Here is a 72089-nt window from a genome sequence, read left to right on the forward strand (position 1 = left end):
CGCAACCCAAATCCAGCGACCGATTCGGAGGCGTCCTCACGGACTTTGTGCCAATTGCATGAGCAATCAGCGCCTTCCAAAACGGAATTACTCCCCGGATCGAGGAATTAAGCACAACAGCGGCGAATCAAACGGCGACTGATACCAAATGTTATGGCACCACTACTATCTCCCAATATATCTCACAAATTCGAGAGTACAATCAGGTTTCTCAGCAAAGGGGATTGAGATAGGAGAAAGTCTTGGGGAGGAAGTAGAGAGAAAGGGGAAATGGGATTCAGATTACAATAATGGTCCAAAGATGACGATAGCCGATGACTTCCTGCCTATTTGACGATCGCGGAAGATGGGCCGCCCTGGCGATCACGACTTCTTAAGGTAGCCCACTCCGGCCCGCTAACCCTTGCTGGCCTTCTCCCGGCCTGCCTTAGCCTCCTTCTCTGTTTTCCTGATGCCTTAAATGCCACATCCTTAGTCAGCTCCGTAACATACTCCAACATGCCGACTGTAGCTGCCCGATAGAGGACAGACAACATGTATCACTGCCGGACGCCTTCTACCACGATTCCGACTGTAGTCTTCCTCGTTCCACCACCTGATTATACGGTGCCCACAAGGTGCTCGACAAAACTTCCTCCTGTGTTCTTTCTTCACCGTCTTCTCTATGATTCACTGACATGTTCCCTGCCGTACATAGATTTATACATGATTGATGCAAGAGAATCCAAATTATCATCAACTAGTTTGATGGTCGCGTTTGATTTCTTGATGAAAATTGTTCTCGGCTCTGCATAACCATGATACACACAGCCGTTTCATTTCAAGAGGTACAAAATTAACAAGGCATTTGGCAAGAAGCAAAGTCTAAAGCAAGGGAAGTCCCTATAGATATGGAGGACCAATCCGTAGATTATTATGCCATTCATGTAGGGTAAAAACATCCCTCGCAGCATCCTCCAACCGTGCAGACACCTCCATAAATAGGTCATGGTGCACCATACGCTCTAGAGGTAACCATAAAGGGAGCGTAGATGTACATCGGTAGATAACCTGCAGAAGAGAAACAATTTTATCAATAAAAACCTTGTCATTTGTACATAGCCATAGCGACCAAACACTAATAAGTAACTTGAACCTATCATCTACACCATTTAACCAATTACCGAATATATTCACAACGCTTTGTGGTGGATATAAGGTAAGACCTATCTGGATGGTTGACCATATAGATCTAGCAAATTTACAATGGATGAATAATTGTTTTATTGTCTCGTCATGATGAAAAAAGACGCACCTTTTGCTTCCTTGCCAATTGCGTTTTACAAGGTTTTGTTTGGTAAGGATTACCCCTCGACGAAGATACCCCGTAAAAACCTTTGTTTTAAGGGGGATCTTCATCTTTCAATTTTTTGCATTATTATCAACTGGTATAGCATGTTGGATTAAAGCCTTATACATAGAATCCACGTACAATTTACCACTCTCATTTATATTCCAACAAAATTCATCAGATCCCTACGACAACCGGACCAAATCCAATCACTGTACCAAAACATTCCAAGATTTTTGTCTAGGACCAATGAGACCTCTTCTGAATGACACGTGTCTGGGTATGTTTCAATCATATTACCGATCGTATCACTTTTGTGACATACGGTATTGTACAAAGCTAGATATTGTTCTTGGAGTATGGCATTACCTAGCTATTTATCCTCCCGAAACCTAATTTCTGGTCCAGCCTTTATCGAGGAAGACCCATATGGAAAGAATAATTTCTTCATTGCCATGAGGCCAACCCAAAATTGTGAATCACCAGGTTTCCAAATAACCTAAGACAATGCCCCTGAACCGGCATAATTTCTCCTAAGAAGGGTTTGCCAATCCCCTTCTTCAGTAAGAAGTTTGAAAAACCATTTATAAGTGAGGGCCTTGTTCTTGACCTCAAGGTCTTGTCCCAAGTCCCCCTTGGTCTTTGAGGCAACAAACCACACTCCTGTTAGCACAATATTTCTTCTTTAATTATTCTCTTGCCAAAAGAATTTTGATTGAAACTAATCCAATCATTTAAAGAAACTTTTGGAAGTTGGAAGAAGGAGTTCATATACAATATCATATTGCTCCATACCGAATTTATGAGAACCAATCTTCCACCCAAGGATAATAATTTTCCTTTTCCAACTAGATAGTCTAATTTGCAGCCGTTCCTCTACCAGTTTCCATTCAACATTTGTCAACGTTCGATAATGTATCGGAGTGCCCAAATACTTAATAGGAAACTAACCTTGTTTGCATCCAAATACTTTTGCATACAAGGCAACATTGTCTTTGGCCTCACCAAAACAAAATAACTCGCTTTTATGTAAATTTATCTTTAGACCCGAAAGTTGCTCAAAACCCGAAATAATTAACTTCAAATTTCTTGATTTTTTATGTCATTTTCCATAAAAAGGATTTCTTGATGAAATGATCGCTCGATAGTAAAGAGATGCATTTCAGATCAGTGATTCTTTTAAATAATTTAAATTCCTTTCAGATAATGATTGGCTTCTTTTCTAAGGGCGTGTTTGGTTTGGGAACGATGTGGAATGTAATGCAATGTTTCCGTTTCAAAGGAATGAGTTGGTTCCGTTCTTATATTCAGTTGATGCGGAAAATATGAAATGGAATGGTTTCGTCTGGCGTTTGGTTTGAGAGATGGGATCGAGTAGATGTGATTCGCCTCACCTCTAGAATAATCATTAGCCCTAAAGTTGATAAATCTATTCATAATTTTCGCACTAGTATTAATATGATAGACAAGCAGGGGAATTTTTTAAAATAACGCGTGCAAGTTTGAATCTTTATCTCTAAGAATAACCAATCAGGCGAGATGATTTGGTATTAAAATAACGAAAAAACTATCAGGTATAAAACACATCTGGCTATGAATTTCTCCATGAATATATTGGTGATAATCCTTCTTTGCGTTGCCACTTGTGCCTGCAGGTTGCCTATGGAGACGTTGTTAGGCGCCGTTGTTTGTCTACAAAACCGTTGCTTGGCTTTGTTGGATGCCTCATCTGCCTTTCTTGTCGTAGTTGTCGGGTTATTTCGAACAAAGTGTACCACGACAGAGGCCTATCCTAGCCTAGCAAGGCCAGGTGGCCCATTTGGGCGGCAGGATTATCAAGACATTCGGGCAGCCCAGTTGCTAGAATATGGAGGCCCATACCAACTATAGAAGGTCGAAACCAGATTCCATAATGTTCAGGAAGATGGAAGACTTGTAGTGCAAGACACAACATACTGGTGGGGATAGATTAGGACTCTATAGTTTGTTAGGTCTTTACCTCTATCAAACCCTCTCTATCAAACCCTAGGTTCTCGCATGTTTATATGCCATCCTAGCGGAAGCCTTTAGATCAGGACAATAGAGAAGCCTAGAGCTCAACACCTCGATGTAATGTATACTTTGTGTGATTATAGTGAATTCTAGCAGAACGTAGCAATCTTCCATCGAGGAGACGTGAACCTGGGTAAACCGTAAAGTTACACAATCTCGAGCATCCCGTCTTCTAGTTCCACTACTAACCCTAAGGCGTGAGTACCCTCTAATGGCACTATTGTTGACAATGCAATGACAGTTGGTGCCCACCATGGGACTAGCGACATATGGAGTCAAGATTCCGACGGAAGCCAGTGGAGGCATCGGAGATATTGTGGCTGTTTGTTGGGTTGTATACTCTGGAGGTTCATCCTTCATCACGACGGACAAGTTCACGCTGGCTACGCGCAATGTCGACACCTACTCCATCACCCCGATCAGCGGTATCGACATCTTCGCCGGCTTCACCTCTGTGCAGGTGGCATATGAGTCAATTCCAACCCAATCCACCCTAGATGCAGAAACCGTAGTGGAAGTCAAATCTGGATTTACGCTCTCAGCTAATGCAAGCTGAGTTATAGATTAAAAAAACTCTACCCGGATCCTCTCCACCCTTGACGAGGAGATGGTGGTCGAAAGGGGATCTACGAGTCTGTCCTCCTAGTTGAGGGACCCTAGCTATGATCAGAGGCACTTTATGGTCCATGTCGACTATGTCCTGGGTTCGCCCAAAGACGGCGAAGATCAACACCATGTGCTTCATGCCAAACATGAGAAATCCCATCAGACATTTGATGATATTAATAAAGCAAGGTCAGATTTTAAACGGCTTCAACCTCGGGTCGACCAGGAGCTCAAAAGACGGCTTCACACTCAGCTCGACCAGGAGCTCGGAAGACGACATGCGTAAGATCCTAAGATCACGCGTTGCCTACTAACGCTCCATGAAGAGGATACTGCATCTAGGGATGCTGAAATCTGGAAAGATAGAGGTTTGAGCTTTGGAGCTCCAGTCATCTTCCTTCAACATTAATTATACTAAATTTTATACTTCATCTGGTACAAAATAATTTCCTAAAATTGGATATATCTATACAAAAAGTATGTCTAGATACATCTATTTTTGGACAATTATTTTGTACCAGATAGAGTAATTAATTATATGTTATCATAGTGATATATTAATATACATACTTACTTTGCATTGTAAACCACACAACAAATTGATAAACATTGACTAATATGTTCTTCAGTATCTAGTTTCAATATGTATTATTGAAAATAAAAATGAATATTTATAATAGAAGTTATAGTTTTTTTCCTTTCTAAGGCATTGCCCCTTAACAAGATAAAAAATTGCCCTAGTTGTGAAACCGCTTTCCTGAATTTATTTTCTCAACTAATGAGTTAATACCATCTAGATTTATATGTTTGTATGAGTGTTCTTATTTATTTAATATTATTAAATATACTGGTAGGGATTATGAAGCACATGGCCCAAAATATCTTTAAACAGTTCTACAGTGTATGATCATATAAGCCAATTTATAGAAACTTCTGGAATATAAATTGAACCGTTGACATGATTGTTTTTTCTATGAAATGTGTCTACAGGTTACATGGGTTCATAAATAAGTTAACAACATATCACGTAATTGAAATAGAATTCCTTCAAGTAACAGTTGGAAAGCATAAAAATCTTGCAGGTTCTACTGTTTTTGCACACATAAATTTGCATATTTTATATGTTTACCGCAATGCACTCCATATATATGGGGCTTTACCAATCAATTGCTCTGCCGACCATTGTAGAAGGTGTCTCATCTACCACGTTTTGGTTAATTGAGTTAAATCCATCATTAGTAACTAAACTTGTCTCGCAAAATCAATTCAGTCACCATACTCAGACAATACCATTTTGTGGTCATCGAATACGTGCCGGAGTGTCACAGACGGTCACCGCTCAAAATGGGACATTGTATTTGCTGACGTGGCCGTATGTTGGTCCCAGTGTCAAGTAATTTAATGTTTAGTTAGAGAAACAATTGGAGGTGGTAGGGGCTTTTGTGTAATAGCATCATGGATTATTTACCAGGGAGGCCCGACCAGTTCATTGACTGGAATTTCCCCTCCCTCCAATCCTCTGCTTTACTCTACTTCAGCGACCTTACCGCCGGAGCGCCACCGCAGGTCGCGAGCTGCCAAACGCAGCGGCGCCGATTCGCGAGCTGCGAGCTGCCAAACGCAGCGGCGCAAGGTCCTCTCTTTCAGCGCTCCGCCGCCGGGCCTCTCTGTTACAGCTTATTCCCTGGACGGATAGCAAAGGCCATCGGACTCATGCCCATGATTCACCTGCCTCCTCTGTTTGATCTCTTTGTATTCATCATATTTCCTCCATGAAGGGATTCTGACGCCTCCTCGTATGTTGTTTTTGTGAACGAGCAGGGTGAGGCTGACGACAAGATCATCGCCCGTCTGCGCCGACGACCTCGAGTACAGGCACTTCAACGACATGAAGGAGCTCCCCCCTCACCGCCTCGCCGAGGTCAGACGAGGACTGTATCCTTCTTATTGTTAATGAATCTCTTCTGCTCGCTAACATTCAGACATTCAATGAAAAATACAGCCAGTATAATGCCAGTATATAACTGAAACTTCTGACAGACTAGTTCCAACTGTAGATCTTGGACAATTAGCTGGCTCAAAATATTCAGTCTTGGACTGTGAGCATTTTTTTTATTGGGAATTAGTGCTGCTATGATCTTCAATTATTTGGTTCGATGTGTTTCTTTAATCTGGGAATTCAGACAAGAAGAATGAGAACAAGGAGGTGGCGGTGAACAACTATCTGCCTTCACAAGATGCTTATGAGGCCATCCAGCATTAGAGATCCCATGGAGGTCTGCGGCGTCGTGCAGCTCCCGTCGCCGCAGCACTACAGAGACAACATCCTTTCCGAGGCTACAGAGCGGGTCTGCGGCCGAGACCCGTGGCGTCATCCCGGAGAAGGAGGTCTTGCCATTCGGCTGTACTGATGAAGCGGCATCAGCGAATGGATGATATCAGAGAGTATAGTACTACATAGTACTACAGGCAGAAACCCAACCTACAGGTGCCCAACGCATTTCTGGTTTTCCATAGGTTCCAAACTAGTTCTGGCACAAATTGTAGAATTCTTAGGCTTATTACTAATTCCAAAAGCACTATTAACCACACTGTATTTATATCTAGCTAAAGGACGCTCCTGTGAATCTAGGCGACCAATTCTTGCACAAATCGTAGAATTCTCAGGAACACAACAGATGTTATTAGAACACTGATGTTTACTGAATGAGTTGCCATGATCATATATACTATAAAATAAGATCACTATCTGCATGTTGGTTTGGTTCATCAGCTTCTTCTTAGCAGCCTCCTCTGCTTTCTTTACATCAGCTGCATACTTTGCTTCAAGTATAGCTAGTTTTCTGTCTTCATTTGCTTTGGTCTTTTCTTGTTGCATCTGTAGAAGCCTTTGAGCTAGTTCTCCTTGCCTAATTGTGGTACTAGTAGGCTGTGTAGGTGCGCTTTGGTTGAGCAAGTTTTGTGCAGCTGAGATGAAAGATGAATTAGGAGTAGGCCTCACTTCAATGTTCCTATGCACTGGCCTCTGTAGTTTCAGTGTACAAATAATGCATTAAATTACAAGTAGCATACATTAAATTACAAGTAGCATACATTATGATTGACAGAAAAAGGATCGTTTACTAACCTGGTGAATCAACTGGTTGACAACTAGATCTGGCTGGGTGTCAGTACTAGTGTTAACAGTAGGGGTTTGGTCCTACAAATGAGATTAGTGTTATTTGCAGGTTTAGTTCATACATATGGACATAAATATAGAGAAGTAAAAATGAAATGATCATCTAACCTGGGGTATGGACATAAATATAGAGAAGCAAACTTGCCCTTCAATGACAAACTCTGAACTTGGTCATCATCAGACTCCCCATCTACATTATCTGCATACAAATCATCATCACCTTTACTAACCTCATAATCTGAGTCAACACAGTCAAAGTCAGAGTCATTTTCACCATCACTGTCTTTATCTTCTCCAGATACTTCGCTAACAGGTTCCGAGATTGTTCTCTTCCTACTACTCTGCCTTGTTCTACCAAGAACACATTCCACATCTTGCACATCCATTTGAGTAGCTGACATCTCTGGCTGGGTCCTAGTACATGACTTTGAAGGGCTAATGATAGGGGGCAAAGGAGCAACTGGGAAATGTACAACATCATCATAATTCTTGAAGCTCATATTCTGATCATGATCCAAATAAATCTTGAAGTAGTGCTGCCCAATGTCAACTAGAGTATTCATAAAATTGGTTCCCACTTCATCCCTTATCTCCCTCAATCCATTGTTCTCTATAGTAAGCATTGGAATACAGTAGAAAACCTTCATTCTTCCTGCCACCTCATACCCTATTTCTTCAATAATCTTCTCGAGCAACAAAGGAGACCACATCAGAGTGTCTACTTGATCATAGTAGATAATGTGGCCATCAACATAAACTCTGTTGCAACCATCCCCCACAAAAAATCCACCATGGTTGATTTCAATTGTGAAATATGAACTACATCTACCTGATAATTCAAAATTTCATAATGTAAGTACTAAATACATGAACCAGACAGTTCAGTCAACAATGTATTTTAGCTACTGCAACCTTGAGTAAATGAAAGACAATTGGAAATCTGTGTACACTTCATCACTATCCGATCCATGTGACCAATTTCATCTGAAAAGATCCTTGCTTCAGTAAAACCCAACCCATAAATCGCTCCTAAACCCCACCCAAATCCCCTACTCAAACCATACAGAACGCCTTCAAATTTCGGCTAATAGGTAACACAAATCAAATACAGTACCTGAATTCGACCCCCCTGAACGCTGTATGTACAAAAAAACCCATGGATTTGAGGAGAGATTGACAACGATTGTGTTCTTACCATATATTGGAGCGGGAGCTCCTTCCGCACGCCTCCGAGGAGACATCGCCGCCTCGGATCACGACGATGTACAACAGGCGCACCGACTCCCTCTGTACCTTGCCGCCGATGAAATCCGTTGACGATCCACCAGGGGTAGCAACGACCTCGATGGCGGCGCGGCGGTTACTGCTCCCTCCCGTTCATCTGGGGACGATCGGCAGGATCAGGTTATATTGGTGGAACACCTGGGCACTAATGTTGGGATGTCTCAGGGCCTAAACGATAAATAATTGTTTCCTACTCCACTGACAACGGGTCCTGCAAATCCCCAAGTCGCCCCATACAAAGGCCTGCCTGGGCTAGTGACCGCCTCTGATGCTGCATCACGTATTCGATTACCGTAAAAGGGTATTTCCTTAGTACGGTGACTGAATTGACTTTGGGCATCAAGTTCAGTTAGTGCTAATGGATTTAACTCTGGTTAATTTCGTGGTAGATGACAATTTTTTTGTTTTGTCGTTTCGGCAAAACGGATTCGGGAAAACGTGGAAGCTGATCATCCAGGGTGTGGTAGATATCAGTTTTTCGATTGCACATAGGAATTTAACTCCAATCGGCACCCAAAGAATCTTTTAAGACTTGTGGGACCGCGATGACAATGTCTGTAGGGGATGTTTTCTATGGCCCCACCCTCTACCGTATGATTTTTACGGTTTTACCTACCCAAACAGCTCGGTCCTCGAGGTGTTTGTTCCTAGCAGCTAACTGGGCTCTAGTGGATCTTTTTTGCCCAATTAACCAGAGAAGGCGCTCTCATCCCCTCTGTCCCCCCTGCCAGATGTAAGAGCGCTCGGGCCGTCTCGAGCCTCTCTCCCCCTTCTCCCCGGCGGCTCGGCCGGCCGGAGACGACGGAGGAGAGGGGCTCGGCCTCCTCTGTGCAGCTTTAGGACTAGATATCTAGGTTTTACCATTGTGGAGACTGGTGAGATGCCTTGGGGATCTCAGCTGCTGAGGTGTTTGAGCTCCTCGTGGTGGCTTTTGGTAGCGGCGTGCTTGCTCATGGTGCTCCGGCGGGAGGAGACGGAGGTGTGCACGGATGATGCGCCAAGATCCTCTTCAATAAAGCTCGACTTGGGCTCTCCGGATCGAGGAGGAGAGGTCGATTTGCTTCCTCCGCTCGACCATCGAGGTGGTGGTCACATCAGGAAGCTTCGATCTCTTCTCTTTTACGGATCCGGGGAGCCGTGGTTCCGGAAGATGGCGGTTTCGGCCACTAGATCTCTCTTGCAAATTCATCAACGGGGGACTCAAGCCGGCGTCTTTGCCTTGCCCCCGATTTCCATGGTCGACATGCGGCCCTCGTCCGAAGCTCAACCTCCTCCGGAGGCCTTCTTCAACTCTACGGCTGGAGCACGCCATCGCTTCTTCTCCAAGTGGTTCGTCCCCGGAGGTGTTGAGATGGCCGGCGCGGTTGAATCTTCATCGGTATGGAGAGCACCCCAAGCTACTTCTTCTCCGATCTCGGCGCTCGCGTCTTGAGGTCACCGGCGTGCGGTGGGAGAGGGGCACCCGAGCACTTGATTGCTTTTTAGTCTTTGTTGCTAGGGTCCTTTTTTGCAAATTTCGGTGCCTTTACTTCAAATTCTAGGTTTTCCAGGTTAATAGAAGCAAAAGGGCAACAATGTAATTTATGTACTCACCGCTGTTAATGGATATTCTAGGCCTTTCGAGACCATCCTTGCTCAAAAAAAATTTTAACCAGAGTAGACCGATTTTGCCTTCAAAGTAGCTGCCCTTAGGGACTTTTGGCTCACTACAAAAACTGGTGGAAATCTAATGGTCAAAAATGACCAAGGAGCGTGATCTGACTGTTGAGGATGTTCAAGTAGAGAGAGAGAGCTTCTAGGTGTCTATACATGTTTGCTCGGCGGACTTGCCCTTGTTGGTCTTGTGAGTGCTTAAGGGATGTAAATCTTTCTTTCCTCGAATAAGTTTTGTTGGCATTCTGTTGGATCGGGGTCTAATAAATTATTGCTTCATATTTTTTTTCGAGGTTTACGGTGGGGGGGGGGGGGGATCCCCACCGCTTGTTGCATTCCACGAAAGTAGGCTTGAAGGCCCATGTTCTTACAAATACATGGGGATACAGGGGAGGAGAATACACCAAAAAACAGAAAAAAAAAAAACAAAAACTAGAAAAAGGGAACACAAAGGGGAGGGGAGGTTAGCATTCGAAGCCAACCGAACCCCCTAGGAGGTCAGCACCTCAAAGGAAGACCCCTACGACTTGGCATGGCGAGCGACAGGCAATGACGAAGGACCTGCAGAAACCGAGACCAAAGCTCAGTCAAAGGGCGTCGGATAGCCGAGACTGGGGCGACGACACCGGTGTGCCGACCCCAGGGTCGAAGGGCGACACAGAAACAAGTCATGCCACTAGCACGAACCGAGCAAAGCCACAACTAGGGGCCATCTCGAGGACCTCAAGCCAACCGCCAGACGAGGATCTCCGGTGAGAACTACACCGCGAGCAGGCAGACCAAGGGAGCAAGTAGTGGAATACTTGGACACCTACAGAAGCACACCAAGAAGCGTCCCGACATGGTCGAAAGGCGTCGGATAGCCGAGACCGTGCGACGACACCGGTGGGCCGCCAGCAAAGCCGAAGGGCAATGTGCTACCGAGACCAAGCACAGTCAAAGGGCGTCAGATAGCCGAGACTGGGCGACGACACCGGTGTGCCGCCCCCGTGGTCGAAGGGCGACACATGCAAATGCCACCCCGAAACATCTAGGCGGCTCTGTCGGAGCCACAATGACAACAACCTGATCCCACAGAAGAACTCCAGCGCCTCCGGTGTCCCCGCCTGCCCCATCGCGGGCGCGCCGGCTTCGTCCAACGCCGTGGCGCCGAGGTGCACCAGATCGAACACCCCGTCGTAGAAGGGGAAGCGTTGCGCCGGCGAGAGCAGCAGCGGGAACAGGCCCCTCGCCGCCACGAACTCGTTCATCGGCTTCCCGGCGCCGTCGAGCACCGAGGTGACGACGGTCACCCCGCGCTCCCGCATCCGGGCGGCGAAGTTGGCGGCGCCGCCGGCGACGTCGAAGCCAATCCGGATCTTGGAGGACGCGCTCAGCCGCAGCACGTCGTCGAGGAGGAACTCGTGGCCGTGCCGCGGAGGGGCGACCCAGCGGCGGTTGTCGAGGCCCATGGCGGAGGAGGCGGCGCGGGGCCCGCGGGAGAGGCACCGGCGGCGGGGCAGCGGCTCGCACCCCTTGGAGACGAGGCGGCGCGGGAGGGTGGCGTTGCGCGGGCAGGAGGAGTGGGGCGCGTAGGCCATGAAGGTGGAGAGGAGGGCGAGCGCGGAGGGGGAGCGGAGGCAGGCGGTGGCGACGGAGGACTGCATGTGGGTGAGCCCGGACCGCGCGTCGCGGCCGAGCGGGAGCGCGTGCGGGGTGAGGAAGAGGAGCAGCTCCGGGGGCAGGCCGTCGGGGAGGCTCGCGGCGGTGGCGGAGGCGCCGCCGCCGATCTCGCGCGCGATGGCGGCCACGTGCGCGGAGAGGTTGGAGGAGTGGGTTGCGGCGGGGTCGTGGCGGGGGGAGGCGGCGAAGAAAGCAAAGAAGGCGAGGAGGTTGGTGGCGAGGAGGGAGATGAGCATGAGGAGGTTGAGCAGCGCCGGTGAGCAGAGGCAGGTGAGGACCCGGCCGTGCCGGCGGCGGGACGCCGGCAATTTCAGGGACACTGACCCCATGCCGCCCGCCGCCTCTGCTCCGGTGCTACCCCGCTCGCGCGAGGAGAGGATGGCCTCAGGATTTGCTCGCTCAGCTAGCCGAAACCCGGCGCGGCGCGGCTCCGCGAGGAAGGATCTCGGCGTGCCGGCGGCTTCGGATTTTGCTTGCTTGGCTGCTCTGTGGAGTGAGAGTGAGTGAGTGAGTGAACGAGCGAAGCTTGGTTGCTCAGTGTACTGATTGAGCTGCCGGGTTGGCTTCGTGTCGAACATCTGGTCTTGCAGCTAGCTTTGTTTTAATCAGCTCAGTGCTTGAATAGCGGTATATGAAGCGGAAAGTGCCATGTGCACATGAGCACATGTCCTTATTGGACTTGTGGATTTTTGAAAATTTTCAAAATCTAGCTCTTTTATGTTTTCAAAAATTATGGCATTAAATATGTAGATAGATTTAGATACGAGGAGTGTAGTCAAAAAAGTCCCATTAAAAAATACTTTGTATTTTGGAAAATACAAAAAAGACAAATTTCTGACTATAAATAGTAGTACAATTGTACGTACATTTTGTCAGTCTACTGTCAGAAATTTATCTTTTTTGCATCTCCCAAAATATAACGTATTTTTTGACGGGACTTTTTTGATTCCAATCCTCGTATACACATCTAGCTACATATTTAATGTCATAATTCTTGAAAGCAGAGAAATATGAGAATCTGAAATTTTCAAAAATTCAAAAGTGAAGGGAGCACTGACTCTATATGAAGTGTTTGCCGAGCGTTTTAAGGGTTGTGATCTTAATGATATCATTCAATGGCTGGTGCCAACGCGGGCGTTAGGCTGGTGCCGCCCGTGGCGGGGCGGGAGTGGGGCGGGACGGTAGCGGCACGCGCTGGCTGGGGCGCCCGGCGGTAGCGTCCGCTGCCGCCCGGCTACCGCCCGCGTTGGCGGCGTGAGCGAAGCGGGAGGGAGGCGAGAGGCGGGCGGCGAGCGCCGGCGGCGCGGGCGAGAGTGGGGGCGATAGGAGGTAGGAGACGACCTGGTCGGTTTTTATTTTTATTTTATTTTCTTTCCTTCTTTTATTCTTTAAATCTCAGTTTTTATTTTATTTTCTTTCCTTCTTTTATTTTCTTTCCTTTTTTTACTCTTTCAGTTCAAAATACAAACACAAGTACACACTTGTCATATAGGCTATTTAGAAAAACAAGAAACATAATTTGTATTTTTATTAATTATTATGTAATCGGTAACATTTTTAGTTGAATAAAATAATTTTCTTGCATTATTTTGAATGTCTACAAAAATTCGAGTGAAATAACTTAATGTGAAAAGGAAATGGTGATGTGGAGGAGAGAGAAGTGAGAGCTCTCACTATAGCCCATGCATTGGCAAGGTGGGGTGAGAGTGGGGTGAGAGTGAGAGAAAAGCTGACGTGGCGGGGCGGGAGGCGGGCGGTGCATTGGCACCAGCCTTAGGGCGGGCGGTACCGCCCGCCGGGAGGCGATAGTGAGGTGAGACGGCAGCGCGGGGCGGTGGATCCACCGCCCGGCGGTAGCGCCCGCTACCGCCCGGCTGCCGCCCGCGCTGGCGGCGAGAGGGGGGCGAGAGCGAGGCGGTGTGCTGGCGGGTCGGGGCGAGAGCGGGGGCGAGAGGGAGGGGGTAACGGCTAGCTGACGTGGCGTGATCTGATTCGTCCACGTCAGCTAGCCGTTGGGGTAGCCGTTGCTGGCTCAAAAAATTCGAAAAAAAGCTAAAAATCCCAAAATTTCATCCCCACCCCCTATAAATACCCCCCATATGGTTTCACTCACTCCACACCCATTTCATCTCATTCATCTCCTTCACTCTCTCAAATCTTCTCCACCATGTCTGGTTGGACTCTTGCAGCCCGACGGGTCACCAGCCTTACACCTAGATGATGTCTCTCCGACACATCGTCGCTCCAATGTCGGTTCTTCGCCGTTTCCCCGAGTTATATACTCCTTCGGCACACCACCTCCGGGGCCATATGGTCCATACGCTCCACCTCCGGCGCCATATGGTTCATACCCTCCGCCTCCGTATCCATACCCCCACCACCTCCACATGCTCCACCTACAGGTAGCGGGAGTGGGACTGTACCTCCTTACCCACCACCTTCGGACGGAGGAGGAGCGTCCAACGGGCCGCGATAGGGCCAAGGCCGCGACACGTAAGGATAGGAGGAAGGGGAAGGAATCCTCATCAAGCAGTGAGGTAGCAAGTAAATCCTTCGCGATGAAGAACATGTGGAATGGTTTAGTGAAGGCTAAGCTACTCAAGCAATGGAACAAAATGAAAGACAGATCAACCGCCGACATGAACGAAGCAGAAAAGCGCAAACATGCGAAGGCTATCCAGATGGTGGAAAAAGAGCTTGGTCTGGAAGATAATGACAACGAGGAGGAGGAAGAGGATTAGAATTTATTTTTTATTTATTATGTAATTTTTAAAATTTATTATGAAATTTTATTTATTATTACGTAATTGGTAACATTTTGAGTTGAATAAAATAATTTTCTTGCATTATTTTGAATGTCTAAAAAAATCGAGTGAAATAACTTAATCTGAAAAAGAAATGGTGATGTGGAGGAGAGAGAAGTGAGAGCTAGCACTATAGCCCGTGCACTGGCACCGTGGGGTGAGAGTGGGGTGAGAGTGAGGGTAAAAGCTGACGTGGCGAGGCTATAACAGGCGATGCACTGGCACCGGCCTTAGTAACGGTTCGTAGTATTTTTTCGGTTGCAATGTTAATTGTAACTGAAAAAAATCACAGTTGCAACCCGCTTGAAACTAAAAAAAAAAACTCGGTTGCATCTCAACTTGCAACTCATATGCACGATTATCGATCAATCCAACGGTGTAAAATTGACTGACCACAAGTTGAGAACTAGCAAAACCCTTTTTCTGAACAAAACAAAAAACTTCCACTTTCAGCGAAGAGAGTTGGCCCGTTAATTCGACAATCCGTACAAACATGCTCGCCCGATTGCTATGGTACATGATTGTCGCGAGGCCTTAGCTACTATACCTCGTGCACTGAACACACAGGCAGAATACGAGCTTCACCCTCGAGGTTGCTCGGCATCACTCTTCCATGGACTCGCAACTTCAACTTCACTGAAGAAACGACCACCATGGAGAAGGTAACCACAATTACCATGTACTGGTATGAAGTTAGCTAGAAAATTATATAGATGCCGTCAATCCTTCATGACATGTTAAATCGCTGATGTGGCACCGTTAGGGAGCACGTGAGGCCGAGCTGCCGCTTATTTTGTTCTTCAAAAAACCCCATATGAATTTTGTCCTTCTAATTAGCACGACCACAACTAGTTTCCTAGCAAGTTGGAGGAGGGCTATGGTGATTTCGACCATGTGTTGAAGGAGGTGCAACAAAAGCTCGATGGTGGCAGTTGGTTGTTGTGGAGGAGGAGGGTGACCTATGTAGATGAGGTTGAAGTTCCCCTGCGTGTCGAAGAGATCCCGGTGTTCCCACTCCTCACTACGGTATGTATCTTGGTAACGATTCTGTTGATTTAGGACTTCTAGGTGTATAATTAAGGGTAAGAATTGACTGTAGGTTGCTTCGATGGTTTGTACTACTGCTTGTTGTCCTTCTCAAGTAGGCATGTCAATTGGTACTCCGTATTTCATTTTCCTTTTACTGCATTTTTTCTGGCACTTCGCATGTTTTTACTAGATGAACCACACAGAGCTAAGAGGCTAATCCGGCGGTACCTACTTTGCCAATAGCTCCATGGTATCTCCAAATTGGAGGGGCTATTTATTTTTCCAATTGCGGCTCACGTACTATGTGACGATCGTCTCAAAATGCACTTCTTCCCTTCTAAGCATCCATATGGGTAGATTTTAAGCATCTAAGTTGTTGTTCATGCGTATATTTGTGTTTTGATGGAAACTCATAGCTGCATCTAACTTACTTGCTGTAAAAAGAAGGGTGGATTGTTGCATACACTTGCACTGATTTGATCAATGAAATGATGTGTTTTTTTGTTAGAGCGTTCCATCATCATATTTAGAGGAAAAAAGATGTGAAATATATGTGTGTATGCAGCGGAAAACTCACAGTTGAACCGGGCGGCATATGCTCTGCCCACGCGGCGCGTTTTAAATGGTGCGGCACAAACTAGTGATCCACGTGGGTGTTGTTCTTGTTTTGATGATACTCTAGAATACAAACTGAATACAGTAGTAGGACCCGCCTCTGGATAAAGAAGCAATGGCCAGTCCCCACCGCGGGACCACATGTCCATATCTGTTTCTCCACCGACGACGGCGCGTGACCTTGGGCCAAAGCTGCCGTGTAGCTGGGGTAAAGTAGCGGAGAGGAGTATCTGCCGGCGGAGGCGCGGCACGCACGTGGACACGCGCGAGGAGAGGCGGCACGGCTGCAGCCGTACTACACGGGGCCGCGGTCGGAGATGGGCGGTGAGCTGGACGGCGCGCAACAGCACGCATGCGCACGACCAGAGCGCCGATGGGCGGCGTGGTTGACGGCGCCATGGTCGGCGGCCTTCGCCTCGTCGTCGTCCGGTGCCCGCGCCGGGGCAGTGTGAGCTGGAAGACAAAGAATATGAGTTTTGCCACACTGGGGAACAACCCCTGTACACCTCTATTTATAATAGTCTTGTGGTGGAGTACAACACATGTATGAATATCAAACGCTAGACCATTCTGCAGTTTCTTAACTAGACAAATAGTCCTAAGTGCTAGTGCTAGCTATTCATCTCCAATGCGTTACAACATGGAGCACTAGCTTCTCCACTAGCAGACTCATTTAACATGCCCCCTCAATCTGAACTACAAGATATTAGATTCAGATTGTGTCGTAGGCGATCTAGAATGAGTCGTGTAGCCGGTTTGGTGAATGCATCTGCCACCTGGTCTTCGGATGATACAAATCGAACATCTAGTGCACCCATGGCAACCTTCTCCCTGACAAAATGGAAATCAACTTCTATATGTTTTGTTCGTGCATGAAACATTGGGTTTGCTGTCAGGTATGTTGCGCCGAGGTTGTCGCACCATAGGACCGGTGGTCTTGGTTGTCGTACCCCCAATTCCTTGAGCAAGGATTGTACCCACATTGCTTCAGCCGTACCATTTGCTAACGCCTTATATTCCGCCTCTGTACTCGATCGAGACACTGTGGGTTGCTTGCGAGAGCTCCAAGAGATCAAGTTTGGGCCAAAGAAAACAGCAAAACCTCCGGTTGATCTTCTATCATCAACACATCCAGCCCAATCCGCGTCAGTGAAAACACTAAGAAGCGTTGATGATGAGCTCTTTATACTTAGCCCCGTGGACACGGTTCCTTTCACATATCTCAAGATACGCTTGACAGCCTCCCAATGAACATTTGTGGGTTGTGCCAAAAATTGACACACTTTGTTAACTGCAAAGGAGAGATCGGGTCGTGTCATTGTGAGATATTGGAGCCCTCCTACCATGCTTCGGTATTTCAACGTGTCATCTGCACTCAAGGCTTGACCACTCTCTCTTGATAACTTATCGGTCACCGACATAGGCGTTGAAACTGCCTTGCAATTCTCCATATGTGCTCGATGGAGTAAATCGAGAGCATACTTGCGCTGAGAGAGTATGATGCCCCCTGAATTGTAAACAGCTTCAATGCCAAGAAAATACTCAAGGCGGCCAAGATCCTTGACTGGAAAACATTGCGAGAGAGACTGCAACAAACGGTCGATGGTTCGTGGGCAGGAACCAGCAACAACAATATCATCCACATATACCAACATGAAGATGGTCACTGTACCATGGGAGAAGATGAACAAGGAGGTGTCGGCCTTGGATGATGAGAATCCCAATTGATGCAGCTTGTCACTAAGCCGTGAATACCATGCACGTGGTGATTGCTTCAATCCATAAAGAGACTTGTGAAGCTTGCATACATAGGATGGGTGCCGCGGATCCTCAAAACCGGGCGGCTGCTGCATATAGACATCCTCATTGAGAAATCCATGGAGGAAGGCATTACTAATGTCCAATTGTCGTAAACACCAACGGCGAGAGACTGCCAAAGTTAGCACAAGACGAACGGTGGCGGGCTTCACAACCGGACTAAAGGTGTCCGTGTAGTCAATGCCATACTGTTGTGTAAAGCCTCGAGCAACAAGACGGGCCTTGTACTTGGCAATGGAACCATCGGGACGATGCTTCAGTTTGAAAATCCATTTACTTCCAACGATGTTGGTTCCAGCTGGCTTGGGTACCAGGCTCCAAGTATTGTTTTGCTGAAGAGCAGCATATTCTTCCTCCATGGCTTGCCGCCATGATGGATCTGCGAGCGCAAGACGATGAGAGCACGGCTCAGCAAGAAAAGCGCGGCGACGTGGATCATATGTGATGGTGCCGTCTGTCCGGTGCCGAGGCCGACGAATATTATCCTTCAGCCGAGTGATCATCGGGTGATCGTTGTTGATTGTCGTATCAGCTTCAGAAGCACGCGAGGCACTAGTAGGGCCTGACGGAGGATGCGCTGGAGACACGACCATAGGGCTTGCAGGATCCGCTTCATGTGGACTGCAAGTAGCATCCTCATCTTCGTGAGCATCTTCAGGTTCAGCATGTGAACATGGTGGAGTTGTATGCTGCGGTATCGAGGCAGCACTTGGCTGAACAATAGGTGCATCATGCACACGAGTACCATGTACGTTCAGGTTACCTGTGCCTGCAATAGAAGGGTTAGGGGCTAACAAAGACAGGTTATATCTATTCACATGATCATTTATAATTACTGGCTCAGACTGAGGGAAGGAGGTAGAATCAGTACAGGATATTGGGCGATCGATGATTGATGTGTTTGCAAAAGGAAAACGTGTCTCATCAAAAACCACATCTCGTGAGATATAAACCCTGCCTGTTGTTCGATCAAGACATTTATAGCCCTTATGCATGGAGCTATATCCTAGAAAGACACAAAGTTTGGAACGAAAATCCAACTTGTGAGAGTTATATTTACGCAGGCTTGGCCAACACGCACAGCCAAAAGTTCTCAAAAATGAATAATCTGGCTGAATATTAAGTAGGCGGGTAATTGGTGTAGAGTTCTGGAGAACTTGACTAGGCATGCGATTAATTAGATAACATGCAGTGAGGAAGGCCTCGTCCCAAAAACGAACCGGTAGAGAGGAGTGTGCGAGAAGGGCAAGGCCGGTTTCGACGATGTGTCGGTGCTTACGCTCCGCGATGCCATTCTGCTGTGATGTGTGAGGACAAGAGACACGGTGTGAGATGCCAACATTTTGAAAATAGCGATGCAACCTATGGTACTCGCCACCCCAATCCGATTGAATAGCACGAATTTTAGTTTGGAGGAGTCGCTCAACATGAGCTTGGAAATTATAGAAAACCTGCTCAACATCTGATTTACGTTTTATCAAATATATCCAAGTGTAGCGACTATAATCATCCAAAAAACTCACATAATACTTAAATCCTCCCACGGAGGCACGAGCAGGTCCCCATACATCAGAATGAATAAGTTCAAGGGGTGAAGTTGTTATACGACTCGATTTATTATAAGGGAGTTGATGACTCTTGGCGCGTTGACACGCGTCACAAACTAGGGACTCCTGACTCGAAGAACATAAAATTTTATTGGACTTGAGAATGGTGTTGACGACTGTGGGAGTAGGATGACCAAGCCGACGATGCCAGTCATGAGGGGAGACTTTGGTGCTCGAGGATGCATGGTGGATGGACACGGGCAGCGATGAAGATGAACGACGGATCGGCACAGGGTAGAGGCCTCCCCTGCTCCTACCTTGTAGAATTATTTTCCTCGTGGCCTTGTCCTTTACAAAAAAGGAATGACGGTGAAATTCAATGAATACATCATTTTGAGAGACTAGTTTGTAAACAGAAAGAAGGTGTTTGCTTATTCTTGGAACGTGAAGAACATTCTTAAGAACAAGAGGTCTATTAGAGCCAGAAATTATGGAATGACCAATGTGAGATATAGGCAAACCTGCTCCATTTGCCACCTGAACCTGATCTTTGCCGTGGTAGCGTTCTGGCATGGATAGCCTGTCGAGGTCACTCGTGAGATGATCCGTGGCACCAGTGTCCATGTACCAATTTGGATCGATGTCGTAGTGACCGGTGGTTGCAGAGTTGCCTCCGTGATAATCCTCCTGCTGGTATGCATGGTTGAAGCGATTTCGGCATGCCAGCGCTCCATGCCCAAAGATGCCGCACACCTGGCACGTAGGACCATTGCCGTGGCCACGACCACGACCACGCCAGCGCCCACGCCCACGCCCGCGTCCGCCACCACGGTATCCACCATTTCGACCGCTGGCATTGTTGTTGGGGCGACGCTGCTGGTTGCGACTGTCGGTGTTGCGTCCGACATTGTTGGCGGATGATGAGAATTCCACTGGTGATGTGAGCTCATCACGAGTATCGTGACTAACGAGGTACGAGTAGAAATCTGTGAGAGTCACCTCTCTATTGTTGTTGAGGATGGTGATCACAGTGGTGAGGTCCTTGAACTCATCCCCAAGGCCGGCTAGAATATAGCCGATCACCTCCTCATCAGCCATTGGCTGGCCAATGTTAGCCATAGTGTCGGCGAGCATGATCATCTTGTGATAATACTCCACTGCTGATGAGCCGTTCCGCTTGGTGTTGGAGAGCTGGAATCTGATGTTGATGGAGTTCCCACGATTCTGCGCTGCAAACATATTGTGCAGGGACGTCCAAAGTTCGGCCGCCGTCGTGGTGCGCATGACCTGCGGCAGCACGTCTGGCGTCATGGAGGAAAGAAGCCCGCCCATCACGGACTGGTCCTGGGCATACCAGGCTGCATATTCAGGATTAGGAACCTGCCGCGCTTCCGTGCCGGTTCCTTCCGTCACCATTGTCGCCGGAGCCAGAATGGTGCCATCAAGGTAGCCGAACAGCTGATGGCCCCTCACGATGGGAACAACCTGTGCCTTCCAAAGGAGGAAGTTGGTGCGTGTAAGCTTGATGGTGATGGCACTGCCGATCTGGGAGGCTGTGGTGGCGGCCATGATAGAGGCGCTGGAAGAAGAAACTAAAGCACCAGAGGTGTGCGGGCTTAACATGGAAAAGAACGGATCTTGGCTCTGATACCAAGACAAAGAATATGAGTTTTGCCACACTGGGGAACAACCCCTGTACACCTCTATTTATAATAGTCTTGTGGTGGAGTACAACACATGTATGAATATCAAACGCTAGACCATTCTGCAGTTTCTTAACTAGACAAATAGTCCTAAGTGCTAGTGCTAGCTATTCATCTCCAATGCGTTACAACATGGAGCACTAGCTTCTCCACTAGCAGACTCATTTAACACTGGAAGGTGGCGACAGGGAAGGCGCGGGTCAGACAGCCAAACTAGCTCTGCGCGGGGGCGTAGAGAAACCGAGGGAGGCGGCGAGCTGGCTGATGCGGCGGCGCGAACAGCACGCCCTCGTCGCAGAACACGAAGAGCAGTTCCGAAGCACGCCCGCGGCGGCGGCCTGCGACGCTGCCGTGCACGCATGGGTGCACGCGCCTACCTCGAGGCAACCGACACCACCGCTGATGTGCACGCGCTGGTGTCGATGGATACGAGGATTCTGGTCAGGGCGGCAACGGGGTGGGGCGGCGGCAGCGGAGCTCGGGTCGGGGCGGGGCGAGCTGTGCACGGTTGCCAGCTGATCCTGAGCATCGCGAGCAGAGCGGCCCTCGCGCGCGCCGTACGGTTGCCCCGTCGAGCTGGCCACGGTGGCGGGGCGTCCTCGCGAACGGCGCGGCGACGACGACGCGGCGGCCCTGGCGTTCGTGCATGCCGGCGGGGTCGGGAACAGCCTGGCGGCGCGCTCGCGTACGGGTGCCGCGCCGCGGTGGCTGCAGCCTGCTGCTGCACGACGGTGTGGTCCCGGCGACGACGTGGAGGTCGGCATCAAAATCTAGGAGGGCGGCGCCGGCGGCCGGAGAAGGAGGAGGATGCGGTGGCGGACATGGACGATCTTGCCGTGGCCGACGTGGACACTACCGGATTCACACCACCTTGAACCTCTCTGGCATGGGATGCGACGCCGGCTCCGTCGGCGTGGACATCACGGCCGGCATCTGCGTGCGCACGGACGCTGCTGCTGCACGAACAGTGGCCCACTTGTCCATATCTGTATGCAGCCCATTGACATTTATCAGTTGAAGAACCTGTCTGGGCTTCCCTGATGTGCCAAAACCCACACTCACGGCCCACAAGTTAACTGACCGACCAAAGCTACCGCCCCATCGAAACGTTCAAGGCCCAACCCGTCATACCCGAACCCGAACCCCTGCCCTCCGGCGCCGACCACTACCATGGAGCCCGCGGCGGTGGACCGCATCGCCGCCCGCCTCTCCGGCGTCGACGGCCTCTACTACCCCGCCGCCTTCCTCCGCCCCTCCCCGGACTCCTCCCCGCCGTCCCCACCGACCCGGAGATCCGCCCTCCACGCGCTCCTGTCCCGCGACGCCTCGCTCTTCCTCGAGCGCTACGGCGCCGCGCTGCGCCCCGACGAGCTCGCCTGCTTCGACGCGCTCCGAGACGACTACGAGGTGGGCTGGCACCTCCGCCGCCTGCGCGCCGCCGCCTCCGGGGAAGCGCCGCCCCCCGCGCGCGTGCGCAACCGGCGCCGCGCCTACCTCCACCGCCTGGTGCGCGAGGGGGACTACTTCTCCGAGGAGGCGATGCGGGAGCGGGAGCCCTACCTGCACCACGAGTATCTCGGGAGGTTCCAGGACCCGGTTGGGCGTGCCATGGCGCGGCCCGGGGAGAAGTGGTCCGAGACGCTGATGCGGCGGGCTGAGGAGGCCGTCATCGTGGAGAAGATTCGTGGGGAGCAGATTATGAGAGGGGTTGATCCCGGAGAGTGGGTGGGTGGTCCTGTTGAGCGGCCGATGCAGGAGCAGGAAGAAGAGGAAGAGGAAGAGGAAGAGGAGGAGGAAGAAGAGGAGGAGGAAGAGGACATCAACATGGAGGAGATTAGACGAGCGACTGAGGTTTGTTTACTGCCGATTGGTATTGATGTTTACATTTTCTGAATGGACTGTTCTTGATTTCTGTGCTACATTCCTTGTACTTACAGAAAATTGTACAAGTTTGTTTTACATTGCTTGCACTTACACAGGATTGCATAAACCTGTCTTTTGATTGTACATTGAGGCGATGTAGTTGCGCTTACACTGATTTCGGAGGACCTAATTCTAATGATCCGACCTAACTATGTGGTTCTTGAGTGCTTAATCTTGTTTTGTTGTTGGTGTTGGTGTGCTGTGCAGTATGTCTATACGGATAGTTTTGTCTTGCAATCTACACTGTGTGAAGTCTTTTGATGTAGAAAATTAGTCTGAGTAAATGTTTAAGCAAAGAATTCAGATTATTTCGCAAGGTGCTCTGCAGTTCCCTGGGTTTAGAATTGAAAATTTAGAAAATCAGTCTTCTTATGGCACTGTGGGAACTGTCATTACATAGTTCCAACATTATTTATCCGAGCTGTTCCAAGAAGTTAGTGTTGGTTGTTTTCCGCAGAGCTGCTTTACAGTTCCTCAAATGTTGTATCGTGGTTGCGGATGTCCCGCAAAGCCTCTTGGTTGTTTATGTCTGTGCCAGGTTATTCATGTTTTTTTAATGTGAAATTAGGTCTTCGTATGGCACTGTGGAATTGTTATTGCGTTGTTCCAAATAGATGTATCAGGCCCCTTCTAAGTTGATAGGGTTATATGTTCTTTTCCTGGAAGTTTTGCATCCGCAAGTTTTGTGGCCTCCGTGTCAGTGACAGGCTTACAAATCCCTTGTTACCACTGCAGTGTTTTTCTCTTCCGACATGACAACAACAGGCACCTTGCATTTTACTTGTAAAGTTAGTTGGTGTATGTTTTTTTAGAGTGAATTTCACTTTTTACCCTGCAGTTGTGCATTTGTGGCACATATTACCCCATTTAGTGGACTTTTTACAAAAGGGAAAATTTACCACAGGACACCGTTATTTTTTGGCGTTTGCTGAAACACACCGCTCGATTGTGTCTTTGTCACGTACCATTACGATTATGTGGCACATTTGCCAGAACACACCACCTGGCTAAAAAGGGAAAGCTTTGCACTTTGTCTTCAAAACCAGTCATCACAAGAAAAACTACAAAACTTTCCGTTTTTAGGCTGGTGGTGTGTTCTGGCAAATGTGTCACAAAATTATAATGGTACCTGGCAAAGACATAATTGGATGGTGTGTTTCAGCAAATGCTAGAAAATAACTGTGTCCTGTAGCAAATTTTCCCTTTACAAAAATATTCCATCTGGGAGACTTTAAACATGGTTTTACATGAGTTAGCATTTTCCTTATTTTTTGTTAGATAGCACTGGTGTGTTTCGTTAATGTGGCACGACAAAATGTGTAAAGATCCGAGGGCATCATCGATGATTATTTCCAGACTTTTCTTATCCAAATTTTCCATTTCTCGTCCTCATACTGATATTTTTGAACGCTGATTATCACCTCACACCTTGTTCAATGGGTACGCACCAGAAAACAAGGATGTAAATATTCTAGAATGCGTAATCTAGAGGATTTTTCACTCAATGGGTTAACTAGCGTCACAAATGCATAGTTAGGGGGTAAAAAGTGGAAATTTACTCTTTTTTGAATAAGTTGGTAGAGGTGTCTCTATCTTATATGTATATCCAGAAGCAGACCGGAGTCTGAGTGTACAAAGAAAGGGGGGTGGAGACAAAAGACCGTAAAAAAACAGAGGCAACAAAGATGCAACAAAAGCTAACTAGGAGGAACCTAGGAGAATTTGCTGGCCAAGTTTGGACACACAATTTGTGTTGCTCTTTCTTCGCTCTTGTGGTCCAGAGCTGCAGGTGCTAAGAAATTTGGTCTTTGATGACATTCCCACTGAAATCCTTTGGAATTTCTTGCATTCCTGATGTTCCACAAAATTCTTGGTCTTTGATCATAAATTAAGTTGATGTATGGTGAGTGGCGAGGGAGGAAATAAATGAAAGTAGAACTTGATCATTGGATAAATGTTTTTGACTGGACAACAGTAATGGTCCAACTGTGAATGTGTGTGGTCTGGAGAAATGACAATCTATTTCAGCTGGGCAAGTATGCTAGAGTTGGTAAATCTAAAGCTTATCTTTCACCTATTGTCGCTTCTGCCTTTTGGCTTGCACTTATGATGTTTGCCTTTGCCTTTTCCTTTTCTTATTTGTTCAGAAGGAAAAACAGGATATCCTTTCTCCAAGTTTAGATAGATTTATTTTATATTTTCATTTTCCCATGGTAAATTTCATCATAGTAGATCAGGAGATGTTCATTTTCTTCCTAACCTTGATTGCAGGTGGTTGCACGCGAAGATACTGGCATGGGATCCAACGGTACTGTAGCCCCCCCTGCAGGGACTTTCAAGCAAATACTATCCACCGAAGAGATGCAAGATCAGCTTGATCAGTTCACTTCTGTGATGCACGAGAAGTTCCTCTCAGGTGAAGACTCCGAGCATATGGACTACCCTCAGATAGACAACGACGAGATGCTGGATGACCACTGGTCCAAAGAAGCCAACTACGACGCAGAGGACAAGTATTTCGATGAAGACTAGGACAGTTAAGAAAATAGTGTGCTATTTAAGTTCCATATCAGTTTAGTGGCATCGGTCATGTTCAGACCCTGTAGTGTAGGAGCATGTAAATATATGAACCATGTATGACACATTACATATCCCATGAGGCATGTTGAATTGTGGGTTACAGGCGATAGGGTAACCCTGTGCTAAACCACATAGCATCTGTGCCCTGGAATTGCAGCCTGTGTTGGGACGTTCTTGTCTGAATTTACAACCATTGTAGACGTCATGACTCTGCTGGAGAGAGTGTTCAGCGTTAAGAAGATTCAGTCATGACACATGAGGATAAGAAGCCCGCGTTGATCACTGCCGCCTCTAATCTACGGAGGTTCCTACCTATTGAAGAGCTTGGGCTTTCTGATCTTTATCTGTTTCACACTAGAGGTGTGTTCGGTTTGGGAATTAGGTGGAATGGAATGGAACCATTCCATTCCTCGGAGCCATTCTCGCGTTCGGTTCAGGGATAAAATGGAATGGAACCGTTCCTTGAAAGGGAATATTCCTTCTAGATGCGGAACGCACCCGTCCGGGCAAATCGGCCGGACGAGGTGGAATGTCTCGATCTGCGTGCTAATTAACCAAGTTTAGCAATAATTAATCAAGTTTAGCAGTACTAATCATGTTTAGCAAATAATTAATCGAGTTTAGCAAATAATTAATCGAGTTTAGAATAATTAATCGGGTGACTATCTCACCCATTCCATTCCATTCTCATCCCATTCCAAAACCGAACACAGGGATGGAACCGTTCCGTGACAATTTTTTTGTCCAAACCGAACACAGGGATGGAACGGTTCCGTGACAGTGGAATGGAATGGTTCCATTCCATTCCACTCAATTCCCAAACCGAACACACCCTAGGATGGTATATCTGTAGGCTGTAGCTTTCAGTTTTGCTTTTACTCCTGTGCCATCACTTTCTCCGTTTGGATGTCATCCATTTTCCTCTTATGGTCAAAGTTTTCCGTTTACTCCTGTGCCATTACTTCAAAATGTCACCCATTTTCCTCTTATGGTCTACTGCTACTTAGGTATCTCAAGCGGCCTACCGCATTTCGGTCATCCAAAGTAACCGAGATTTTGCTCCGTTTGGAGCGGACTGCAGATACAAAAACTTATGGTCAATTTTTTTTTGCTTTTACTCCTGTGCCATGCTTTAAAATGTCACCGATTTTCCTCTTATGTTGTACTGCTACTTAGGTATCTCAAGCGGCCTACCGCATTTCGGTCACCCAAAGTAACCGTTTTGTTCCATTTGGAGCGGACCGCAGATACAAAAACTTATGGTCTATTACTCCTGTGCCACTGCTTTAAAATGTCAACGATTTTCCTCTTATGTTGTATTGCTACTTAGGTATCTGAAGCGGCCTACCACATTTCGGTCACCCAAAGTAACCGTTTTGCTCTGTTTGGAGCGGAGTGCAGATACAAAAATGGCTGCCTTTGTCCGTTTGGATCGGGGTAGACCTAGGAGCTTGACACATTTTCTTCTGTAATAATGTATTTATTGATAGAAAATAAATTACAAAGTGCGACAAAAGAAAGAAAAATAGCTGGAAATTACTGTCGTGGGAGGAGGCAGTGGTGTCCATGGGTGGTTGCGCACAGGGGTCGCCGGAGGGGTGACTGGTCTGCCCTGCGCCAGTTCGGACTCGCGCAGCTAGACGGTGATGATATTCCAGTGCGTGAGCTCCTCCAGCTCACTATGTGCGATGGTGATCTCCGTCGCCTCCTCATCAGTGAAGTCTGGCTGCTGGACCTCCGGATTGACAAGAGGCGCATCGCCACCGTCATTGTCATCGTCGTCGTCACCGCTCATCATCATCGCCTCCATCGTCATCGAAGGGCCCGCGGCCACACTTGCAGGTGCAAAAGTCGACGTCACTGAGGTAACTTAGCGCGCCCGCGTGGGTTGAATTCCCATGACCCGAAGGTGTCCCAGTTCGCTGAGTTCATCCCAATAGCCCGGATATGACCCGAATAGTTCTAAAAATGGCTCCTGATGGACTCTTAACAAGGAAGAAGGCTCTCTCCCTTTGAAAAAAAAAACAAGACAGATAGCTCAGTCAACCTCATTGAATTTAACGTTTACCTTTTCTTGATAGATTCGGGATGTCGTATATAAAAAAAAGAAAAAGAAATTGCCAAATGGCTTTGCACACGCCGGCGCGGCGCCGACCATGGCAGGAGAAGGCGCCAGCACCGCCACCCAACCCCTGACCGGCACGTCACCACCGGTGGCCCCGCCCCTAAGCAACCACGGTCGACGAATCCTCCTCCCTCAGATTCGAATCAAAGTCCCCGCTTCCCCTACCTTTCACCAAAACCAAACGCCTCCGGTCGGTCGCCGCCTATTTAAGCCGTCATTCTCCTCGCCCCACCTCGCTCTGTTCCATTCTCTCCCACGTTTTCCCTTTCCTGTCGCGGCCGCCGAATTCGTCGGAACCGGCCAACCATATCCGCTGCCCCACGCGCCTCCCGACCCTACGTCCCGCCCCACGTGCGTCCCGACCGCCTCCGGGGAACTCGCGCGCGCGCGCCGGCCCAGCGCCGGCGGCGGACCGGACATGGCGCGCCACGGCGTCCTCTTCGCGCTGCTGCTCCTCGCCGTCGCGGTCGCTGGGGCCGAGCCGGAGCGCGCGCCCGAGGAGGCCGCCCAGCTGCAGGTGCTGCCGCGCCCGCTCGTCATCGAGCTGCCGACCGAGGAGAGGTGTCGCGACGGTGCGGACGAGGAGGGCGCGGCGGAGCTGCGGTGCGCGAGCTGGAGGATGGCGGGCGAGGCCAACAACCTGGCGCCGTGGACCGCGCTGCCCGAGGAGTGCGCGCCCCACGTGCGCCGCTACCTCACGGGCCCCGCGTACCGCTCCGACCTCGAGCTCGTCGCGCGGGAGGCCTCCGCCTTCGCCCGCGCCGCCGCCACCGCCACCGCGGCGCGGGCCGTGGCCCCCGACGCTGCCTGGGTGTTCGACGTCGACGAGACGCTGCTCTCCAACCTCCCCTACTACGCGCAGCACGGATACGGGTAAATTTCATTCAGGCCCCCGATTCCCGAAATTGCAGACGGTAAATTCATTGATTCCTGAATTGGGGAATGCTCACGCGCGTGTCCTATTCGATTTGAAAATGGCCTGCAGGCTGGAGTTGTTCGACCACCTCGAGTTCGACAAGTGGGTGGAGCGGGGGGAGGCGCCGGCGATCCCCTCCAGCCTAAGCCTCTACAACGAGGTGCGGGAGCTGGGGTTCAAGACCTTCCTGCTCACCGGCCGCAGCGAGGGCCACGAGGGCGTCACGGTGGACAATCTCAGGAAGGAAGGCTTCCATGAGTGGGACAAGCTCATACTCAGGTAGTACATCGCGCTTCACCGTCCTGCTACCATTGCACATTGCTACTTTCACCGGACTTTCCCTGGGGCAATTCGGCTAGTGATGATCCATTATCTTCATAACCTGACTAGCTCATGGCCATCTGTAGCAGAACTTTTTCGATAAAGGGAATATATTAATATCGCAAAGATATCAATTACACCCAGCCTCTGCAACAACGTAATGCCCTAATAGCAATACGGATGCACACAGCCAAAAAAAAAACAAGAATTACATAAAAGAAAAGTCCCACACTAAAGTGATCCATTGTTTGTAACAACAAACCGAACACCACCAAGACAACACCAGAAATCCATCTTCTCCAAAAGCGACGCCTCCAAGAAGGAAACGGTGCACGAGCGCCGTCGTCACCCTGATCATAGACCATAGGTTTTCACCGAGGAGAAAGTCTACGCTCGCAAAGCAATACCTTCAAGAAGACCATTGCCAGGCACAACCAATTAAGGCCAGACCTTGGGTTTTCACCCTGCAAGTTTAGACCTGAATCTCTCCTATGTTGTCGCCCCCACTTTTCAATGTTGCTACTCCAAATCATGGATCACCAAGCCAAACCTTATCGGCACCAGAACTCAAACCTTCATTACTAGTTCTCAGATCTCGATTTCCGATGCCATTCTGTGCGGCTGACTTCACCATGAGACTAAAGACATGTCACATGCTGGCAACAGACTGCAAAGCTTCGCAACGCTCCTTCTGAAACCAAATGGTCAGAAAAACATGGCTACGCGCGACCGAATCCCATCCAATCCGGCAAACTCCTGACATGTCGTCCATTGGGGTTCGCCAGCGGAGCCATCCGGAACTTGACATTCCAACCAGATCAAAGAAGACAAGTAACAAGCATGCTGTGGGGCTGAGGACCTGCCAGCAATAGCGCCACCATGCCGAGTTCAGGAGTCCTGCTCCACCCCTAGTTACAACAGAATCGGCCTTGAGGCTTATGGTTTCCTCGCTGCCAGGAGCCAATGTGGCTGAATTTCCTGCTGCGAGATCCCTGCTAGCCACATCTGCAGATCGGAGCAGAGCACCCAGCAAGCCGAAACAGATTGGGTTGAGCCGCTCTTCAGCTCTTGGCAGCCAGCTGTTGCGTCGGGAACAGGGCGTTGATTAATCTTCAATGGTGAAGACATATGTCAGCTCATCAGTACAGACTTGGACTTGGAGGCAAACAAGTATGCCCAGCGCATCTGCGCTACCGATCTTGACGATCCCTTCACCTGCAACAAGCTGATATCCTCCACGCCGCACTAGGCGTCCCAGGACGCCGGAGAAACGGCATCCCCGGGCCAGCAACGCCCAGTTTCACGGTTGTCCACTCGATTCACACCGCCACCGTGGCTACAGGGCGCACACGCGGGGCCGCATCCAAAGCTGTGGAGGACGGCAAGACGACAGACTCGCCACCAAGCTGGGCGATTGGCAGGCTCGGGGCGCACGCGGACGGCCACATCCAAAGCTCCGGCTTGAATCTTTGGGGCTGAAGCCCGACGGCAGAATCCCGAGAAGCGGTGAATGCACGAGCAGATCAGATCGTCCGACGGGACAAAGGAAGAAGCTGGGGACAAAATGAGGAGGCTAAAAGAGGGGGCACCCCACCGCCGCCGTCTGCCAACGGCATCCTCCGGCGACGGCAGGGTGAACAGGGCGTCGGACAGAAGGTTTGTTTGGTGGCGGCGGGGGGCCTCCGGAGTCGCCTGTCTGGCGACCCGGGAGGTTAGGTCTGTAGCAGAACTAGGGACTTGCCCCCGCAATGCTTCGTACTTTGGCATCTCATTGACCCATTTTATGTTCCAAATATTTAAGTGATGTGTGTGTGTGCGCGCTCTTCACAATAATTAATGATTAGGACATCCACTGAAATAATACTGTACCTAAACTGCCAAATTCAATCTCTGCCAAAGGAAAATCCTTGTTGCATTCTTTCAGTTGTTCGTTATGCTTTATCGAATGGTGAATACTGCTAGGTCGTTGCTTCAGGCCTAAATTTGGTGCCAGTCCTGCCCTTTTATCCAAATGTTCATATCGCATTATGACGACCTGAGAATAGGTTAATGTCGTTGCATAAGCATTCTTTCAGTTGTTGATTATTTTCTAAGTACTGCACAGTGAATCCTACTAGGTATAGGTTCTTCAGATCTGTATTTAGTGCCGGTCCTTCCATCCAAATGTTCATATGGCATTACGACAACCTGAGGAATAAGTTAAGCGTGAAATTTCTATGTTATGTTGCTGAATTAACAACATTTTATCCTCTCAATTGGGTCAACTGAGCATTCGGCATCCAATTTGTTTGCCGAGCCCAACTAGTGTTCCTCATTTTCTGCATAATAATGGAACTCTGAAACATCTCTCTGCAATGTCCAGGGCACCAGCTGACCGGAAGAAAACGGCGACGGACTACAAATCAGAGAAGAGAAAGGAGATGGAGGCAGAGGGGTACAAGATCCTAGGCAATTCCGGCGATCAGTGGAGCGACCTCTTGGGCTACTCCATGAGTGCCCGTTCCTTCAAGCTCCCCAACCCGATGTATTATATCCCCTGACCGAACACAAATGCTGGGCGTGTGAGAAATGCCGTGTTTATTTGATGCATTTTCCATGCTGGCCAGATTGAACCCTGTACTGACTGCGAAACAAAACTGAACATGATACTGAGATGAAATTTATACTGTACAGAAGCTTCACTAAATTTCGTGTAGCATACATTGAACTTGCAAGCTGAAATTAAAGGATGAGATGTGACTTTGAGGACACATTCTATAAAGAAGGCGTCGAATATATGGAACTCTTCTGTAAAATATCCAATGACGTTTATCAGTAAAATATTTGAACTGGCCTAATATATTTCTAAATCTCTTGTGCACATAGTTTACCATAAGTTTTCCTACCTCCGCCTGAGCAAACAGTTGTTCCGAAGAGATTCGATTCGATGGTCACCAGCACGGCTTGAACGCTATGGAAGCAAAGGATCGCTAGGGCCTTTGGAAATGAGCGTGACCAGAAAAACCTCCACCAAATGTTGGTGGATATCAAGGAGGAGTTCCAGCTTTTGGAGAGGGCGAAGAGAGGAGGGAGTAGCATTCTAGCGCGAGAGCAGGCCTTAGGCGGAGGGGAGGGGTTCTTGTGTGAGTGTGTCACAGCCCTGTTGCCCGCAACAGTTCAACTGTTCTTGTAATTGTTTTGCTTCTTCTTCTATAAAGATAAGACACGCTTTGCGCATGCTCTCGAAAAGATAAGACCTTGAATTTAGGAACACTTAGGATGGTATGAGTGAATAGAGGGAAGAGGCTAATAGGATCGACACAAAGGTAGTTTCTTTAGATGTGGAACCAAGTGAATTCATGTATATGATAACCAAGCAAGATGACAAGTAAGCAACGATACAACAAGTAAATGATAGAAGTAGTCGCAATGGAGACATGGAGACATGAGGATGATTTTCGTAGTTCCTTCTTTGTTAAGAGAAATATATTAGGACATGACGCCAATGTGAATATTTTTCATAACATTTGTGAATTATTAATTGCTTATAATTATGCCACTATTGTCTGAGAGAGAAAAGATAAAGTGCACCCATGAACCTAGGTCCATTGCTTAGGTGACAGGTAACTTTCGCTCCTATCCTCTTGCAATCTAGAGGATCAAGACATCTTTACATTTATTGTTTACTTTCAAGTAATCAACCTATCTCTTTACTTAAATTGTTCAATGCATAGATAACTAGAATTATTCTCATGAAGTTTGATACACATTACTTCCACTTTGACATGTGTTGTTTCGATTCCGTACACTTGGGGGTTGTCAGGTGCCGGCGGGATGATATGCCTCAGTGGCGCTCAACCTGCCATCATGGAGCTATTGCTCGCCAGTCTTCGGTACCAATTCACAGGGCAGCAACCCATCGTCGAGGAGCTCGACGTGGAGTTCGACATCACCATACGGGGGAAGGCCAAGCTCATGATGCGCGTTGTGCAACATAGTCCAATGAAAATTATTGATTTCAGCTCAGTCATACTTGATAGCATAATTGTGAAGAATTTATTTTAAATCACCATACTACTAGTTTGTTATTTTTTCCTAACAACTATATCACATATGTACAATTACTCGATAGGAAAGTTTTCTATTTTTATGATTTATCCAAAATTGTTATAAATTTGGCAGCCCTTCCGGTCCTGCCTCACGAGCTCTACGAGTTTTTCTTTTTTTGAGAGCAAACACATATTTCATTAATAGAAAATCAAGTTACATGAGTAAACAAATTTGGAAACTAATAGGCGGACGGGAGAAAACATGTGTGTTGAAAACATTTCATAAAAATATCCCTAGTGTTTCCTATACCCGTTGAAGCTAGCGGCCACCGCCAAACTCCAACGCCGCATAGACGCGCGTTAGAAGAGACACTGAGGCTCCAACATTGCCAGATTCAAAAGAGCACCATCGCTAATGAGGCTTTGCATTGTGAGTCAATGAACAAGTCCGCTGCAAGCAGAGAGGCACATGTCGTTGTGGCATGTTGACTGGGAGACGTCCCGTGCTATCTTGAACCAACGTCTGTCGCATCCCATCGACGAAGTCGAGGAATAATGACAAATTCATCACCTCCAGACCAACATCCTCGCTCTAGAGCATCCACCTCGCCCCGCCCCCAGCGCCGCCGTGGATAACGATGAACGTCAATGACATGCCGAGAAAGAGATCTCGTTGGATCCAAAGAAAGACAAGCACAGGATGTCATCAACTCCGAGAGACACCACTGTGAAGGTCGTTGCTGGTATGAGAGTGGAGTTGAGGAAGATTCATTCGCCCGGACGCTGCTCCCACCACCCAACGACACACCACAGGAGACAAACCCTAACTACAAACCGAAAGAGCGGGGTCCCCTTCCCCTCCTGCCGTGGAGCAGCAAGCGGAGAGAGAGGGGGCCAACGGTCACGCCAACGGTGATTTGGGATCTAGGTTGCCGCCGCCCTCTCGCCAGACGAGAGAGGAATGAAGTGGTTAGAGTCGATCCGGGCATATACAAATTACAACATTTTCAGAGAAAAATAAATTATTGGAAAAGAACCACCAAATTATGTGCAGAAGGAAAACAATGCCAGCATTTGATTTTTCAAAAAAAAGGCCAAGCGTATATGTCATACGCTGAGGGTAATCAGGTGACAATGATTTTTAACCTTTGATCATTGTTTGAGTTGCTTATCGTGCAGTGCCGCACAATCAGCCACCGTCTCACCATGGTGTGCTCAATCAAGAGCACATGAACATCTTCATCTCCCTCGCTTATAAACAAGGGAAAGTATACTTATCTTCCCGATGTGGGACTAAATACCTCTCAATAAACATAGTTTCTTGAGGGTACGGAGGCGAACAACGTGATGGGCTGCCTCCTGGTACGGCCGCTTCCTGGGTCCGTGCAGTATCGGACGCTCGAGCGCGTCCCTGGCATAGCCCGGCCTTCTCAAATCCTCTGTTAACAAAATGATGTTTTAGGTTTGTTATATGGAGCCAATATTCAGAAACTCAATTTGGCTCCCGGGTGCGTATGATCCCTCTACCATAAAAACATATTTCCAAGTGTTAAAAAATTTTGACAAAAAAATTTACATGTACATCTCCACAATATATGTGTATTCGTCAAGTTTCACGAAAAAATGATATTTTTTTTAGTCTAAGCGAAAAAGAGAAATTTTTTTCTTGTGATAAGTCTTTGTTTCAGCACCGAATTTTGTCTTTTTTACACACGCCACATGACATGTCGATTTTTCATGAAACAACTTTGTGAGCGCGTAGCACATGAAGATGTACGTGCGAAATTTTTGTTTCAATTTTTTTGACATTTTAAAATGTGTCTAACATGTATTTCAAAATAAAGGGAGCATACGCTCCCATGTGCCAAAACATCACTCCCGCCAATATTTAGGTATATTCGATGTCTATATACATTCAAATTGGAAAATATATACGATTCTTTATGGATGGAGTGAGTAGTACTAGTTCTTTTAATAAAACAAAAGTTATGAAGAAAAAGCGTGCCCCGGCGGATGGAAAAAAATAATTGCCAGGGTCAATTTGCTGTGGGCCTGGCAACTTTTTTTTTTCCTTAATTTGGTTTTCTTCGAAAAAATTGCGGTGTTTGGTGGTATGGATGATGGGTTCAGATCCTATTGCGTTGGCGTTACAAAATTTGGACATTCGCACACTAGCTGGGTCATAAAAAATCTATTCTAGTTCATGCGAGGGTTTCTAGCTTTAGCGCCGTTTTGCATCTCGTTACATATGCTCTTGTTATTTAAAATGTATTTTGAACACATTTTAAAATATACAAAATAAAATATTTGCGCGTAGATCTCTATATCGTACATTCTCACAAAGTCGCTTAACGAAAACTTGATCTTTATGTGATCAGAAAAGGATAAAAAATCGGAATCAGGCTTTCACGAGGTTTTTTTTTGTTCTTCCTTTTTTTACACATGCTACAAAAATACCGTTTTCCACGAAATTTCACATGCACACATAGAATGTGAGAATATTTTGAAATATTAAGTAAAATGAACATATACACCAAGGAGCCAAAGTGAGTTTCGATATATGTATGATACTTATCTAAGTACTAACCAGTATAGCTGGTCTTGTATTTTTTTTTACCTCGAAAAGAGGTACCCAACCTTGGCAGATAACACCCAAATTACTACAAGATACACAAATATTTGCCTACTTAAACAACTCTAACGTGTACTACATGAATACCTAATCCAACCTAGACTCGTCACGCTCGCATGCAAACCAAAGACCAGTATGGCAACATCACGTCCTAGCTAGAATCCTGACTCAAATTCAGCTATAACACAAGTAATACGGAGTATTTCCCATATGCACATTAGCAGCAATAATCCTGGTACGAGAGGGTGCTCGATCACGTGTTTAAACTCTCACGCGTTGATCTCTCTGTCTGCGCCTCCGCTCTGCGATCACACGGGTCGCGGAATCCATGGACACGGAAGCCCTAGCGGAGGACACGCTCGCCGACATCCTCGGCCGCCTCCGGCCGCGCGACCTCGCCGCGTCCCGCTGCGTCCGCAAGGCATGGCGCGCCATCGTCGACGACCACGGCCTGCTGCTCCCTCACGTCCTCCCGCGCTCGGTGCGCGGCCTCTTCGTCAATTACAGCGACCATGTGCGGCCGTGCTTCTTCGCCGGCCCCTCGTCGACTCGGCAGCTGCCGGCGACCATCGACGGTGATCTCAGCTCCTTGCCCCATTACGGCGGCGGCGGCGGCTGTAAGCCAATCGTGGATCAATGCAACGGCCTCCTGCTATATCGTGACCTGAGGACCCTCTGCGTGGTCAACCCCGTCACGAGGCGTTGGGAGGATCTTCCCTGGGAGGATGTCGGCTGCGATGCGTACCTAGTGTTCGACCCTGCTGTGTCATTGCAATATGAGGTGTTCTCGATCCCGCACGACCCTCAGAAGGTTGTCCTGAACCCGCCCCAGCCAAGTGATGATTCTGAAGACGACTCAGAAGATGAATCCACTGAATCATCGCCTGAACAGTACGGGGACGAAGATGATTTGTCCACGACAGAGAGTAGCGACGAGCAAGAGGACCCACGTGATCTGATTGAATGCCCACCATCATCATGGACGCTGAATGTGTTCTCATCCAGCACAAGACAGTGGCAGAAGAGGTCGTTTGTCCGCGAAGCTGAGACACAAGGGACGGTTACTAATATGGTACTAGATCCGTTAGAGCCAAGACCTTTGTGGTGGGGACGCCCGGCGTGTACATGTAGTGTCTATTGGCGAGGATCACTCTATGTGCATTTTTTTGGTGCCTTTGTTATGAGGTATATAATACTCCCTCCGTTCCTTTCTATAATGCCTATTGTTTTTTCACAATTGTTTCAGAATATAAGAGGAAAGCTGTGTTTTTTTGCAAATAACCCCTTCCACCGATTTGTTTTCGTCCAGAAAATCTGGAACGAATCTGTTCACGTAGAGAAAATCTGGTATGCAATCACGTAGAGAAAATCTGGACGTGAGATTAGGAAGGAGTAGATCACACACGCGTCTGTTAAGAAAATAGCAAATACACATCACGTGAGATTAGGAAGGAGTAGGCCGCGCGTAGGGAGCAGATCACGTCTCCGATCTGTTTTCAGTTTCCGTTTTTTCTCTCAAATTGCGCCGGGGGGTTTTGTGCAATAAATTTGCTTGCGCTAATTTCCGTGCCAAAAAACAATAGGCACTATAGAAAGGAACGGAGGGAGTATATTATAGTGCATCGTCGCAATTCTTATACGAGTACTAGTTCTATTTTTCGCATGGAAACGTTCTTAACATTCTTTATGAATGACTTGACATTTTTGCAGGTTATCTTTATCAGATGGGAAGTATCGAATATTAAAGACTCCAATAGATATCGAGGAATGCAAACAAGCGCGATCTTACATTGGGAAATCGGAAAATGGGGTGTACTTTGCAACGATATGTGATACATATCGACTTCAGGTTTGGACTCTTATGGAATCAAATGAACGGGTAGACTGGGTGTCGAAGCACAATATTAATGTTAAGCCAGCAGTAGGCTTGCACCGGTCACGTAGTCTAGTCAGAACTGGAAAAACTTGGCTCTTACATGATGATAATGACGCTGAGGACAAAAACAGAAGTCTTATGAGAGAAAATTTGGATTGGGACTCCGATGATGATAACGTTGTGAATATTGAAGAGTTCAATGAAGGCTATGCTGGCTTTCTTGGGTTTCATCCGTACAAAGAGGTTGTTTTCTTGGAGTTGGAATCATGGTCCAGAGCAATAGGAGTTGCTTACCATTTGAATAGCTCAAAATTTCAGTATCTTGGTAAACTACACCCTAGAGGTTACTCATCTGGCATATGCGGATCATTTCCTTACACCCCTTGCTTGACTGGGCATCTTCTGAAACACTTCTGAGAGTTGCATTCAGACTGCAGATAGTCTAGAGAATTATCATTTTCGCGGGTTAAATTATGTACCCGAAAAGATTAAGATTAGAATTCAGCTGTGGACCTCTCGTGGATATTTGCTCTCTGTTCTTAAACACGCAAAAATACTTTTGTGTGCTTGATTCGACAGTATGCCATGTATTTATCTACCCCAATTGCTTAGTGCATGAAGGGAAAAGTGTGAGAGTGCAGGCCCTCACACTTTTTTGACTTTCTCTTTTTTATATCTCTCAAAATATTACATATTTTGATTTGATTTTTTTCCAAGTCACTAAAAAATAACAGATGGAATGGGACAAAAATAGTTCGGAATTTTTTGTGCAATTTCAAATTTCAAATAATTTAAAATTCAAAAAACATTCTTGAAATATATATACACAATAAAATAAAAAATCCAAAATATTTTTCCCACGTTCCAATTGTTATGTTTAAGTGATCAGAATTTTTTTTTGTTCAAACAATGTGTGGTGTGAGAGATACAAAAATGAGAAATTATTTAAGAGGGGAACAAAAAGAATTTGCACGAATCTTGATGCAGAATACACGGTATGGATACGGGTGCTCACCAAGCACCTGCTCCAAAAGTCCACTCTCGTGCATGAATTATATTTACTCTTAACAATGCGCGCGATGCAATGCAGTGAAAACTGATAGATATTGCTCTGGTTTTCGCTAGCGATAGCTATCAGTTTAACTCAGAATTCGCGATGCAACGTTCTGCAATATATAGGGTAGCTCCTTTCCACTTTTATAATGGTCTAGCTCAAAATTCGCATGATTTTCCTTCAAAGCTTGAATTCTTAGTTGTATATTTATTTTCTCCTTCAGCTGGATCGTTTTGCTTTGCATAGTGAAAGAGAAACGTTGAGTGACATTTTGTCCGAATCACTAATCCGTCCGGTTGGTCTTGTTGGAATTAATCATCTAAGATTTTGAATGAACGCGATTGATTTTTTTTGCATCTTTCGTGTAGTCAGTTCTACTTTGCAGCAACGATTCTACTGATCAACCGACATTTTTTTTCATTAAATACTTCCAAGAGATGTGCTTATGTGTAGAATATGTGCACGATTTCCAAAGCACTTATAGTTGCCTAATTTGTAATATTAGTGCATTATAATGGTACGACTTTTTTATTTATGAAAACGCATAAACCATTTTTTGAGGTAAGAACACATATATTAATAAACAGCAGCAGGCCACCTCATTAAAAATCTTCCAGTCTCCTTAGGTACCCTGATAAAAAAAAGTGCGTAAGAAACCTGCTGCTCAGAGATTACAAAGTGTTCAAACGGTCATACAATCATTTGCTATCAAGTCCAACACACATGCTGGAGGAGCATCACGTAATATACCACTAAAGCCCGATTTATCGAATTGCACCAACACATGCGCGACACCATTGCTCAAGCGGTCCACCTTCGAAACTTCAATATCTTGATTGATACAGCACCCGACACGGTATACTGTAGTGTATGTACAAATGTTTTCCACGATATTGAAGAGCAAGTTTATGCTTTGCATTATTTTGGTGCTAGAAGAAATATGCAGGAAGGTTTTGACATGTACGTTTCACATTCACTAGTAGAAAAATGGGTTTTAGTTGGTTGGTAACGGGCTTTAGTCCCGGATTCGCAACCGGAACTAATTATGCGAGACTAAAGGCCCCCCTTTAGTCGCGGTTGCTTACGAACCGCAACTAAATGCCCATCCACGTGGGCTGCGGACGTGCGTCGGGGTGGTGTACCTTTAGTTCCGGTTGGTGTGACTTGTGTGCAGTGTGCAGCCTCGTTTTTTCAGACCATTATCATATCCTGGGTACAACGACTTTTTGAGATCCTCTAACATGCGATCCAAATTCTCCCTCTCTTTTTCAGTTTCGTAGCCTCTCCGTGCATCAGCAATGGTCCGACCATGATCATCAGCGAGCTCATCACGTGCCTCTTCTTCACCTTCCCCTTCACCTTCCCCTTCTGCTTCCCCTCCTTCAGCATCCTCCATGAAAGTATCACCGAAATGATCATGATAGTTGTCATCACCCCTCTTTTCATTTTCTTCCATTAACCCCTCTTTCTCCATGCTTGGTCCAACAATTATAGTTTGGCATGAAACCGTGCCGAAGTAGATGCACGTGAACGACTCTTGAGGAAGAGTAACCCTTCTTATTCTTACAGTTAGCACATGGACATATAACAAAAACCCATGCTTGTTCGCATTAGCCACTGCGAGGAAATCATTCAAACCCGTAATGAACTCGCCCGAGAGTCGGTTACCGTACATCCATTGCCGATTCATCTACATTATTATTATATAAAGTATATAATTAACCATCATGCATTTGTTAAACTAACTAGCTAGAAATAACAGAAATTAAACTATGAACTACACATGCATATTTATCAATGACACATGAAAGGTTCAAGTTGCTAACCGCGATCGAGGAGGAAAAATAAATGAGAAAGCTTAAGTGTGGCTCGGACACTTCATATCATGTTTGTTTTATGTGAACACAAGTGGCATCATGCTCTCGGGCATTTCATCGCACACCTCTTGTGCATAAGAGGAGAAAAGTCAAACCCACCACCCCTTGTGAATAAAAGTGGAACACCAAGTGGCTCACACTTGTGCTGCATCAGTATTTATAGTTTTAGTCCCGATTGGCCTGGCCAACCGTGACTAAACGTTCTCGGGCCAGGCCTGAGCACCTTTAGTCGCGGTTGGCCAGACCAACCGGGACTAAAGGTCCGCCCGTACACCAGCTGTCGATCGAGACCGTTGGATCCAGAGCTTTAGTCGCGGTTCTCCTGCAGAACCGGGACTAAAGACCCCAGTAGTCGCGGTTCAAAATGTTTGGAGACTAATGGGATGGTATGGAAGCCCTATTTTCTACTAGTGATTGCATTTGCTGCATGCATGGGAGTACAAGAGATAAGCCCAGAAATTACATATTTGATCCAGCCATATGCTACCAGGAGAATACTTCAACTTGGGATCTAAATCTCTATCTCTATCTCTTCTCTACTATCTAAAAAGGAGGAACTGGTTCTGTTTCCTCCGGTCAGGTTTCGTCCTACATATTTTCGTCTGACCATTTTACCCTCCCACCAAATCGCATAATACATCACTCCCGTGATCAGCGCTAAAATAGTCTGTCTCTCTGTTGCTAATCAAAACGCTAACCGCCCCTCTCCTGAACATCGCGTCGACGCGGCCCGCGAGCGACCACGCCGCCGCTAAACACGAAGCGACGATCACGACGCTGACGCCATTAAGAGATCTGCCTGAAAGAATTTCTCTCCACCCTGCGCCTCCCACGTCTGCGGTAGTAGCGACGGAGCACCGTGAGCACATGGCCATTGGCCCGTCAATTGCTCCAGTGCAGGACGCGGACAGACCTCGACGGACGCTTCGCATGCTGGGAGTCAACCAGGGCTCCGCCATCGCCCTGGCCGAGCAGATCCGTCACCAGGTCGCCTCCACCTCTCGACCCTCCCTGGACTACAAGCAGGTATGGTTCTGGCTTTGTTTTCCTTTGCTGCTCCATTGTTTTTTTGGAGTGATGCGGGTGATTTGATCCATAGATCTGACAGCTTCGCTTTGCTAGAGGCACACATCTATGCTTGTGCATATTTTATCCCTTCATCGGTAAAGTTTTCTTCCTACTGCTCCATTGGATGATGTACATACTATCCTTTATGTGAGGTGGGATCTGAACTAATTCACTGGCAATTGGACAGATTGAGATAAACTAATACTTTTATTCAGAATTACATGATTACATACAATGATTTAATTGTCAGTATGCTATACAGTAGAACATGCAGAATTTCAATCGTTGATAGTTCTGGATATTTTTATTTACTGTTGATCACAAAATCAATTTGTTGGAAAAGTTCAGTTATCAATTTTTATGTCTTTCATATGATTTTATCCTCCCATTTTAGACGAAAGCTAGCAACAATAACAAGACCTGCTGCTGACCCCGTATGTTTCAGGGCAGGGGCCCGGGCGTCCGACCAATTCACCGGCATGCCGCCATATCTGCGCATTCTGTATCGAGAGAGGATAAAGCACCCTCCGTTCCTCCCTGTCATGCAAGAGGTGGCTTTTGCCCAACACAGCCTGCTGACTCCCCATATAAATTTCCTTATTATTGACAAGTTACTGATACACATTCACATTTTTTGTGCGGGGGAAAGGAATTGTATTACTTTAGCTCATACACATTCGCATTGATGTTGGGTGTTCCTAAATGCAGGGAAAAAACAAATGATTTATCAAGGACAAATTGCATGGTGGTCTTGGACATGCCCTGAACTCCTGAAGCACTTTGACAGGAAAATAAATAGTGATGAATTCAACGGGATGTGGAGGGAGGATCTCCAGAGCAAACTAAGAGCCAGTAGAGCCAATTTAATGGTCACATGGCGAGTCGAGGATGGGCGACCAGGCTAAACAACAGAAACAGATATATTATTCTTGGTGCATTGTTTTGCTATTGTAAATTATAGTATCGTCAAGTGGCCGGGCTGTACAAGAAATAGTTTTTATTTTGAGACAAAGAGTTCATTCCAAGAGCTATATGTTTACAACTAACTATGCCTTTGTCTACTAATTATACATCCACGGTGATTTACAGGAACTTGTGCAAGCTGACTAGGACAGCTGCAACACAGATGTTGGTATTGGGTGAGCTAACATGCCGGTAAGCTGTCTTAAATTGATTCTTTGTTCTTCAGATGAATTGTTGGTTAGAAAGCTAGCAGTGATCTTCAGTATGTCAAGTACATAAGTATAGCAGTTCTACTACTTATTACAGGCAACTAGAAATATGATAGCTCCCAATCTCAATCTAAAAAATTACCGGTATATGAATTATTACAACACATGAGCTCAGATCTGTTTCTAGAGTAACGAGGGAGGAAGGTGAGAGCCGCCCTTGCCAGGGTGTGCCAAATCTGTTCAATAACCCTAATGCTTATGCTTGCCTATTTGAACAACCACACATCGATCTCACCTCCTCACCTCTTAAGGTGGTTCCAGTCATCACCCACATATCGCTTGTTTCGTTTGAGTGGCTTGACTGCTTACATGGCAGCATGGGTCACTCGGTTCCTCCAGGAGCAAAATCCTTTGCTTGAGCCTACGCTGTCTGCTTTGCTTCAAGACTCTTGTGTGCTGCATGGTTGTGTCGCTGACACCACTTATGTGTACACATGTCCATTACAATAATCAACTGTCTTTCCTCTTTATCTACTTTTTTTATTTATGCACCTAATTTGTTGCAAAGTTAAACTGTGATTACTTACCATTATGGAATATTTTTGTGCAATGATTTGCAACTTTTCTCTACTATATTAAAAGGAAGAACTTGTTCTGCTTCCTCCGGTCGTTGGGTTTGGTCAACCATATTTTCTTAGACGGTTTTGCCCTCCCGCCCCGTCGTTACGCTTGTCCTTTGTACAATTTCCATCCTGCGTGGGCTGTCTGTTGTCCAAGGGTCAAGGGCCCAACCCGAGCGTTACCCTCTCCCCCGTCCTCTTTTGTCGCCAGAACCAAGCGTGGCGGCTAGGGTTCCCCGCTCCGGCCAAATCCCCCGCCGCCCTCTCTTCCACGAGTTCCCGCTGCCTTTTCTCCCGGCCTCCCATGGGCTCCCCGTCGCCTGCAGGAGCTGTGTAGGTCGCTGCCACCCCTCTTCCTCCGGCCACGACCGAGGAGCTTCTACGGCGGAGCACGGCCAAGGAGACACCATCCCTTCGCCTCGCACCAGCCCGCCGCCGGGCGAGTGCGCCGTCCAATCTCCAAGTCCGGCGCCGCGCGTCGCTGCCCTGCACAACTCAAGGGCGTCGACGCCCCTGCCCGCCACCGCCCTTGCACGTGTGTCCTCGCCGCTGCCGTGCGCGCCGTCGCCCTGCTTGACGCGAGGACACCACTGCCTCCAGGTTTATCCCGCTCTGTCTAACGCGGGATAGTGTCTCCTCCAGGTTTCCTCTTCAAATCTTGGCAAATATTTTTCTTAAGGTTATGTGATCAAATGATTAAATTGTTGGATCTTCTGCGATAGCACTACTACCATGGCCTACTGAAATGTCCTCAAGACTCTCAAGGTATACATGTCTGAATATATGCAGCGAGCAAGTATTCCACTCGTGTGGCTAGAGTGTGCTGCATCAAACACCACAGTGGCTTCTTTGTTTACAGGAAGCTTGCGTAAGTCCTAGATCTCAACTGACAGAAATAAACAACGAAGGAAAATTTTCAATTGGATTTGTTTTCTGCACATGCTCACTTTCCAATACACTAATGAGGTAGAGATTTGTTAGTCCCCTGATTAGATTGCAGTAGGACTGCAGATGTTGTGACCTGTTCTCGCGTGGTGGCATTTTTAGTTCTGTACTTAAGCAATATGCACTATTCATCCCATTTTACATGGCTCAGTTTATCGCATTTTCTTTGCCGTACAATTTATTTAGAGATGTAAGCAAATCACTCATTCACAAAGCAACCAGATCTATTTTATGCTATCAGGAATAAGAACTTAACTGTATTCTAAGTTCATTGATATGCATATAAATGCTCTGATAGTAACACAGATATATACAATTATAGTTTGTGTGTTTGGGGAAGGAATTGATGTCTGGTTATTGCGTGATGTGTATACTGACTACACTACACTCGCGTTATCCATGGCGGGTTAGAGTTTCCGTTGTGAAAGCCCCACACAGAGAGGCCGGTGCATGCATTGATGAACACAACCTTTGGAGGTGACGCAGGTGGTAGCCTCTGTGCCGACGAGCTCCCGCGACACGCTTCGGAAGCTTCGATGTTGAGCTCCACGGGAACGTATTTTCTGGTGGTGTTTGTGATTGAGTTATTCCTATATACTTGCATGGTGCAAAGCAGAAACGCTTCTTCATTTTATAGCAGTCACCTAAGGTGAGCTAAATGACCTTGACCATTTTTTAGTTCAGTTCTCAGTTATTGCGAAAAAATAGCTACAAACGGTGTGATGATGCAAATAGTGTGTAGTTCAATTATTAGCCTGACTGTAACAACTGAGTCCATGTAATGTATGATGAAGGTAGTCTTGGCTAGAGTGGATTGGTAAATTGATTTATGGAATCGTTAACTGATGTTTCGTAATGAGTTTTTTCTTCTTCTGTTACCTGATTCTGAGTTAACATGTCATTTGCTTGGGCTTCCATGCTTATATTAAGTATTGTAGGCTCTTATGTATGGAACTTCTGTTTTTCCACATATTTGATTGATGGAACAAGGGTTCAAAACATCCTTCGACTGCTTAATAACTGTGCCACTAGAACTGGAGTACAACCTGCAGTAATGCTTTTTAAAGTACTGACAGGCAATGCCACAAAGTATTCTTCCATGTGCCATCTTTATGTACCAAAATTGGTTACTTGTCGCCCAAAGAATTTTTAGGCCTCTTGTGTTCTTGGCACTCCTGGGAAATCTGATTGACTGATCTGTTCGAGTCCCAAATGATGGTGCTAATGCTCGTGCAAGTTCATTCTAAATTGTAGATTTATCTGATGAACTTACTTTGATTTGCACACTAACTGATGACCTTTTCTTTACTATTGAGCGTGAACTGGTGTTAGTATGGATGTCATAGGAACAATGTGGCAAAGGTGCAGAGCTACTCAAAGCATGTCCGCTTATTTCTTGAAATATGCATATCATAGTTCTCTTATTTTCTGTTCTGTTAGTTGAGTAAGCTTATCTCCTATCATCTGTAGCTCCACTGATCTACTTGTAGATTGCAATTGCGTCAAAAAGAACTTGTAGATTGTAATTTACGCTGTTAATTGGGAATAAAGAGAAAAATGATACGGATAATAAAGATTGTTAATTATTGTCGATGGGTTTTGCGATATCTATCAACACCCGAATACGAAATACGTAGTTGCCTTCATGGAATAGTTTTGAGGACATCTGAGTCTCCTTGGCTTTCCCAACTCTACGTGCTAGATCATCAATCACCTCAGTTTTCTGGTACAACTCAGGTATACCATGGATATGTGCACATGCATACAGTCCATTGAAAATCACCTTCTCAGGATCCTCTCTCCCATCGTAATACTCCACCAGAACAGCCCAGCCACGGAAAGTCCAAGGACCCTGGTGAACTACTTTTTTCCAATCTCCCAAATAATGTATTTGGAAGATGAACAGATTCTCACCCGCCTCTCGGCAGATCGGATCTTTGGGCAGATTCCGGATCACCTTCATCTTCCCAAACAATTCCTCCGCGCTAAACGATCGCGAGGTATGGACCTTGCCGATCACCAACCACCTAGCCTCCTTCTGGTATACCTTCACCACCTCCGCCTCAATGACAACATCATCCAGTTCATCGTCACGAAGCTCCAGATGCTTGAGAAAATCATCAATCTCCAATTCCTTTCCGGCTGCTGCACCGGATGAGCCGGCCGTAGTTTTTTATGCCATTGGGAATCGTCAACAGCCCAAGTTCACGAACCAAGAGAAGTTCAGAACAGGGATCGCGAGAGGATGCGCAGGTGCCAGATCGAACAGGACCACAAAGTAGGGGTAGGAACTAGTAGCAAACTCGAACTTGATCCAATCTCACGGGGCGACTCAGGGCGCCGCCGGAGCAGAGAAACCCTAAACTAGAGGGTACGTTGTTAGATGTCACTAATTATGCTACCTTGATTTTCCTCTTGTTAACGCATAAACCATTTTGTTTATATGCATTGATCCAAAAGAAGATATGACTTTCAATGTCTGCAAGGAAATCTGGCCGAACCAGGGGCCGGAGAGCTCATCATCGTCAATGTGGCAACCCGTCCGGCCGCTTCTTCATGAATTATATTCAAAACAACATCAGTCCTAGTATGAGGGTATTCTATCACTTGCTTAATATAATATCTCACGCGTTGATATGTGCCTCCGCTCTTCGATCGTGGGTCGAGGAACCATGGACCAGACGAAAGCCCTGGCAGAGGACATGCTCGCCGACATCCTCAGTCACCTTCGGCCACGCGACCTCGCCGTGTCCCGCTACGCCCGCAAGGGATGGCAGGCCATCGTCGACAACCACAGCCTGCTGCTTTGCCACGTCCTCCCATGCCTCTTTGTCAATTACAGCAACCATACGTGTACAGCCTTGCTTCTTCGCTGGCCCCTCATCAACGCGGCAGCTGCCCGCGACCATCGATTGTGATCTCAGATCCTTGCCCACTACGGTGGCGGCGGCTCTAAACCATTGTGGATCACTGCAACAGCCTCTCCTTTTGTAGCGTGACCTGTCAACCCAGCCATTTGGCGCTAGGAAGATATTCCATAGGAGGAAGTCGGTTGCGACACGTAGCTAGTGTTCGAACCTTCTGTGGCGTTGCAGTATGAGGTATTATGGACCCCACATGAGTCATGAAGGATTTTCATATAAAATCTTGTTACTCCATGTTTGGTATTTTTTAGTTAGTGCATTACAAATCATGTCTCCATGCACTGGTTTGCCATTTTTTGATTGTTTTGAACCACCGTTAGCTTGATCTTAAGTTTAGGTCAAACTCGTGGTGCACACCTTGTGTGCTAGCTGCTAGGTGGATGCAACACACGAGTTTGGCCATTGTTTCGGGTTTTCACACCATAAGGGCACCTCCCGTATTTTTTCCAATTTCTTTGAATTGTTCTTTATGTACCATAATTCAAATTTCAATGTAAATGGATTTAGCTAAAAAAAGTTGAGTATATGGTCGTAGACTAAGAAAATTTCTCATGCCCTAGATTTGGCCATCCTAACATGTCCTCAACCTTAGAAAAGTGGAGTAGCGGTGTTGTGCACAATACACTTGGTAGCGACTTCACCCAAAAACACCCTTTGGCACTAAAAAATCACATTATCATGTGCGAAACCAATAAAAATAGTTTGAAAACTTGTAGGCAATGAAATGATGCACAAATTTGTAGAAGATGGGTTCATGATTCAAAAGTTTGTATTGTCATTACCAAAAAAACACTGAATTTGTTTCATTAGGCCACTAATTGTTTGTCAAAATCATTTTTGTGTGGAAAGCCAAAGAAAGACAGTTTGCAATCTTTTTGGGAATGCAAAGATGCACCCCTCTTCAAAATACGAGCTCAAGGCTCAAGATTCAGAAGTTTGCTATGGATCTTACACTTATCAATCTCTCTAGGGTGGAAAACCAAGTGAACTCCTACTTTGTGGCAATTTTTTTAAGGATTCTTCTACAAAACCTTGGTAATCCATGTTTACATTTTTCCTAGGCAATGCAGCACAAACCATGCCTCCATTCGGTTTTTTCGGACCACCTTTGACTTGATCTCAAATTTAGGTCAAACTCATGGTGCCCGCTGTGTGTGCTAGGTTGATACAAGGAACATGTTTAGCCATTGTTTTGAGGTTCCACACCCGAACGTTCCGTATTTTTCCCAAAAAAATATTGAATATGACTTTATGTACCCCAGTTCAAATTTGAGTTTAAATATATTTAGTTCAAAAATAGTATATGGTTATTAATCGAGATAATTCCTCATACCCTTTATTTGACCATCCTAACATGTCCCCCACCCGTGAAAACTGGAGTGCTGATAGTGTGCACACTACACTTGTTAGCCACTTCATGAAAAGATTATTTGGCCAATAATTAAAAAATTCACATTTTTGCATGCCAATTTTTTTTCAATATTGTATACAATGGAAAGATGCACAACTTTGCAGAAGATGGGTTCAGGATTCAAAATTTTCCGATGTCATTTGCAGTAGGCTTGCCCAAAAAAAGAATACCAATTTTGGTCCATTGGCCACTCATTCTTACACATAGTCCATTGTTTTGTGGGGGCAAGCCAAACAAAAATATTTTGCAAAGTTGTTACACATGCAAAGATGCACTTGTCTACAAAAGATAGTCCCAAGATTCGAAAGTTTGCAATGGATCTTGCACCTACAAAGTTTTCTAGGAGTACTATAAGATTTTAGTAATAATGAGCATTAATGTCACCTTCCCTATAAAGGCTGGTCTCTTCCACCACTCATAAGTAAGTTAACCAACCATATTGTGCAACAATTACCGTTGATCAACGTCGCATCTAACTAAGATGGTGATGGTGTCCACAATTCCGATGCTGCTTCTCATCCTCGCATTCATTGGGCTTTCATCTGGTACACACCTATTTGTTCCTCGTTCGCGCACATCTCGTCTTTTGGTAATCTATACTATAGTCAGGCAACAATGATGTGCGATATTTTCTCAAAGTAAACATTTTAACTTCACAGGCCGTAAGGAATATTCGTGTATTGATTACAAGGTCTGACTGCCATCGGCCTATACTAAAGATGATTGCTTGGTTGGGTGCCAAGCGGTGTTGGAGAGTAAAGTTTGCCCGAGTTGCTACATCAACCATTTGAACACAGATTGCTATGATGATGGCTGCAACTGTTGGGTGTGTAAATTTGTTTGATCTATCTATGTGATGTATGGAGATGCAATTTCTTTTGACAAAATCAAAGGTATGAGGCTGTGTTAGAAGAAGAGTTCAAGTTTTGTTTCTCGCTCTATGCATGTATGTTCTTCGAAGTAATGGGTCTCCCTCTCGGCTTTTGCTTCGGTACAACCTCTCCACTCAAATTCACACAAAGTCTGCTGTGATTGCTCGACATCGCTTCGTAATTAAGGGTGTGGTGGTTTCTTAAAAAAACTAAATGGGTATACACAGTGCTATATAATACTCGTATGGCCCAACTTATCTGTTTGAATATGTAAAGTGCATATATGTAGGAGTAGTATGTATGTACACCGTTATCAGCTCATCGGTGGCGGCTTTTCCGGGTAGTGGCGGTCATGGCCGGTGGGTAGGAGGCACGACAAGGCTGTGCTTGTCGACCACGAGGCACTGCTAGCTGGTGCAGGCCGAAACAAGCCTCAACAGGGCCTCGTAGGTGTGTGCCGGTAGGTGTCGCGATGACGTGCATGTAGGACAGCGACACGGCAGCGCGGTGCGCTACCGGATAGTCCAACGACATTTTTGTCGACTTGTCTAGCGCGTTGGGAACGAATGCACGTAGGAGGAGCGGCCAGCCTGGACGTGGAACCAACTGGCCAACAAACACGACCACTGGTGACGGGGAGAGATGAGATCGTAGTTAAGGCTGGACGTCGGGGGCGGGCTTTTAGCCCGGCCCGAGCTTTTCGTGGCTCGGCCCGAGTTGAGCTCAGCCTGTAGTGGAAGTGGATTGAGTCGAGCCCAAAAAGCTGGACGGTCGCGTGTTTTTGGCTCGCCAGGCTCGGCTCAGTTAAGCACCAAAGTTTGACCTTATTTGTCTTGCAACCTAGAGTGAGGACAAATGGGTTGCTGGCCAATTGGAGAGAGGCGCTAGGGCATCAATTCGTTCCAGAGCAATTACCAGCAAAGAAAAAAACGCATGTGCTGCCTCCACTGTCACAGGATGTCGCCGCCGCCTCCAGCCTTGATCGTGGCATCAATCGACCAGGATCATCAGTAAAACGTGAGCGACAGGGAAATATAAGATCTTGGCAGCTCTCTATGTTTTTTTTTCCATAAAGGAGCATAGCTCCAGCCTGCTCCAGCCTCTGCATCAATAGATGCACACGGCTTGCTTTATTAAAAACATAGTATCAAATCCAGAAAAATCCATCCTCTCTACCTGAGGTTGGGTGGTTAGGAGGGTGGTTGTACCCCCAGCCCACCAGAGTTCAAATCCCAGATTTGACATCTGTGTGTCTCATAAAGGCGGAATATTCATTCAGTGGGAGGCGACGTTCCCGTCGACAGCGAGGCGCCTGTGGTGACTTCGTCAATTTCAAGATCCAATCCGCCGGCTCGGTCTTCCGGAGGTGCTCATAGGGGTAGGGTGTGCGTGTGTGCGTTCATAGGGGTGAGTGTATGCGCGTGTATGTGAGCGTCTGCGTTTGTACTGTGTTTCTCAAAAAAAATTATGGAAAATCTAAAGTGGATACATGAATCAACCAAACGAAAATACGGCTAATAGAAAAGCTATGCATTTTCTACTCTATTAAGATGCTGCCACCCAGTAGCCTGAAAATAGAAGTCCCGAGCAACCACTAGCATCCGGTTGCATCCAATAATCATATCCCCCCGCTGCTCCGACGGGAGAAGGAAAACCCATTGCTGAATTGTATGAGCAGCTCGCCGGATAACCTGAAAAAAATTAGTTCAACTTTGTTTGTTAAAAATTATATCATTTCTAGTTCTCCAAAAAGCCCAACAAATGGCCGAAACTCCAGTCCGAATCTTCTGTTTATTATTTTCCCCCACATCATTCAGCCATCTACCAAACATATTAGTAACATTAGCTGGTGGAGGGATGTTATATGTAAGGTACATCATACGCCATATTATCCTCACAAAAGGGCACTAAATAAACAAATGATTAACGGTTTCCATGGAATTCACAAAAACAACACTTTTGATATCCCTTCCACTTTCGTTTAGCTAGGTTATCCTTAGTTAGAAGCACCTTGTTATTAAGGAACCACATAAAGATTTTAATTTTCAAATGAATTTTTAACTTCCATGTTTGAATATCGTCTAAGGAGGCCTCACAATTAATTAATAATTAGCTAATTACTCGAGAGCTCAAATTAAATTTAGAAGTTCTTTGGAAGCCAGGAGCATTTTAAAATGAATACATGTATTAATTTTATTTACATTGCAATTCCAGAAATGGACACTTGTTTGGTTGTCACAGGAATTGCAAATGACAGCAGAATTCAATATTGAATTTGTAAATGGCTTCGAGGAACGCGAATGACAGGTCTCAGCTCAGAATCATGTTTACCCATGGCATTATTTTGCTGGATTTGCTAAATGAAATGACAGACAAATTCTGTGGCAACCAAACAGCCCACCTGTGATATTCCAAAATGAATTCCAGGATTCCAGGCCCAAATGATGGATACCAAACGACTTCTTAGGGAAAGAGGGTTGTACTGGAGCAAACCTCCTCTCTCGGACCAATGCAGTATTGAAATATATCACGTCTCGACTCAAACTCAGCCAACATAAGTTGGATTATTTCCAACGATATCTCCATATATATGGCACAATCCTCTTCTTCTCCCATTGATCTGTACCAGGGTCTTAGGCGATCTATAAGGACGCGGGTGCCCGACTCCTGCTTAAACTCTTTTGCGTTACTCGGCGCCTCCGCTCTGCAATCTAGGTTGGTCGCGCAGAAGCCATGGATCCGACGGAAACCCTGACAGACGACACGCTCGCCGACATCCTCGGCCGCCTCCTGCTGCGCGACCTCGCCGCGTCCCGCTGCGTCCGCAAGGCGTGGCTCGCCATCGTCGACGCCCACGGCCTGCTGCTTCCCCACGTCCTCACGCGTACGGTGCGCGGCCTCTTCTTCAGCTGCAGGGTTAGCGTGCGGCCGCGCTTCTTCGCGCGCCCCTCCACGCAGCACCCCGCGATTGATGGTGATCTCGGCTTCTTGCCCAATTACGGCGGCGGCTCTAAAGGAATCGCCGATCATTGCAACGGCCTTCTACTGTACCGTGACTGGAGGACGCTCTGTGTGGTCAATCCCACCACGAGACGCTGGGAGGATGTTCCATGGGAGGACGAGGGTTGCGACGCGTACCTTGTGTTTGATCCTGCAACTTCTCTGAACTATGAGGTGTTTTCGATCCAAGAAAACCCACGCAATCTGGCTAAACACCCAAGATCCTTGTGGACGTTGAATGTGTTCTCGTCCGGTACAAGACAGTGGCAGAAGAGGTCATTTGTCCGTGACGAGGTTTCAGGGACGGTGACTGATACGCGACTATGCCCATTAAGGTCATGCTTTGTGTGGCAAATCCCAAAGTGTACCTGCAGTGTGTATTGGCGAGGATCACTTTACGTGTATTTTCGTCCCGGGTTTGTTGTGAGGTACATAATACATATACATCTTAGCCCATCTATGCAAAATCACTTTTCAAAATCTTGCACTAGACCTCTATGCCATGGAAAAATTGTCTTAAGAATTTAGGTGGGTGGGTTGACATTTTTTGCAGGTTTTCTTTATCAGATGGGAAGTACCGAGTAATTAAGACGCCAATGGATTTCGACGATTACAACCATGGACGACCTTATATTGGAAAATCAGAAAAAGGGGTATACTTCGCAACCATACATGACAAATATCAACTTATGGTTTGGACTCTCGTGGAATCAAGTGAACGGGTAGACTGGAAATTCAAGCACCATATTGATCTTAAACCATGTATAAATACAGGGTTGCCCTCGTTTCCCAATCTTGAGGGAATTGGAAAAACTTGGATTTTAGATGATGATAATGTTGGTGATGGTACCGCGAGAAGGCTAGTGATGGAAAATTTGGATTGGGACTCTGACGATGATAACGTTGTGAGTCTTGAAGATGCTTCTGAAGGCTTTTGCAGCTATGTCAACTTTCTTGGGTTTCATCCCTACAAAGAGGTTGTTTTCTTGGGGTTCGCATCATACAGAGAAGTAGTAGTTGTGGCTTATCATCTCAATAGTTCAAAATTTCAGTATCTGGGTGGACTACAACCGGATCTCTCACTTGGTATACACGAATCATTCCCATATACCCCTTGCATGACCGGGCATCTCCAGAAGCACTTCACAGAGTAGTGCATTCGGACTGAAAACAGTCTAAAGAGTGGTACCCTGGTCTTGGGGTCATTGTTCTTTTATGATTACTAGCAGTAGATGGGTGCAGCGGCACGCCGCGCCAACCTTGTGGTGTGATTGGTGTAATATTTTAAGGCTATACTTGAATCGGTGGTCGACCTTGTGATTCAACGCGTCAACCTTGTGATGTGATTGGTGTAATATGTCTAAGACTATACTTGAATCGGTGGTCGACCTTGTGATTCAATTTCAAAGGTGTGTATCGAGCCTACAGTTTCTTCAGGAAAAATAATGGTACACCACTGAACAAAATTACATACAATCCATGGTTCAAGGAAAGTAAGGCACATCATAGAACAAAATTATATACAATCCATATTGTATTACTGCGCAAACACTTGTTAGGAGCAATGCTCAAGTGCTACAGACCATACCAAAATGGCCTAGAAAACTGAACCTTTAGTGCCATGCTGATATGGGCTTGAAGATCAGACGCACATGAATCGGCTAAATGGTTTTTTTTAACAGAGATGGGGTCTAGAAAGAACCTGAATGCTGCATTAATATATAACATCCCGTCGAGTTCCTCGTCGCCCTCGTCGTCGCCCAAGGCTCGGTCGCCATCGCCGGTGCCCTCTCCCGGCTCTTCTCCGGCCTTCGTCCGCTCTTCATCGAAGGGCTCTTCGCCGCGTTCGGGCGCGCCGCCGTCTCCCGGCTCGACGTCGTCGGCCTTGCGTTCGTGGAGGGACGCCGTCGCCTTTATCCCGGCGCCGGCGGTCTGCTCTGTCGGCTCTTCGGAGTCGTCCTTCCGCCGCGGGTGGAGGCCCTTGAGGCCACCCTCGTTCGCGGAGGTTGCTGCGCGCGCTCCAGCGTTTATGGCGGCTCAGCCTCCGCCGCGTGGTGCTGCCCCTGCTGCAGCGGTGGCGCAGGGGGTGGCCGCCCGGCCGGCCCTGGCTTCGCTGCGCAGATTCGGCCTCCCCCTGTCCCTGTGCCTCCTGGGACGCAGGTTCCTCCCCGTCCTCAGCCGCAGACTTACGGGTACGCGTACGGGGCGGGACAGCCGGGGTTTGTGCCGCCGACTCGTCCTCCGTTCGGTGTCATGGGGCAGCAGCTGCCCGGTCCGGGGTTCGTGCAGCAGCCGGTGCCAACTTTCCAGCAGCAGCCGGCCCCGAGTCTCCCAATGCAGCAGCCGTATGCGCCGGGGGTGGCGCCAAAGCGGAAAAGTAAGAAGAAGAAGGCAGGGGTGGCTGCTGGCCCTGCGCATGGTGCTGCTACGGCTCAGGTTGTTCCTCATCAGAATCAGGTGCAGGCTGTTCAGTTTCAGGGTCAGGTGCAGCATGGGATGGGTCATCCTAATATGTATCAGTATCCCTTTATTCCGCAAGGTTTTCCTCAGCAGCCCGCAGTTCCTCAGCAGCAGGTCTTACCGCAGCAGACAAGTGCAGCCTTCCAGGTGCAGGCACAGGATGTTGGACCGGCTGAGCCTCAACAAGTTGTTGCCGCTATGGAGGTGGCTGTCGGAACGCAGGCTGCGGCTAAGGTGAAGAAGGCGGTTTGGTGTTCGAAATGTTCTGATCATTCACATGCGACCAAAGATTGCAGGGTCAAACACTTTTGCTACTTCTGTGATAAGATTGCTCACCCGACTTTGCGTTGCCCTGTGCTTAGAGCGCCCCGCCCTTCTGCTTATGTTACTGGGGCTGGGCTTCTCGAGACTTACTTTACTGCGATTCCTGATTCAGTGGTTAATGATGCTCTTGCGCCCTCTCAGTCTCCGGTAGCTCTTGTTGTGGTGGTGGGAGATATTGTGCCAGCTGATGTGATCGCCAAGCAGGTGGCGAGACGTTGCTCGGACCATCCGGGATGGAAATGGGAGGCTGTACCTACTGATGAGCTCAGATTCCTAATCAGTGTCCCTTCTTTTGAGGACCTCGACAGGGTTGATGGCATTCAGGTTGCGGTACCAGGTTTCAGTTCAACCATGACTATCTCAGCTTGGCAGTCCTCGGAAGTACCGCACAAGTTTGAGCTACATAAGGTGTGGTTGCATGTGGATGGAGTCCCTCATACCTTGAGGCATTTCTTGGGGCTTTGGGCTGTGGGTTCGCTGCTGGGGAAGACGGTTGATGTTGATCTTCTTAGCCTCAGACGCAGAGCTGTGGTTCGTATCCAGGTGGCCATGATTGATGCTAAAGTACTTGAGAAGATTTCAGATTCTGGGAAGATCATCAAGTCTGATGTAGTGGTTAAGCTCAAGGCCTTCGAGTTTCGGTTCCGTAGGGAGCCCGAGGATTATGTTCCAGAGCCGGATTTTATCCCTTTGATTTGGATTAAGAAGGATGACGCTGATGATGAGGGTGATGGGAATGAGGCTGGGGATGGAGATGCTATGGATACATCAGAGGCTCGGGCAGGGCCGTCTACTTCGATGGCGCCCTCTGGGGCGGTCGGCGGAGGAGGGGTTCAGACCTCTGGGGGTACTCGCTCTGTGCCGGTTATTATGGCTCTCACTCCGTTCAATCCAAACCCTCAAACTCCCATGGCTAAGGAGATAGTTGACAGGCTGCGGCGTACTAGTCCTACTCTAGAGGCTCGAGGGGCGACGGTGTTGGCCACGGGTGTGACCGCTACGGTGCAGGGTGATAGACCTGCTCGTGGTCGTGTGTGTACTCTCGGACGGACGACGCCGGCTGCCGCTAGGAGGGCGGCTTTGAGTTCGTCTTCCTTCGAGCCCGATGGGGCTGTTTCAGGTTTAGCTTCCAGAGACGTTGCCTGTCAGTCTCCGTGCGGTGTTGGGTGGGACGCCCCTGCTCCCCTTCACCCGCAGTCCGACGGCGTCCCCGTGGTGGCTGCGTCGCCAGGGGGCTCGGCGGGGCAGTACGGCGCTGAGTCGGCGACCCGGGCTGAGCTGACCGCGTCGGCGGGGCAGACTGGCTTGCAGCAGGCTCAGGCGCCTGCGGTGGGGCGCGGTGCGCCGCTGTTCGGCGACGTGGCGGCGGCGTCCGCCGCCAAGCTGCGGGCCGGTCAGCCGGCGCGGAGCGCAGCCGAGTCGCCCGTGGACGCTGTTGACCAGGCGCGGTCGTCGGCGCCTACCACGGCAGGCCCGCCCTGTGTGCAGACCCGTTCGCCGGTCTCTGCCCAGGCGCGGTCGGTGCCGGCCGCGGCAAAGGTTGCCGCGGTGGCCTCCTCGTCGACAGCAGGTGGCGGGCTAGGGGGACGGCCTACGCCGACTTACGTTCCCCCGGTCTCACCTTCGGAGATGGGGGTTGTTTTAAAGGAGGGGTCTGCGACACCTCTACCCTCCTCTAAAGGCGCCACTATCTCCAACACTGGCGTGCTGACTCCCACTCGTCGGAGCACGCGCCATGGAGTTGCTGCGGATGGCGCGGCGGCGACGGATGAGGACTCCATGACTAAGGCAATGAGGCGTAAAGCTGCGGCTAACCTCGACGCTAAGGGTATGGATGATTGCTCTACTTCTTTTTTATCGTTTTCTACACCTCAGGTTTCTGCCAAACTCAATAATGTTGGCGTTTCCCTGGGTACTTCTTTAGATGCAATTTCAATTTCGACTAATGTTCTAAAACATATGGAGTTCGATAGATTAAAAGTCACTCCTATGTCTGGAACTAAGTCTTCTCCCTCTTCGACTACTGTTGATGATGATGATGCGTACGCCATTACGGATGGCCAGCTTCTCACACAACTTGTTGGAGAGGTTTTAGAGGTAGGTACGGATGACGCGATGCTTGGTTCCTGTTTTGAACTACAAGCAACAAATCGCAAATCCAGAACCTCCCAAATTAAAAGGAGCGCTTGGCCTAATAAAAAGGCTAGGGTGACAAAATCTACAACTGTTTCTAGATGAATGGCATGTTTAAGAATAGCAGAGGTCTTCAAGACTTGGCTAAACACTTACACATCGCGGAATCCATCAGGGACTATGTTTTAGATTTTGTGGCCATCTCCGAGACAGGTAAACGGAATTACTCAACGAATTTCCTAAATCGCCTCTCAGGCGGGGAAGATTTCGATTGGGTATCCCGACCACCTAGGGGGCGTTCTGGCGGCCTATTGATAGGAGTCCGATCTTCAACTATGGAAATTCTGGATATTTCGGGGGGTGATTTTCACATAAAACTTCACATTCGGAATAAGTCAGATAATTTTATTTGGAGCTTGGTTTCTGTTTATGGAGCCGCACAGGATAACTTTAAGCCTGCTTTTCTTCGTGAGTTGGTTAATCTAGCGAAAGACAATCCATATCCTATTGTTATAGGAGGGGATTTTAATTTGCTGAGATACCCTCATGAAAAGAGCAAAGGTAGATTCGACAACCATTGGCCTTTTCTGTTCAATGCTGTTATAGACAGCACTGGACTTAAGAGAAGTGGCAACGGTTGGAAGACATTTTACTTGGGCTAACAGTCTTCCTGAACCTACTTATGAGAAGTTAGATCGTGTACTCATGGATTCGGATTGGGAACAGAAATTCCCTTTCGTATCGGTACGGGTTCTACCTCGTATTGCATCTTTATCAGATCATGCTCCTATCTTACTTTCCACTGGAATACCATCGCCTCAGCGCCGTCGACCATTCAAATTTGAACTTGGATGGATGCTTAGGGATGGTTTCTCAGATATGGTTAAGAAGGTATGGGAGAGGCCGGCCGTCGGGTCTACCCCCATCCAAAGGTGGAATAACAAACTCCGATCGGTTCGGAGACACCTTAGTGGATGGGCGAGGCACTTGGCTGGACAGCTTAAGCAGGAGAAACTTTCTCTCTCTTCATCTATTGATGATTTAGAGGCAATCGCCGAAGTACGCCCACTTACTACGCAAGAAATTGAACTTAAAAGTCAATATAATGCAAAGTTAGCTGGACTACTTAGAGAAGAGGAACTCAAATGGTACCAAAGGTCAAAAGCCCAATTCATTCTTCAAGGAGATTCGAATACGAGATACTTCCATAGTGTGGCCAATGGTCGACATAGGAAGAAACGCATTCATTCTCTATCGCAAGATGAGGGTCTGATTGAGGGCCATGAGCAGCTTAAGTCTTATATTACTTCATATTATAAAGGCTTATTTGGGGCACCGGAGGAATCACCTATATCCTTAGATGAATCTAGGATTGATGATATACCACAGGTGTCTCCGCAAGAAAATGCTTTTCTCACAAATCCTTACTCAGAGGAGGAAGTGAGAAAAGCGGTCTTTCAAATGGAGCTAAATAAAGCGCCAGGTCCTGATGGATTTCCCGTGGAGTTCTACCAGAACTTCTGGGATCTCATTAAGAAAGATCTGATGGATTTGTTTGTTGAGCTCCATGCGGGACAGTTGGACCTTTTTCGAATCAACTTTGGGGAAATAATTTTGCTCCCAAAAGTAAATGATGCGGAAAGGATCCAACAGTATAGACCAATATGCCTTTTAAATGTATGCTTCAAGATTTTTACCAAAGTCGCTACTATTAGACTAAATTCGGTGACTGATCATGTGGTACGACCTACACAAACTGCTTTCATGCAAGGACGTTATATCCTCGATGGAGTCGTTACATTGCATGAAACAATCCATGAGTTGCACCGCAAAAAGTTGAATGGAGTGATCCTTAAAATCGACTTTGAAAAAGCCTATGATAAAGTCAAGTGGTCGTTTCTTCAACAAACACTCCGTATGAAAGGTTTTTCGGAGGAGTGGCGCGCGTTAATTAATAACTTTGTTTTTGGTGGAAGTGTCGCCATCAAAGTAAATGATGAGGTTGGTCGATACTTTCAAACAAAAAAAGGTTTACGACAAGGTGATCCGCTATCTCCAATGTTATTTAACATTGTGGCGGACATGTTGGCAATTTTAATTGAGCGTGCTAAAGTTGATGGTCAAATTGAAGGAGTGGTACCTCACTTAGTTGATGGAGGTTTATCAATTCTTCAGTACGCCGATGATACAATTCTATTTATGGATCATGACCTACAAAAAGCTACAAACCTGAAATTAATTTTGTCAGCGTTCGAGCAAATGTCAGGTCTTAAAATAAATTTCCATAAAAGCGAATTGTTTTGTTTTGGCGAAGCCCAAGACGAGGCAAACCTGTATGCCGAATTATTCGGTTGTGGGTTAGGTAGCTTTCCGCTTAGCTATTTGGGTATTCCGGTTCACCATCGGAGACTCACTCTTGCTGAATGGAAACTCGTTGAGGAAAGACTTCAGAAACGACTTAGTAGTTGGAAAGGTAAATTACTATCTCTCGGTGGAAGATTGGTTCTCATTAACTCAGTACTCACAAACTGCAGTCTGTATATGATTTCCTTCTTCCAATTGCCTAAAGGAGTCCTTCATAGATTGGACTATTTCCGATCTAGGTTCTTTTGGCAAGGAGATAGTGAGAAGAAAAAATACCGGTTGACAAAATGGAGTGTTGTTTGCCGTCCAAAAGATCAAGGTGGACTCGGTGTTCATGATCTAGAGGTTAAAAACAGAGCTTTGCTAGGTAAATGTCTAGCTAGGTTATTAACCGAGGATGGTGTATGGCAGAGTTTGCTGCGGAGGAAGTATGTTGGCTCAAAGGCAATCTCTCAGGTTAGTTGGAAACCAGGAGATTCACACTTTTGGGCAGGCATAATGGCAACTAAGAAATACTTCTTCCCGCATGGCTCATTTTCCATTAAAGATGGGTCTGAGGTAAGGTTCTGGGAGGATATATGGTTGGGTACAACCACTCTCCGTGAACAATATCCAGCCTTGTTCAATATTGTGAGACATAAGCATGATACTATACAGAAGGTGATGGCAACATCACCTCCGTCAGTAACATTCAGGCGTGACCTCGTTGGTCCTCGATTGAACTCTTGGAATGAGCTAATTCTGAGATTAGCTCCTATCCAACTGCAACAAGGATCAGATGTGTTCCGTTGGAATCTTACAAAAAACGGGGTTTTCTCTGTTGGTTCTATGTACTCGGCCTTAATTGAACCTATTCAACCGGTTCTTAATAATAAATCCATTTGGAAGATGAAGATACCATTAAAAACTAAAGTTTTTTCTTGGTACCTTCGTCGAGGTGTAATTCTTACTAAAGATAATCTTGCAAAGCGCAACTGGCATGGGTGTACTAAGTGTGTTTTCTGTCATGAGGAGGAAACAATAAAACACTTGTTCTTCCAATGCCAGTTTGCTAGATCTATATGGTCAATCATTCAGATAGGTTCCACCTTGTATCCTCCAAAAAGCGTTGCAAATATATTTGGCAATTGGCTAAATGGAGTAGATGCTAGGTACAAAGTTCTTATCAGAGTGGGAGCGATAGCGATATTATGGTCGCTATGGCTATGTAGAAATAGCAAGGTTTTTGATAATAAAAATTCTTCTCTTATGCAGGTCATTTACCGATGTACGGCGTTGCTCCGTTCATGGTCGTCGCTTCAGAGGTTGGAGGACCGCGACCTGTTTATGGAGGTGTCTTCACGCTTGGAGGAAACGGCGAAAGATTTTATTATCCAACATGGGTGGCTGCATAGTAGAAGGATTTTGCCTCCTACAGTCTAGTTTCTGCTTGTATCAGTCATATTACTCATGTGATTTCCTTTTTATTTGTTTTTTGTAACTGGAACTATCTGCGGCTGTGTGCATCCTTGCGGTGCAGAGGCCGGGTGTATTGCTTAAACATTGAGTAATAATAAAGCGCCCTTTATCGAAAAATAAGCGGTGGGTACAGTTTACAAGCAGGACCCTGCAAGACCAAAAATAGAAAGCAGCCCTGAAATTTTACATAAAGGACTCTAGAAACAGAAAATGAAAAGCAATCCAGTCCATGGTCCTCTCGACCGACGGCGTGACTCCATTGCCGGTCACCTTCCCATTGCCGGGGACGGACCACTTGGCATTGAGAAGATGAGAAGCTCCAGCCAAGATCACAAGGAAGAGCCTCCACTGAGGAGGTTGAAAGAACGCTCATGAAGCAGCGCTTGGAGTGGCCTCCCCTTATGCCTGAGATCATGGTGGCAAGCTTGGCCACCATGTAGTATACTCTAGATTGACACCCTGCGCCATGTTGAGTCGGAAGCCAAACCTGGGCAACCGAGGTTGATCTCCACGAATCTGCAGCATCACGTTCTCTCTGTAGCTTCACAAATTCACCGCACGCAACATTGGCCCTCCACCCCCTCTTCCCGTCACCACGGCGGCCAGAAGAAGGCGGACACACCGAGCCGGCCAGCAAATCTGAGAAACCAACAGGACAGGCCTTATTTTTGGAGTGGGCCGGAACGCCCTTCCACGCCACTTCCGGCTCCTTCCACAGGAGCACCGCAACAAAAAGGAGAGCAATCATCCGGCGCCAGATCTGGCCAGAGAGACAGCACCATCCTCCCGGCAGAACGCCGACTACCAGCACAAGACCTAACTCTAGAACTACGTCTAAAACTACTATATACAGGGTCCCCGGCGTCGCCTCCTTGCCGCCACCAGCCAACCTCGCCGGCGGGGAAGGCATCGGAGTGACCCGGTTCACAAGGGGCGACTCTCAAAACACTGTAGCTGGACGAGAGAAGAAAGGGGGGCTAACTGGGTTGAGAAGAAACATAATGATGCACTGTCCAGTTGCAAAAAGAAAAAACTTAAGAGGAACACATGATCCGCATGCAGTTTGTGGCAGGAATGCTGTGTCGCGAGCATCTGTCGGCCAGGGCTTCAGCACACCCTGCTGATGTAGGTTCCTAGAGCCGACTAGACATCGGGTGCTCAAGCTTGCCACTCGCCGATCCAGGGGTGGCGGCGGGATCAAAGTGCAGGCATTGACGCTTAAATCAACCTCCTAGAGTTTTCAAGCCGGAGAAGTGATCAAGATCTAAATCTCAACATGCACACTACAAAACAATGGAATAATATCTTATTAAAGTTGGATCTTTAAAGTGTACTAACTACACATTTAAATTTCCTTTTTTATGTGATCATATAAAGAATGTTCAAATCACACTTGTTAACAGTTGGGTCTTACTAACTACCCATCTACAGAGGATGCAGCTTACAAAAATTCAGAGAACCATAGAGCTTCAAGATGAAGAGCCAGCATCTAGTGCACAGAGATGTAACAAAGGTCGAAATATTGTCCATGTAGTAAAAGAAGATCACAAATTACGTAAGCACTTGCACCATACCTAAGCCCTACTAAGTGTTATAGCTTCAGATTTTCCCTTGACATGTACCTGAATCCCTAAATCTTATAGCTGAATAAAGCCTGTCCTAAAAGGCTAGCTTCAGTTTCTACATCTAGCCAAGAATAAGGGCCTCAACGTTATGGTGGAGTGATTGAAGTTGGAAGCGCACACACAGTTTATACTTTGGATTTACTTGGATAAGATATGCACCGGCATAGTCAAGCTAGCAAATGAAAATATAACAAAATTATCCCAATAGCAACTGAGCATAGTACTCTTAAGATTGATTAGTGTAACTTCAGGCTATACCAATACTGTGATACTAATCGGAATCAACTATTTGGTATAGAATCTGTAACATCATAATAAGCCACAATTTTGTGGTTGCTTTGAAAAGTTGTAACTACGAGTGTAACTTCATGATAAACCAATATTTTCGTGAACTTCGTAGAATCTACAGTTCAGATGCCTACAAGAAATATGTATGTGAACCGTAAAACTTGAATTTGAGTCTAAATTATTCTCAAACCAATTAGGTAGTTTCTCTTATTCTCTGTGCTGACCTCTATATGTGTTTGTATCAGTTTTCTGATCGAGTCTCTCACTTTGTGTTTCTTCGGTATTACGTACAATTTGGGAAGTATGAATAAAGAATATGGTGGTGTTTCATGATTTATAGATCAGTTTATAGACCCAATATGTCTGCTCTAAATGCAATGAGTGCACAGGCAAAGTTTTCTTACCGGGAACAGGACCTATCACAAGAATATTTTTTATCGGGACGATAAGTCTAAAAAGAGAGATTTCCTATCTTTTCTTTCAACTCAGGGGAAATACGGTCGGATGGCCCTAATTCGAATCCATCATGCAAAATAAGAATAGCGCCCACATTCAACCCTTCCTTTTTTTCATTAGCAAGAACTTGTTTCAATTGAATATCATAAGTAATTCGAAGAACTGCTTCAATTACGGTAAATTACAAGCCAATTTACATTGTCAACGTATAATGTACATAGGAATAAGCATTGGCACATGACTTGGTCACATTTAGAAATTTCCTACTCTGTTTGATTTTTTGAATGTACCGATTGTTCCAGTACATGTGTATTTATTTAGCACCAGTGATGCATTTCTACATATACTCTATGTAATCGCCCTTTATGCATGACTACTGTCGTTGTCTATTCGATGGTACCTTGGAGGAGGGATCCTCACGAAGAGGGGAAGAAGTAGGGACCATAGGGCGGAGAGTCATTCAGCCGGTGGTACGCGGTTTACCCAGCTTTAGAACACGCTGCTCAGAGGCAGGGCCTACTGCTGCTTGTCTGAAATTATCTAGACGCTTTCGCATTGTTACAATGAGTTGTGGTTGTCTCGTCGCTAGTTCGAGATCTGCCTCTAGGGCTCCCAGAATCCGTCTTATATAGGCACACGGATCTAGCATTAACACGGAGAGTCCTAGCCGGAATACAATCTTACCTAACTACAGAATACAATCTTGCCTAACATGGAGAGTCCTAGCCAAAATTACTTTTTTCAAGAAAAAAAATCATCATCTCGGTGGGTAACTAAGACTGATCGTCTAGTCAATTTGCCTGCGCACCTTCTTCTTAACCTTGACGCCAGAGAAGGATGGTCACTCACGGAACAAGAGCTTGACACATACATAGAGGAGCAGGGACGACATGTACAGGACTATGGAGGGGAGGCCGAAGATAACTTCGTCCAGCCCTCCAACACTGCTGGGTTCTTGTCAACACCCGGATTTTTAAGTCCAGATGCCTATTATGCCATTCCTCGCAATCCCAGGAATATTGTTTTTGCGAGACATAATAGCTTGATATCACAACACATCATTTATTACAACACATAATCGTCTTACAACAAAGGATCACATGATCCAGTCTTAATACAACATAGTGGATCTAGAGATCCTATTACAAAACACATAGCGGAAGCGAAGTAACGGTCGTAGTCCATCTGTTCCACAGTGCAACCGTTGACGTCGGGAGCGGTCCTAGTTGTCGTAGACGTTCCGCTGTCCATCTTCCTCGTACAGCTGTTCACCTTCATAGTCCGGCCATTTGAATAGCCGGGGACAAAGCCATGAGTACTTTTAAAGTACTCGCAAACTAATACTAGTGTAAGCACTATCCATTGTGGTAAGGGGAAACTAAGCTCTAGGTTTATTTGCATAAAGCCAAGTTTATTTCATAAACCTTTAGTAAAGATGCTTGAATCAAATAGACTAACTCAAGTGGGAACATTAGTGTCATTCCCACAACTCTGTTGTGGTCCAACTCAAAGTCACCATTCACCGGTCAACTTCAAGTCACCAGTCATATGTCACATTTTTAAAAAGTCCGATGACGGACGGTATGGCCTTTCCAATCGTCCGTAACCGTGGACACGGCTATTCGAATAGTTCTACACTCTGCAGAGGTCGTACACTTGTGCCACAATATTTGCAATAATCCGTCGGGGTTAGGCTGGCCCTGATTTATCATACTCCGTATGCGGACTACCAACCATAACCTTTCACTTATATACTCTAGTACAGGCACCTCTCCCCATGAGCTTGGCCTCCCGGTGAGAACCAACCTGTTAACCCGGGAACTGCACAGGGCTTGGGCCGGACAATTCACCTCAATCACGTCATTCCGCAATATCTCATATTGCTTCGGAGGCAGCCCTGGGCATAACCCCTATGACGCTTGTTTAGAGGGAGCCCATACTAAAACACATAAATTTCTAGTTAAGCCCGTACCCATTTTGGGTATTGTGGGGGTACTTTCAAAATTGGAATGGTATCGCATCCGAACCCAACCATTAGTTTTATATCAAAAATCACCATCTTCTCTTGGTCATATACACCTTCAAAGTCATTCAATGGAATGAACCATCATTCCAAGGTTTCAACTTCATTTCAAAGTCACATGTTCCCATCTAGAGTAATCCAATTTTAATTGATTAGCACTAGCAACTATTTCATGAGGGGTGCTAAGTATCTTGGAGCTTGCTAGGCTAAATGTAATTCTCTTGTACTACTTTATAATTCAACCAAGTGAATCATAACCAAAGGTTATCTTTGATAAATAAAATCAAGTAAAGCTTGTAAAGTAAAAACTTTGGGATAGGTTCATAAAGTAAAATGTAATGATGCCTTGCTCTGTTAGAGCTTTGCATCCTGATGATTAGCAAGTTTATTAGCTTGCACTGGTAACAGCTGGCATTAATATTAGCTTGCTTGTAGGGGTAATATTACTAATAGCTTGCAGTAGACTAGCTTGCCTTGATTGGTGAAGTGATCAAAGTATTCTTCTTCTTCCTCTTGGTCGAATACTTCCTCCTCTTGATAGTCTCCGGTACTAGCGTCTATAAACGAATACGAGGATACAATCACCAAACAATACTTAAGTACTCTTAATTAGCCTTAGTGGCTCACACAATGATCTAGCATCACTACTTAATATTTATTACAAGATTATGCTAGGGTTTCCTTATTTAGTAATAGAAAAATAATTTCCTCTCATTGAATCTTCTTAAGATTTAATTTCTCTTATGAGTAATATATGACCTAGGTTGACTAAAGTCAACCTCTTCATACTGATCATTTGAGAAAATGATTTAAATGAGGTTCCATACCTCATGCAATTTAATGTTAACATGGTAGTGTTTTAATGCCACTCAATAATTCAAGATGAGGTTACTTAGACCATGATCACTACCTCATTTTGAATTACTTGAGAACAAGATTTAAATGAGAGGAATATCTCTCGGATGATTTAACACATATTTGTAACTAATTTAAAGGACTAGTATTGAGTTGATTTAATATTCTTAATAATCAGGGCTGATCCTATGTTGACCAAGGTCAACACTTCACACTTAGCATTTTGAGAAAGTGAGTTATATGAGATTTATCATCTCATGTGATTTAATTAATTTAATTATTATTTAGCTTTAAGATTTATAAGGGAGCAAGTATGAGCTTAGGGAATTAAAGGTCAACACATTACTTCCTATTATCTGAGAAAGATAATTTAAATGAGGTGAGCACCTCATACTATTTTAGTAACACCTTGTAATGGTTTACTATTATTAATTAATTAAAAGTGAATTTTACTTGATCATGGGATCTACTTCATATTAATTTGGTTGAGGTAAGATTTAAATGAGTCCAAAGTCTATCGGATGATTTAATCAATAGGCTTGAAATATTTAAATACTACTTATGATAAAGATTAAGTATTTTCAAATATAACCCTATGGTTCATTAATTAAGTGTTGTTAATTCTTATTGAATTATTTGGACTAATGGTTTATGTGAGAGGCTATATCTCATATAAGTTAAACTATCATCTAAATGATTAACCTTCCTAATTAACCAAGCATGAGACTTATTTGATCTAGGTCAGTACCTCTATTTGAATTACTTAAGATCACAATTTAAATGAGAGAGAAGCCCTCATACTATTTAAATAAGTTTATGTGTGTGTATTAAATATTCTAGAAATGGTTCCATAGCCATTATTTAACTCTAGTTTATGATCATGCAAAACAACCATGCTATATTTTTGCATAATCAATTATATTATGTCAAATGTGATTTATTAGAGTTGGAATCAACTTAAAGTCATTTCTGGATAATTTCTAATATTTATTTGAAGTCAGAAAAGTCCCTGCCTTATTATTTTTATCATTTAAATTTTATTTCGAATTTGGGCATGAGGCCAGTGCCATTATTTAGACAATTTCATGAGCTCTCTAAATATATAAAATTTGCTAAATTTGGTTCAGTAGAATTTAAACTATTTAAATTTGAAGTTGGCACCAGTATTGAATTTGAACTAAATGGATTAAATCGAATTTGAATTAATGGGCCACGCGGGAAAACAACACGGGCTAACTCATTTAAACGAAACTGGGCCGGCCCAACTAACGTTCACCACGCAGCGGGCCAGCTGACAGCGGGTCCCACTCGTCAGTGGCCTTTAAACAGCGAATCGGTAAGGGATGATGTGGACCGTGGATCACAAGCAGATCGGACGAGCGAGGTGCGTCGTCTTCTCCGGCGAGAGGAACTTACGGGCGCGGCGAGGCTAGGGGGTCGACGGCGACCAGGGGCTCCGGCGATCAACGGCGTTGATGCAGGACGACGTTGCAGATGATGGCGGAGCTCCTCGAACAAACCGCAGCTCCTGGGGTGGCTTCTAGCTCCGGCGAGCTTCTGCGGAGGAGCACGGGCAGTGAGGATGAAATTGAGCGGTGTGACTGGGCAATGTCAAGGAGCTAGGGGCTGAGGAGGGTCAGAGTGAGGAGGGAAGTCGAGTGGTGCGTCGATTTGAGGAGGAGGAGCTCTCCTTTTATAGATTCGAGAAGGGGCCGTGGGTGCTGGCGAGGTCGACCATGGATTCGACGCTTCCGAGACGCGAAGGGGCAGGCTAGGATGCGCGCCGTGTAGGCGACGTCTAGGCGAAGCTAGCACGCTTGATGGCGCGCCAAATGATGGCCTGTGGCGTCCTGGCGACGGTGGTGTACTGGCAGTACCGGCGCGGCAGGTCGGCGATCATGGCGATGGCTAGAGGGTTCCCGCGAGGCTATGTGGTTGTCTAGCAGGGTTCGGGTGCGGTGTAGGGCGCGGGTGCACGAGAAGAGAGGGAGGGAAGGACGAGCGCGTCCAGGCGAGCGCGTGCACTGGCGGGTACCGTGGCATGCCAGGGCGCGCTCACCGCGTGCCTGGCACGTCCTGGGCGTGCATGGGCGCGCCTGGCTCGGCCAGTGTGGTGCGTCTATTTGCATAGGGATGGTACAGGCGTGTGTAGGAGAATTAGAGCTACCTATTTGACACGGTAGAGCTGGCCAGAGAGAGGTAGAGAGGTAGGGTGGCAATGGAGTGGCATGGTACACGGCATGAGGAAGAACAGTGCTCCATTCCACTTTAATCGACCAGAGCCAGTACATGCACCGATGCGGGGGTTGTACAAGAGTGTGATGATCACCAAATGAAAGTGGTGGAGGCTTTGGACCAGAGGTTTATAGCATGTTTCATATTTCAGATTTGTGCACACAAGGTGCTCGACACAATGGCCGCATGAACTTTTATTTGGATTTTTGCAATTCTTTTTGGTGGAGCTGATTTATATATTAATTGTGATTGAATGGTGGTGGTGGTGGTCAATTTGGTCAAGGTTTACAAGAATTCCAAAATGGGGTCATCTTCACATAAATTTAAAGTCTCCACTTGTCAATCTTATTCTGGTCAACCTAGTCAATATTATCCATGATGGTCAACATGAAAGTTGTTGACCTTCATGTGGTCTTGGATGACATGGTCATAGTTGACCAAGCTTAGTTGAAGAAAAGTCAAAGCCGAGAGGGTAAAGAGGGGAACATTTTATAAAGTGACAAAATGACCATTATCACATGTATGTTGAATTTGAGTTTTGCTTTGATTTAATTCTTGATCCAATGATGCAATTGTGTTAGCTTATCATATTGAAGTATTTTAGAAGCAATGGGGCAAGCAAATTTGGCCTTGGTGGAGGATTTGCATTTTGGCATATGTGTATGTGAGTGAATTTTGGGAATTCTCTCCCTATTTGATTTATATCCATTTGATTTGACTTTGGTTGACTCTAATGTGGTTCTTATGAGTTTAGAAACATTTTAAGAGCATTGAAACTAAATCAAATGGTCTTGTTCAAGGATTTGCAAATTTGGCTTTAACACATAAGGAATGAGGTGTCCAATTTTCATAACTTGTACTAGGGTTGTTCTTGCCTCACTTGGACATGGGTTAGGGTCCATTTAGTGTTATAATAGGTTTAGAGATGGTGTCACACCATTTGGTCAAGGTTTAAGGTCATAGGTCAAAGTTTGGTGAATTGGCTATGTGGCACATAGGCTTATATGCTTATGTGGTATTTTATTTTTAATTTGACTTGGTTTGGTTCACAATGGTGTTGTGAATTGTTGAAATGATATATGGAGGTGATCCAACCATTCACAACAAGTCCTAGGGTTAATTTTCTGAAATTCCCTTATTTACTATTTTACTCTCATATGCCTCTATGGCATTTTTAGTTTTCTTTTTATTCTTTTTGGTTTCAACCTAGAGATGATTTAAGAAGTACTATATAAGATTTGTAAAGCTTTTCCAATACTTTAAGTAAAGTGAAAAGGTCTAGGATAAATATTTATAATTGTAGCCAGAGGCACATATGCCTTTTTCCTATTTAATTTCCTTTTGTTTTATTTTCACTAGAATAATGAGAAGAGGGGTGAGGTTTAGGGTTTAAGATTATTTCATATACTCATAACAAGCAATCATGGCAATAGCACAAAAATTATGCAAGATCATTATGTATCAATCTTAATTTAATAAAAGTTTTTGTTGGTTCCAAATTTTGGAACTAGGGAACTTTGTTTGTTTTGGGTTGTATTTTCTGGGATGTTACAAACCCTTCCCCCTTAAACAAATCTCGTCCCGAGATTTTAAGAGGAGTTAGGTTCCTAAGAGAGATTGAGCATTTTGATTAACAGGAGGGCATACTTGTCGAGTGCAGGGTGCTTCCCGAGCTTCGAGTGGCGATCATGTGGTAGAAACGTCCGTTATTGTTGTTCTGGTTCCTTCTACCTGCGAAGCGGCGTTGTTGCTGGGCAGGTGCAGCGGTGTTGGCAGCGATCTTGGCAATCTTCTTGGGGCATTCTTTGGAAAAGTGGCCCACAACTCCACATTCGTAGCAGTTTCCCGTTGATTTGTCCTTCGGGGTGACGGGGATGGCATTACTTCCAGTTCTCGGGCCAGTGTTGGTGTTGGTGTTGTTCCCATTGTTGTTGTGGCTGTTGGGGTTGCGGTTGTTATTGTTGTTGCTTCCGGGCTTCGGGGGTCCTCCGTGGTTGTTGCTGTAGTTGGGGCGATAAGTCTGCGCAGGTGGCCTGTTGTTTCTGGGGGTGAATCCTCCAGAGGGGTTATTGCGGTGCTTCTGGGTATGGTGGGGTCCACTCTGGTTCACCATTCTACGCTTGCGGTTCTCATTGGCCTGATGCAGCTTTCCTTCCATCTGTATGGCTGAGTCTACGAGGGCTTCGAGGTCAGCGAACGGAATATTCACTAACACAGTTTGCATCTCGTCGTGCAGTCCGTTCAGAAATCTTTCCTTTCTCTTCTCATTTGTGTCGGTCTCATCCGAGGCGTACCTTGACAGAGTGAGAAACCTGTCGCGGTATTCCACCACGGACATTCTTCCTTGCTTGAGTTCACGGAACTCGTCTCTCATTTTCTTGATTAATCCTTGGGGCACATGGTACTTACTGAACTTCAGCTTGAAGTCTTCCCATGTCATCATCTGTCCTGCATTCATTGCACGGGCACTAGTCCACCAGGCTCTTGCAGGCCCTGACGAGTAGTGGGTGGCAAACGAGTACTTTTTACGCGGCTTCAACTCCCGCAACTTCAAGGTTGTTCTCTATTGTCCGGAGCCGATCATCGGCATCGAGGGGCTCTTTGGTTTTGCTTGAACATTGGAGGGTTGGTGTTCTGGAAATTCTTCAGTTTTGACCCAGGGTGATCGTGGTTTCCATGGCCTTGATTATTCTGAGCTATCTGTTGCAGAGCAGCAAGGTTTGCTTGGCGTTCAGCTCTTTCGGCTTCTCGGTCTGCCATCATTGTCTGCAGTAGTTGCATCATGGCATCCTGATTTGCGTTGTGGTTTGGGGGTGCCATCTGATTATGTAGATATATCATGAGGTAAGAGGGAATTTTTCTAGGGCTTATTTTGAGTTAAGTGGAAACTTAAACTTAAGATATTTTCAGGATGAATATAACACATATTTTATTTATCCACAACAAACATCACACACTACCAGTTTAAAGCACTAAGGGTTTTAAGAACCCTTCTTCCATAATCTACGATACATGGTGCGGGATACAACTCACACCTACGTAAGTGAAGCTAGTGCAACTATTCCTCATTGTCTTCATCCACATCGATGGGAATGATCCCATCCTCTGCAGACTCCAGAAACTCGTAGTCCTCCTCATCAGTGAACTCGTCATCCTCAAAGTCGTTGTCGTCACTCAGGAAGTCATCGCCTCCTTGGATGTCTTCTCCATCTTCCTCCATCTCCTGGATCTGGTCCTGCTGTG

At 46.4% G+C, this 72089-nt stretch overlaps 3 protein-coding genes across 3 annotated transcripts; 2 read left to right on the forward strand and 1 right to left on the reverse strand.

Annotated features, from left to right (window-relative positions):
* Positions 1–7222: 7222 nt before the first annotated feature.
* On the reverse strand, positions 7223–12094 carry LOC124703683. Its single transcript, XM_047235908.1, has 2 exons — positions 11038–12094; positions 7223–7995 (listed from the first exon to the last, which is right to left on the reverse strand). The coding sequence occupies exons 1-2, from the start codon at positions 12092–12094 to the stop codon at positions 7223–7225; spliced, it is 1830 nt and encodes a 609-aa protein (XP_047091864.1).
* Positions 12095–22421: 10327 nt separating this feature from the next.
* On the forward strand, positions 22422–25914 carry LOC124667052 (coiled-coil domain-containing protein 97-like). Its single transcript, XM_047204388.1, has 2 exons — positions 22422–23132; positions 25476–25914. Exons 1-2 carry the CDS (start codon positions 22452–22454, stop codon positions 25734–25736), a joined length of 942 nt encoding a protein of 313 aa, XP_047060344.1. The 5' UTR covers positions 22422–22451; the 3' UTR covers positions 25737–25914.
* A 2413-nt stretch (positions 25915–28327) lies between these two features.
* Positions 28328–31904, forward strand: LOC124703693 (acid phosphatase 1-like). Its single transcript, XM_047235918.1, has 3 exons — positions 28328–28782; positions 28895–29104; positions 31509–31904. Exons 1-3 carry the CDS (start codon positions 28328–28330, stop codon positions 31684–31686), a joined length of 843 nt encoding a protein of 280 aa, XP_047091874.1. The 3' UTR covers positions 31687–31904.
* Positions 31905–72089: the final 40185 nt, after the last annotated feature.

The sequence above is a fragment of the Lolium rigidum genome, chromosome 1 (assembly GCF_022539505.1).
Source record: "Lolium rigidum isolate FL_2022 chromosome 1, APGP_CSIRO_Lrig_0.1, whole genome shotgun sequence".
Lineage (NCBI taxonomy): Eukaryota > Viridiplantae > Streptophyta > Magnoliopsida > Poales > Poaceae > Lolium > Lolium rigidum.

Coding starts and splice junctions, on each gene's coding strand:
- LOC124703683 (XM_047235908.1), bottom strand. CDS start 12,094: ATGGGGTCAGTGTCCCTGAAATTGCCGGCGTCCCGCCGCCGGCACGGC. Junction 7,996..11,037: donor CTATCTGACGCCCTTTGACT/GTGCTTGGTCTC, acceptor TTGAATTATCAG/GTAGATGTAGTTCATATTTC.
- LOC124667052 (XM_047204388.1), top strand. CDS start 22,452: ATGGAGCCCGCGGCGGTGGACCGCATCGCCGCCCGCCTCTCCGGCGTC. Junction 23,133..25,475: donor AGATTAGACGAGCGACTGAG/GTTTGTTTACTG, acceptor CCTTGATTGCAG/GTGGTTGCACGCGAAGATAC.
- LOC124703693 (XM_047235918.1), top strand. CDS start 28,328: ATGGCGCGCCACGGCGTCCTCTTCGCGCTGCTGCTCCTCGCCGTCGCG. Junction 28,783..28,894: donor TACGCGCAGCACGGATACGG/GTAAATTTCATT, acceptor AATGGCCTGCAG/GCTGGAGTTGTTCGACCACC. Junction 29,105..31,508: donor TGGGACAAGCTCATACTCAG/GTAGTACATCGC, acceptor TGCAATGTCCAG/GGCACCAGCTGACCGGAAGA.